Source organism: Carya illinoinensis, chromosome 1 (genome assembly GCF_018687715.1).
Source record: "Carya illinoinensis cultivar Pawnee chromosome 1, C.illinoinensisPawnee_v1, whole genome shotgun sequence".
NCBI lineage: Eukaryota > Viridiplantae > Streptophyta > Magnoliopsida > Fagales > Juglandaceae > Carya > Carya illinoinensis.
In genome coordinates this window covers 25457818-25529906 of record NC_056752.1, presented here as the reverse complement: position 1 = coordinate 25529906, position 72089 = coordinate 25457818, and the positions used below count along the sequence as shown (strand labels likewise).

At 37.7% G+C, this 72089-nt stretch overlaps 3 protein-coding genes and 2 long non-coding RNA genes across 5 annotated transcripts; 2 read left to right on the top strand and 3 right to left on the bottom strand.

The window, feature by feature from the left end:
- The first annotated feature begins 14740 nt into the window (after positions 1–14740).
- Positions 14741–24505, top strand: LOC122313910 (protein YIF1B-like). The gene is made up of 5 exons (XM_043129215.1): positions 14741–14896; positions 15504–15676; positions 22116–22214; positions 22317–22468; positions 23884–24505. Exons 2-5 carry the CDS (start codon positions 15506–15508, stop codon positions 24269–24271), a joined length of 810 nt encoding a protein of 269 aa, XP_042985149.1. The 5' UTR covers positions 14741–14896; positions 15504–15505; the 3' UTR covers positions 24272–24505.
- Positions 24506–24589: 84 nt separating this feature from the next.
- Positions 24590–25627, bottom strand: LOC122277403 (LRR receptor-like serine/threonine-protein kinase GSO1). The gene has a single exon (XM_043087404.1). It carries the CDS (start codon positions 25625–25627, stop codon positions 24590–24592), a length of 1038 nt encoding a protein of 345 aa, XP_042943338.1.
- Positions 25628–27012: 1385 nt separating this feature from the next.
- LOC122313918 (B-box zinc finger protein 24-like) lies at positions 27013–40852 on the bottom strand. The gene is made up of 3 exons (XM_043129227.1): positions 40112–40852; positions 28222–28521; positions 27013–27511 (listed from the first exon to the last, which is right to left on the bottom strand). Exons 1-3 carry the CDS (start codon positions 40292–40294, stop codon positions 27278–27280), a joined length of 717 nt encoding a protein of 238 aa, XP_042985161.1. The 5' UTR covers positions 40295–40852; the 3' UTR covers positions 27013–27277.
- On the bottom strand, positions 28723–31864 carry LOC122313923. Its single transcript, XR_006243540.1, has 2 exons — positions 30707–31864; positions 28723–30588 (listed from the first exon to the last, which is right to left on the bottom strand). It is a non-coding gene; the product is annotated as an uncharacterized LOC122313923 (long non-coding RNA).
- A 3722-nt stretch (positions 40853–44574) lies between the features above and the next one.
- LOC122313903 lies at positions 44575–45214 on the top strand. Its single transcript, XR_006243537.1, has 2 exons — positions 44575–44698; positions 45031–45214. It is a non-coding gene; the product is annotated as an uncharacterized LOC122313903 (long non-coding RNA).
- The last annotated feature ends 26875 nt before the right edge of the window (positions 45215–72089 follow it).

Here is a 72089-nt window from a genome sequence, read left to right as displayed (position 1 = left end):
TCAAATTTCACAAAATACCAGAAATGGGGTGTGTGTCAATCATATATGTATCAATGCACATCATATTATTATTATTATTATTTTGTTTTTTTTTTCTGTGCACACACGCTACCCCCAACTAGTGAGAGACATGGTCCTCAATGAATCGAACGAAAGAAAACAAAGTGCACAGAAATAAGCAAGCAAAACAAAAAAATTCAACATGAAATATAAAATCAAAGCAAAATAACAAATAATAAAAAAAAAAATGCAAGTAAAGAAAACTGTAAAGAGGGAAAAAATCAAAACACTTTCCTGGAATCTTGTACAAGGAAGATCTCTTCGTGTGGATCAAAGACCTTCAGAAATGACTTTAGACGTTATCCATTGATAGTGAAGCAATTGTCATTCTTAGGATTGACAATGTCTACCATGCCGTGAGAATGAATCTTCTTTACAATGTACGGTCCACTCCATCGGGATTTCAATTTACCAGGAAAAATATGTAAGCGAGAGTTATAAAGAAGAACTTCCTAGCCAAGTGTAAAATGCTTTGGATGAATTTTCTGATCATGTAGAATTTTCATGCATTCCTTCGCCAACTGAGCGTTGTCATAAGCATTCCGACGAGTTTCATCCAATTCATTGATCTGCAATTTTCTCAACCCTGAAGCTTCATCAAGTGAAAACGGGACATCCCTAGATTTGTTTTAAAAGCTGTCCTATAAGCCCACAAAGTATTAAGAAGCTTAACTGACCAATCTTTCCTATTAGGATTGATAGCTTTCTCTAAAATGATTTTTATCTCTCTGTTTGCCAACTCTGCTTGCCCATTTGTTTGAGGGTGATAAGGGGTAGAAATTTGGTGTGTGATATCATATTTTTTCATGAGTGTAGAAAATGGTTTGTTGCAAAAATGAGAACCCCCATCACTTATGATAAATTTGGGCATGCCAAAACGAGTAAACAGAGATTGCAAAAATTTTAGGACAACACGATGGTCATTTGTTTTGCAAGCAATGTCTCCACCCATTTTGAAACATAATCCACAGCTAATAAAATATGTGTGTTTCCAAAGGAAACTGGAAAAGGTCCCATGAAATCTATTCCCCAACAATTAAAAATTTTTAAGTTAAGAATAGGGGAAAGAGGCATTATGTCTCTTTTGCTAATGGATTCCAATTTTTGACAAGGCTCACAAGCCTTACAAAAATTATAAGCATCTTTAAACATGGAAGGCCAGTAAAAACTGCTTTGCAAAATTTTAGCGACTGTTTTCTTTGCTAAAAAATGATCACCACATGCACCCATATGACAAAATCTCAACACCAAAGAAAACTCATCATCAGGAATGCATCTTTGAATCAATTGGTCCGAACAATATTTAAAAAGGTATGGATCATCAAAGTAAAAGTGTTGTACCTCAGAAAGAAATCGATGCTTATCTTGGGTGGACCATTCAGAAGGCATTCGCTTAGTCACCAGATAATTGACTATGTCAGCATACCAGGGAGCTCTATTAATCACAAACAGTTGCTCATCAGGGAAACTATCATCAAGAGAAAGGCTGACATTTGAAGAGGAGGATGATGGCAATCTAGAGAGGTGGTCAGCTACCACGTTTTCAACTCCTTTCTTGTCCTTAATGTTGATGTTGAACTCTTGAAGTAGTAGAATCCAACAAATCAAGCGTGGTTTTGCATCTTTTTTAGCCAACAAATACTTAAGAGTAGAGTGGTCAGTGAAAATAGTAACAGGAGAACCAAGAATGTAAGTCCGAAATTTATCAAGTGCAAAAACCACTACAAGCAATTCTTTTTCAGTAGTGGCATAATTTTTCTGGGCATCATTCAAGGTTCTACTACCATAATATATCACAAAAGGTCTATTCTCCACACGCTGCCCCAAAACAGCTCCTAAGGCATAATCACTTGCATCTGTCATGATTTCAAAGGGAAGGTGTTACAATCCTTAGAAAAGTCACCTTGGGACAAGCCTTGACACTGCTCTTGGGAGGCAAGGACAGCACCTTGGCTAACCCACAAGCATGCCTTGGCTCGAGGGGTGACACGCACGGGGCGCCCAACATGCATGCATGCCTTGGCCCGCGCGGTGGCACACATGGGGCGCCCAGCATGCGGGCTAGTGTGGCTAGTGAGAGCTTGCTTGCGCGCGCAGCCTGGCGCCGCACGCCCATGCGAGTCTCAGTGCGCAGGCCCATGCGCACCATGGTGGGCTGCGTGGCCCTTACACGCACCCATGCATTACAAGGCCTTGTGCGGCACTTCCAGCCCACCCAGCCATACTTCAGCAAGGCTAGTGGCATGTCCACCAGGCATGCCATCCAGCGTACAGCTCCAGCCCGTGCCTGCAGAGCAGGTCAGTGGCATGCCCACCAAGCATGCCATCCAGCGCATGGCTCCAGCCCATGCCTTGCAGACTCAGCGCCTAGGCCACCAGCCTAAGCCATGCCGTGCACCACCATGGCTCACCATCAGCAAGCCATGCCGCACCACCTAACCATGGACCAACCCAAAGACCGCCGTGCACCCACTTAGCCCACCATGGGCCATGCATGCCACGGCTAGCCTTGGTCCATGACCACTATCATGTTATTTATTTTATTTATTTAATTTTATTTAGTTATTTATTTTCAAGGGACCTATTGGGGGTTTCCAATTTTTTTTGCTTATAAATAGGACATCTTTCATTTGCTTTAGAATCTTTTGGCAAACTCCTAGAGGGAAGACTATTGTTTGAGAGATCACAAATCGGTGCCTTGCACTTGGACTTTTTGGGTGCAATTTGTGAATCCCAAAGAGAGGATCACACCTTGCAATTCATGAATATGTGTGATTCATTTATCTTGTTCTTGCAACTTGGTGCAATTTGTGAATCCAAGTTGAGTTCTTCAATATATGAGGTTTATTCAATTCTTGTGCAATTCATGAATCAAGTATTGAATTAGTATTGTTTATGCTTTTGTTCATTCAAGTTCATAAGTTTGTTCTTTTGTTCTTGAGTGTTCTTCTTTTGTTCTTGAGTGTTCTTTGTTGTTCTTGAGTGTTCTTCGTTGTTCTTGAGTGTTCTTCATATTTTTTTGCTCTTCCAATCCATCCAATCCATAAAATCTCCCAACACTTGTGTTTGTCAACTTTCCATAAAGTGCTTGCTCCATCTTTTTAGCCTTGGCTGAAATTCACTTCCTTTGGGAATTGAATTCAAATTTTGGCAATCCTTGCCTAATTTGAATTGCCAAATCCGCCCACTCATCTTGCCAATTAAGTTTCCTGATTACGCCTAAAGAATAATGCGATAGTTGTAGCACAGCTTTGGGATGTCGATTCCACAGGGAGACAAATTAAAAGAAAATTAAGAGGAACAAAGAAACTAAAGAAAAATACTAAATAAGTAATGGAGAACAAAGATTAATTTTAAATGTAAATTAAAGTAAAGCAAAGTGATTAACGGAAAAAGTACTCAAATTTGATGAACAGTAGAGCGTCGGAAATCCCTTGCACGAATCCGGTATTTTAATTATTCTTAATTCATTGGATAACTCAATTAGGAACTCAATTTAAGAAATTTTCAATCGGAAGGTATAGATTTATAAACCAAAATTAAATCAAATTTAACCCTTTGAAAAATCATTCACCACTTTTAAAATACGTAAATTACTACCCCTATTGAGAAAATCCAATGACGACAATATACTCAGGGAGCGATATTGCAACAAAAAACTAAATCAATATAGATAAATAATTAATCCAAACATAATCAAAGAACTAATCCATTCAATAGTAAAAGCATGCCTGAATCCATAAACAGAATAAATTCTATGATTATTCGGAGAAGAAAACATCAACGATAAATTGAGAATGATAAAACAAAAGAGTTTTAGCAATTGAAAATCAAATACATGAATTAACAATAAATTAGAAATAACATCTAATGTGCAAGTTCATCCCTAACCCTACTTGAGAATTTAGTTACCCATAAATATAATGGACAACAAAAATCTCCAGAGAAAACTGAAGCAAACGGTGGCCATGGAAGTGATTTTCTCTTCTCTTCAGATCTGCCTCTTGTGCCTCTCCTCCCCCTCCATTTCGTGCTAATGATATGCTTATATAGGGTAGAAAAGAAACCCTAATGTCCTCTTAATTTCCGCATAAAAAAATCGCCTAAATTTTAGGACATATCTTGGCAGCCACGTACACCCTTCAAGAGTTCGAATTTGGAAATCCTTATTAGAGACAAAGCTATAGCCCTTTAAGATAGTTTCTAATGCATCAAGAATCACATCCATCCGATATATGAGTGAAAAGATACAGTCAGAAGTAGGGCTGTGCTCCGATTCCGACGAGTCAAAATCGGAATTCTGACTTTTGTCGGAGTCGAAATCGAGCTCCGATTCTGATTCCGATTCATTTCAGAATTTGGAATTCTGAATTTCGATCGAAATTCCGACTTCCGATGTCCTAACGGAAGTCGAAATTCTGACTTCCGGACGGAATTCCGAATTCCGACATCCGGTAGGAATTCCAAATTCCGATCGGAAATCTGAATTCCAACTGTAATTCTGACTTCTTTATTTTGATAGGTTTTATCTTCTTTTAAATTTATTTTATCCTTGTTTAATGAAAACTCTCACTTTATATATAAATTATTCTTGTTTAGTATTTCTCAATTAAACAAATAGGAATTATTTTATTGAATGGAGTTTGAATATGTATTAAATATTTTCTACTCTATTAATATTTCTCTTTTTTGTTTTTGTATGTGACACAGTGACAGTGATGCTAGCTTGGTACTTGAAAGGTGAAACTTTAGTTTTTATTAATTTGATGTATTTTTGTATAGATTTCATTCTTATTTTCAATGTAATTGAAATATATAAAAGCTTGAACACGTTAAATTGTATAATTAATTAATTTTCCTGGTACAACGAGTATTTGTACAATATTTTCATCCCAAAATGTCAAATCTCTTGTTGAACACGTTAGACTGCATAATTTATTATTATACATAATTCAGAAGATCATAAACAATGAATAATAGAAATAACATCCTATTTCAAAGTTTGATTAAACAGTCCATAAGAATAAACATTTTGATTCAACCAAAAAAAAAAACATCATTTGCAGCATCGTAGTTGGTCATTTGAAGTAACTGAAATTAAGATAAAAAAGTATTCAATCAATAAATGTAACCAAATATTGATCCAGAAAATTGAACACAATAAAAGTAAAATTTAATTACCATTAATACCAATAAAGATTAAGTTAATTCTAATATCAATTTATCTTTATCCATACTCCATCAGTCATCGGCAACTATACTAGGGTTCACAATTACATCTGTGAAATGATAAAAAAATATAAATTAAATAAATTTATGAAATCATAAAAACAATTAAAATAATCAATAATAAAAAAAAAAGTAAAATAAGGTTACCATCTTCAAGCCTATAGCTCTCATCATCAATGCCAATGCTATCTAGTCCAAGGGGTGTATCACTGATCCAGTTCTGTGTGCAAACGAGGGCCTCCACGGTTGACGGTGACAAAGAACTCTGGAAAGCATCCAACACTCGACCTCCAGTGCTAAACGCCGACTCAGATGCAACCGTCGTAATAAGAATGGCTAGCACATCTCGAGCAATACGGGAAAGGATTGGATACTTGATGAAATTAGCCTTCCACCAAATGCATATCTCAAATGCAGGACTAGGTGCCTCGACCTCTTCCATAAAATACCGTTCAACCTCTAAAGTACACCCCATAATATTCTTCGATGCAACGAGCTGATGATACTCATTCATGATGTCGTAATTCCTACGGCGTCGAGGCAATGCACCTACTGGGCTAAAGTCATCAGAGGGAGGTGTCAGAGTCACGTGTGAGGTACCCGCTGAAGATGAAGGCTGTCCACTATTTTTGTAGTGGTTGTACAAGTCATCGAGATCAGTTTTAAGCGTTGTAATAAATGATGCAGCCTTCATTGCCCCAAGGATGGAATTTGCCCAATATTCTATCACGACCAACTTGATTCGGGGGTCAAGGATCACAGCTACAAAGAGTAATCTATTTATCTTCTCAACTTGCCCCCAATATTTATTATATTTGGACAGCATCCTCTAAGCCATACCAGATAGAAGTCCGCTAGGGTCATCACAACCATCTTCCAAGTGGTGGTGTAGTGTCGAGATCTGACTGAACCACAAGTTTGCAGTCGTGTATGCGGATCCAGATATTTTCATTGTAATATCATAAAAAGTCTGTAAAAATGTGACAAAAAATCATACACTCGTCCAATCATGTGTGTCCGGCGGACCGAGCCCCTTTCCGGCAAGCTCCAGCAAAGCATACTTAAGGCCCCCATCTTCCACCTCCATCCGCTCAAACACTTTTTGGTACCTCTGTGCCACATCCAACATCATATATGTAGAGTTCCATCGAGTGGGAACATCTAAGCACAGCGTCCGTAAATGTTTTATCCCAAGTTGTTCTTCTATTGCTCTGAATTTTTTCAGCCTTTGGGGGGAAGCCCTCACATACCGCACAATGTTGTGGACTTTTGTAATGGAATCGTCAACCTCTTTTAACCCCTCAGTCACAATCAGGTTGATTATGTGAGCACAACAACGAATATGGATAAACTCATGGTCCCGGATGACATCATCTCTCACTCTCGTATTCCACTTGAACCATTCAATTGCAGTATCATTGGCACTGGCATTGTCAACTGTAATGCATAAAACTTTCTGAATTCCCCAATCTTTCAAGCAATCATCCATCGCCGCCCCAATTGATGCACCCTTATGATCACTGATTTCTTTGAATCCAATAATCCCTTTTTTTAAAGTCCATGAACTGTCAATATAGTGTGCTGTAATACACATGTAGGAAACATTCTGTATAGACGTCCATGTGTCAGTCGTAAATGAGACTCTCTGGCCAATCCTCACAAACATTTGTCTCATCTCAGCCTTCTCTTTTAAATGCCTTTTCATACAATCTCGCATCACTGTATACCGTGACGACAATGGGAATCGTGGCTCAATGAGCTTGACAAACTTTCGGAACCCTCTTTTCTCAACTGTAGTAAAAGGCATCTCATCTTCAATGATCATCTCGGCAAGCGCATCTCTCAACATCTTCTCACTGTATTGAGGGATAACCATTTTCTTAAGTTGCGTACCATCAATCGCAGTAGAAGTTTCATAACTCAGCGTTGTCTGATCTTTGGCCACCAATCCCTTCGCTATCTTATACCTCTAGCAAGCATTTAGATGTGATATCAAACAAGTAGTGCCTTGTTTCTTTGAATGACATGTAACTTCTTGGCCACAATGGTTGCAAGCCGCGTGCGGTTCCAAGGGATCACCGTCAACCGTGGTGAAATGTTCTCACGTCCACGATCTTTTTTTATTTGATCGTGGACGTGGTGGCTTGGCCCTCGCGGATGGAGGTGGTACATCCGCTCATCCCCAATACCCATCTCATCCTCCTCATTAAATGTATCCTCATCTTCTATATTTACCGGGAGTGAGAATCGACTACTTCCACATGAAGTTTGTGTTTTGGAAGTGGGTCTCGATCTCGGTGCTGGGGACGGCATTGTGGCATCGTGATCCTGTTCTGGGGTCCCATATGGTTCTTCCTCCATAGCTTAAAATCTGACACATATATAGAAGACCAAATTAAGAAGTTTATTAAAAAAACAATAAAAAAATCTGACACATATAATAGGTGATGCAATCATGCAAGACTACATGTTTGAAAGAGTAAATGGTTAAATATGGAGTTCTTATAAGATCATGGGAGTAAATGGATCAACATCTAAAATAAAGACTGGCATTGAGAGTCAAGTCTCCAAAAGACAAAATATACACATCTCCATAAATTACATCATCATAAATAACATCATCATGTAGTATATATATATATATATATATATGTACAAGAGATATTAATTTATAGTGAAAGAAAAAAACCTGAAAAAGTGGCTCATGAGTAGTACTTAATCCGTAAAGATCATAGCTAATTTTTGCATTTTGTTGTGCTTTTTTTTTTTTTGGGGGGGGGTGGGGGGGGGGGAGGGGGCTGTTACAATTCATTTACATCTATCCCAATGCATAGTTATAACTCCTAATTTTGCAATAATAGTTATAATCTAATGCGCATTGTTATTAGATTCCTAGGAGCTGATATTGCTCCTTTGTGATGTTATATGGTTGTTTCCACTGAGACAAAATGCATTGATTGGTGTACGTGCATCTTGTACATGAATGAATTTTTTTTTTTTATTTGTAAGCATTAGACTGTAAAACTATCAATGCATAAACAAATCTGTAAATAATATAGATCTAGAACAGTGTTGGGATGGAGTGACTCAGAGATCTATAGACTTGGAAATGGTAAAATCACTAGTAATGAAATTGTTTATAAGTAAATGTTAAGATGAGATAAAAAAAAATCTGTAAATAATATAGTACTGACTATTTGTTGAGAATTCTAGCTTGTTTAAGTAGGAAAGGCTAGGGAGAGGCGTCGTGAGGTGCATGTCGACCGTCGGTTACCGAAAACTTGATGCCAGATGGAGCCAGCTAGATCAAGTCTGTGGAGGAAAAAAGCAAGTAAAAACTAGAACAAGAAAAATTTGGAAAACCTCATGAAAATATCTTTTTGAGTTCTTCAATCCTTTCTTTTAAATATATATATATATATATATATTACTGCAAAAAAAACTGTTAAATCATTACAAATAACTATTTTTATCATAAATAATTTGTCATAAATGTTTATTTTTCTTGTGTATATTTAAAATATATGAGGAGATAACGTTCATAATACTATGCATGTATAAATTATATAAAAATACTTATAAAAATAAAAATTTTAAAAATAGATAAATATAATTTTAATATATAAATTCAGAAATCTGTTTGGTCAAAACTAAATAGCTCGTGAACAAATCTTGACCACCCATAGTTTGTTCGAACTCAACAAATATTGACCACCCATTGAAATGAAGTGGCTGAAGTTGAGCGCAGACATGTAACATTTAAAATATATTTTGCTTGGTAGGACTTAGCTTTCCTTATCAATTGGCCCCCGGCCATTTTTTAGAGGTTTATATTAGATGAATTGGCAGTATGAATTCAACTGAACATCATGGGGACATAAATGATCAGTAGGGCCTAAACTTCTGCACTTAATGTACTTATAAAAAAAAAAAAAATTATACACTCAATGCTACTCACACCTTAAAACTTGAATTGTTTCTTAGAAGAAGTGGAATATAAAAGATTAGGAGCAATCTAACTCTAGACAGGTCAAGAGCTGCCTGTGAATTTATATTTGAACTGGCCTAACCTTTAGTTATATATTTTTAGATTTTTAGTTAATGTATTATGTATATATATATATATATATATATATATAAATTAGGACATATATATTATAATGTATATATATAAAGTAGACCCCAACATCCACCAAACCACGGCTGAAAATAGTCCATTGCCAAGGAAGCTTTTATTAACATTTTCTTTGTGACATTTCCACAAATAGGTTGCCTTCAATGTCCAAAATCACAAACAAATAAAGTGCTGAAAATGAAAAACGGTTCCTCAATACATAATCATTTCACAACGTTGTTCACCATTCACAGAAAAATTTCAATTATCAAATAATCCGTTTAAATAAAATTCGGAATCGGAATACACAATCGGAGATTCGGAGTCACCTATATTTACCTTTTGGAAAAAACTGGTCGGATTTGGCACTGCGGCAGTGCGGCGACGGCTACCTCTGGAGTCTACGGCGGACGTAGGTCGGTGGGGGGCTGCGGCTTCGTGTAGCGTGCGGCATGAGAGGTCTGTGGAGGTGAGACCGTGAGAGCATTGAGAGGCAAGAAATCACTCAATCTCACTGAAATCGGTGAGTATTGTGATGGACGCCTGGTCGCGGTTTGCACTTTGCAGTCGGATGCAAGTGGGCCGTGATTCAAAACGGCGTCGTTCCCATTTAAATGGAACGACGCCGTTCCAGTCAATAAGAAAAAATAATCCAGCTGCAAAACGACATCATTTTGCAATTGGATACTTCTTTTTTATAAAAAGTCGGAAGTCGGAAATCGGAAATCGGAACCAACGGGGGTACCGATTCTGATTCCGACTTCCGACTTGGAATCGGAGTAGTTCCGATTCCGATTCTGATTTCCGAAACTTCTGACTCCGATGGAGTCGGAATCGGAGCGGAAATTGGTCGGAATCGGAAGTTTTGGAATTTTGAACACCCCTAGTCAAAAGACTAAAGTATGTCCAGACTGTCTCCTAGCGAATTTCAGACTTGCACTTCTTGTGATTTTATTTTGTGATTTTTTTTCTTTTTCTTTTCTTCCAAATTGCTCTCAAATCTCATGAATGTCCTTCTTTGAATTTGACTGGGCTTGACTTGCTCTTTTATAAACTCTGAAATTAAACATAAAAAAACTGCTTAGGAGTATCCCAACGTAAATAGAAATTCAATTTAAGAATACACATTAATTCCTATTATTTCTATTCACATTTTAGCATTTTAGTCCAATAATAGGGTATTTAGAGTGCACTTTTGACTCACTCAAAAATGAGTAGCACTAATGCTATCCCAAGTGCAGGAGGATGTCGTGTAATAATTAGGAATAAATTCCTAGATCGTCTTCTCAGGGAAAAGTTGCTTAAAATTAAACTTGTTGAAAAAATGTGAAAAACTTCACAAAGAGAAAATAATATGATGGTATATGCAATGGATGAAATAGGGTACTAGTCATGGACTAGATTCATGTCTGTTGAATTTTTTTTTGTTTGTTGGATTGGAATGTAAAGGACTTATAAATTAAACTCAGAAATTAATAAAACTAAATTAAGCATTAAACTAAATTAGAAAGTAATCGACAAAACATGAACGGAAAATTTAAAATGCCCAAAACTAAGATTCTAGAATTCATCTTTATAATTAAATTACGAATTAAAATAACATATAACAGTTGTAATTACTATTAAATGAAAACTTAAAGAAGTAAGAAAAATAAATAACACGAAATAAGTAAACAGAAACTTAAAAGTATTCTATAAACTTTAAACTGAAGTTAAATAAAATAGGGAACGAAAAATCTAAACGAAAACGTCCTTTCACGATTCGATTGAAATTCGAAACGAAAAGGAACAATTTCTTACGTATAAAAAACTCTAGAACAATTCCTCTGCTCTTCACGTATGATATTCAGAAAAATCAAAAACAAAAACAAAAGCTTAAAATCAAATCTTTCTTGCAATAAATTAAGGTAACACAATTAATTTAGAACTTCTAAAACAATTTCTTTTATTGTATGAAACAAACTAGTAATGAAACAAACTAGTAACTTAATGGAATTTAATGTATTACACTTAATGAAATACAATTCTAGAACAAATATTAATGCACTAAAAAAATATGCTAAAACAACAAAGCTTTGAAACTTAAAAGGAGAAACAAAATTTCTTAAAACAAAAAGGAGCTAATTCTTTCAAGTAAATAGCAGAAAATTGTGTGTTGACAAGTGTTTTTCTAAGATTGAGTTGTCCTCAATTGTACTCAATTGTACTCTAAAATTGTTCTCTTTTTAAGCTTCGGTATGCACCTCCTTTTATAGCCAAAAATCTTGGCTACTTCATCTCTCATTCAATTGGTTTTGCATTCACACCCAACAACCAAATCTTCAATCTTGCTTTCACACTCATTTTCGGCCTTGCATTCCTCTTTCTTTATTTTGTGTAATGCATTGCATTCCTTTTTCTTTTGCCGTGTCTTCCATTGTTTTCCTCTTCAATTATTTTATTCAATTGGTTTAGTAATTCAAACCAAACAACAAAGTCCAACATGCCTAACTTCTTATTCAACTCTTGCCTAACTCTTGCCTAACTCTTGCCTAACTCCTTCCTAACTCCTTCCTAACTCCTTGTTCGGTTTCTTCATTGCCGACTTCCTCAATTTATTTCTTCAATTTGTTATTCAATTTCAGCACATGTTCCTTCATTCACCTACTGCTTTGACCGGTCCAAATTCCCTCACAATTCATTCCAGCATATGTTCCTTCACTCACCCACACTGCTCCTTCCTTTGATTGCAAACTCAAGCACGGCTTCTTCCTTTGATTGCAAACTCAAGCAGCCGACTTCTTCCCTTTACAATCAACCAAAACAAATCCTATCCAATTAAATTATTCCATCTTTCAACCCCAGAAAAATCAGCACATGTTTCTCTATTTTTTTCTTCTCATTTCGGTGAACAAAGCTGAATTTTTCTTCCTTCATTTCGGTTGGTTACAACAGCTCTTTTTATTGCACCAATTCATCACATGTTCCTCATTTCGGTGGAGACCAATTGGTGGACAGCAGCTGCCTTCTTCTTCATATTGTTTCGGTGGACACAAAAACTTCTTGTTGGATTTGATTAAACTTGGTCTCTTGAAACTCTAAGCCTATATTCATCACCATATATGCTTGGATCCATGATATCTTCATTAAATCACCTTTTTTTTTTGTTGTAGAACAAAGGCCTGGAATAGGCATTGCATGAACAAATGGAAATGAAAAGTAGAGAATTAATAGAAGAGAAAGACAACCAAACATGCAAGATAAACAAAATAGACATATATTTGAAGTATGTGAACTCATAACTCATGCACAAAGAGCAAAAATATATGTCCAATGAACTGTGATCACGAAAATGAAGACATGTGAAGCCATTCCAATATCGACCTAGTTCAGTTTATTTTGTTTCTCAATTCTAGAGGAAAAGATCAGAATGCACAGTAATCAATAGTTAGTAGAATTCAAGTATAAATTCATGCTTTTAATCAATTAAAATCACAACTTTGATTTATTCATTTTAACCATTTTTCCATTTAAAACCAATAATAATGTCATGATGAATTTAAAATACATTGGTTTTAAATAGTTAAAATGTGCAATATTTCAGCTCAATCAACTTTCGCACAATCATCAGTTCCTATAATTTAGGGATCCTAATTGACCAAGCCCTCGTTCCATAGCCGGCCATACACCTCATCCCTTAATTTAAGGAATTGTCAATCATCTCCAATCCCTTAAATCCCTCATCCCTTAATTTAAGAAATTGTCAATCATCTCCAATCCCTTAAATCATCTCCAATCCCTTAAATCCCCCATCCCTTAATTTAAGGAATTGTCAATTATCTTCAATTCCTTAAATCTCTCATCCCTTAAATCTCTCAAGTCCACTTTGACTTACCAAACTAGCCCCACCATATCTTCAAGGATTCCTACCACTTAGGAATCCCCCCAAAATCCTATTCTCCATTCACTCAAATCACTCAATCCCTCAAACCACCCTATCCCTAAAATCACTCAATTCCTAGAATTCCTCAAGTCAAGCAAAACCTTAAACCTCCATCCTAGCCATCCATCATACATCTTCCAAACCCTAAACCCCATCTTCCAAGTGGCGCCAACCCTAACCCACTATAATGCCGTGCGCCCATCACCATTGAACCCACCACAATCTCTTGCCTATTTCCATCACTCCATACACCCATCTTTGCCCAAACACCTAACCACACCATACCCAATTGGTCATCTTGACCACCATTGCTCGAGAACCAAGCAAGAGAGGAACAAGGATCCGGTCATCACAAGACCACCATTGGCGTGGAGGACTTATTGTCTAGGGACTTGACCGGGGTCCCTAACAGAAGGTCCCACTGCGGGGGTTGCATAATGGGGGTAGCGGTAAGTGATTTTTTAAGGGTATCAAAAGCTTTTTGGCACTCATCAGTCCAAACAAATTCAATATCATTTTATAAAAGAGTGCACAAAGGTTTTGTAATAGAACTGAATCATTGAATAAACCGCCTATAAAAGCCAGCATAACCAAGAAAAGAACAAATATCCTTAACCGTCCTAGGAATATGAAGTTTAGATATTAATTCAATTTTTGCCTTGTCGACCTTTATACCTTCAGAAGAAACAATATGTCACAAGACAATGTCCTGAGTAATCATAAATTGACATTTCTCCCAATTAAGTAAAAGATTTTTTTCCTCACATCTCTGGAGAATACGTGCCAAATTATGCAAATAATTATAAAATGATTTCCCAAAAACAAAGAAGTCATCCATGAATATTTCACAAATATCATCAATCATGTCAGAAAAAATACTCATCATGCATATTTGAAAAGTAGCTGGAGTATTACACAAACCAAAAGGAATTCTGGTAAAAGCAAAGGTGTCAAAAGGATAGGTGAAAGTGGTTTTCTCCTGTCTTCAGGCGCTACAGCAATTTGATAATAACCAGAGTATCCATCCAAGAAGCAATAAAATGCATTACCAGTCGCTTTGCAAAATTTTAGTGACTGTTTACATTTATTATAAAACAAATTCGACATATCATATAAAGTTACATTAGTTTGTGAGATTATTTTTATATAATCAATTTGTGGTTATAAGTTTATGAGATTATTTTTGTATAATCAATTTGTAGCTATAAAACTTCTAAAAAAAAGTGGCTCTATAGCCATATATGGGAAATCCCGCCAAGTGCAAAAAAGTTCTTTATGTATTTTTTAAAAATAAAAAAATTTATAATATTATTAAAAAATACTAACCTAATTATCATTATTTTTATTTTATTTATTTATTAGTATTATTAGTATTTCTCAAGAAAAAATACAGATCGACGTGCGTGACACGTGCTTCCCCCACTCCATTTATTCACGCGCTCTCTTATTACTTTCTCCTCTACGTTGAAACTTGACACACAGCCTTTCCGCGGACGCACCCAAATCCATCACGGGAATACCCCCGGAAAACTCAGATCTGCTACCCGGAAAACTCTCCTGAGTTTCCACCGGTACGCTTGCATATCCATCTCTCTGTGAATATATATATATATATATGCATGTATCTGTTGACCTATATATGTAGATATTTTTATTAGATACGAGTTTATTTTTACTTGATTTTTACGTCGATTGCTTATACTTGCGATTTGGGGTCAAAGATCTCTGTGAATTTTCTGGAAAATACATGAATCAGATACTCGATTAGGGTCACGGAGCTCTTCGTTTCTTGCTTGAATTTAGGGTACGGATTTATTCTATTCGATATAGATTCTACTGAACTAGGATTTTTTTTTCTTGGCTCGGACTTTTTTTTTTATATATCTTGGCTCGGACATGAGCGTAACTTTTAGGACTATCTTAGATTTTTATTTAAACTGTTAGAAAGTGAAATATCTCTGTTTGCAACAAATGGCTTATGTGGGTTTAATCTTATGCTTCATTTTATATTTTGACCCGTCTGCTGGCTGTTAATTGGAGTCTGAAATTTTTTGGTGTCAAAGTTATCAAGAGTAGACTCCTTTGAGTCGTCAAAGGAGAGATCTTCCAGCGCAACAGAGCTTCTTCTTGAGATTTTCTTTTTTGGGTGCAACTGTAACTTTTATTTTTCAATTACAGAAATGTACAACAATGTTGGGGCCCAGCCTGGTGTGCCAGGACCACCAACAAACTCTCAGCCTAATCCATTTGGAAATGCATTTTATGGAGCCGGTTCAGGTCTCATCAGAGGTGGATTGGGTGCATATGGAGAAAAAATTTTAGGATCGAGCTCTGAATATGTGCAAAGCAATGTAAGTGGCTTACAAGGCTATGACTTAGTGATCGTTCTTGTTTAAGATTGAAGGAGAATAATATTTATGATAACCTGAAGTCTTGTTGGTAGTTAGAATTTTGTGCTCTTAAGTGTTATTATTTGTATATCTATTATTATATATAAAAGCCAAGTTTTAACTTTTCCGATGTGTAATTCATCCCGCATACTTCGGTTTTAAAACATGCCCTTTCAATACTGAGTTTCTGTCTTTCTACTTGCATCCATACCGCATTAGTCGGTAAAATATTTGCATCTCATCGCATGCCGCTTCGCACAAAAAAATTTGACCCACATGTGAGCACCTAATTGGTTCCCCCCACGCGCTTCACACGTACCTCTTCTCCTAAGTTTTATATGTCTGAATATTTGAGCAGTCAAGACATTTCTGTATTTCTTGAAGGCGGACGACATCATTGTAGATGTATTTCCAAGACTGCACTTGATCACAAACTGCGTAGTAGTGCAACACGAAACTGGAAGCAACAGTGCCGTAGGAACGGCCCACAGCCACGGAAAACGTGAAAACCACCTTGATAGCCCACTGCTCAGCCACCGTTAGCATCACCGTGAACCCAACAGCCCCTGTTTTAGCCCATGAAAACAGAGCAATACGGTGTCACGTTTCGAGGTACCGTTGAGCCAGACCACCCATGCTGCCAGCCGCCGCCCTGTTGTCCCCTCATGGCACATAGAAAGTGCCGCCCGACACCTCTCGCCACCCCAAGTCGCCACTCTCGCTCGGTAAGGTCACGCTGTGCCATGGTTTCCTCTCCGATCCCTCTTACCATTTTTCGGACTCTCTCTCCCGCCACTCACTCTCTCTCGCTCATCACTCTCTATCTCTATCTCTCAGTGCTCCGCCGCCATGTGGACCACCTGCAACATCCGCCCAGCCCTGCCATTGCGTCCCTTCTTCCTCGGTAAGCATGGCCACTGTTACGTGTTTGTAAATCCCAGTTTTTGTTTTCAAAGAGCCATGCAGGTCATGTTTTCTTTTTCTTTCCCAAAATGCCCTTGAATGAGTGCTTATTGAACATGTTTTTTATAAACCTGCTGTGCGTAGGATTTTGGTTGTAGTACAAGATTTTATATAGAAAATATTATAGGAGTCTAGATTAATGAATTATTTATTTTTTACAACTAATTTCAGTAAGTAAATAGTAAGTATGAAATTTTTATGTTAACCCTTTAATAAACTAATTAGTCAATTTTTTATTAAATGAAATCTTTGCCCTCATACTTTAATCAGTTTTGTTATAATGAATCTTTAAACCAGAATTGTATTTTGTGGCATAGTTGAATTTATTACTAATTATACAGTTTTAGACAATGTCTTAGATTTTAATAGCTTAGTTAGAGCATCTTAAGTGGTTATTGATGGATTTGAAGAAGTGATGGTATTTCAGGGTTATAGGTTTTGAGGAATTAAAATAAGTTATTTTAGCATCTTAGGCTTAAATATTGAATACGTGTTCAACGAGAAATTTACAAGTAGATTAGTAAGGCATATGATATTTATTTTTCGATTAAAAAACTGTCTTTTTTAATTTGATGTATGTTAGCAATTTTCTGACAATAATTTATTTGATGAATATGTAATGTATCAATGTATTACTATTTTATTATAATTACTAGCAAGGGCTCTACTATGCACGGTTGAAATATGTAGTGTAAAAGAAGACATTTAATAAAAAGTTGGTGCGATTTTATTTTTTCATCCTATGATTTTTTTTTATATATCTATAAAATGCAGCATAAATAACGGTTTGCGCATTGTATGGGTTATATGCTCGTTTATATAATGAATAAGAAGGCCTTTTTTTTATATAGGTAATCAAAACTTTTTTTATTTTTTATTTTTTTATTTTTGATGTTGGGGAAACTCTCCAAGGCAGGGCCCTTCGGACCCACCATTGCAGAGTAAACCTCGGTTCCGTGCACTGCACCCTTGGAAGTTTCCGTACATGGAATTGGTTAAATCGCTGGCTTTTCACCAGGGGGTGTGTCCAAAGGATTGTTTGCACCCATGAGGGTAATCAAGAAGTTTTTATTCATAAGATAAGGCAAAGCTCAAGTACACAGGAAGTATACATGAGAAGTACCTAACTAGGGTTTACAATTGAAAGTAGAAAATCTTGGACATTTAGTCCATTAAAATCAATGAGCCCCACCCATAAGAACAAGGTTTTATAAAAGAAGACTTTAAGCTCATCCATTGTTTTGTTGCGATCTTAAAAGCTTCTATCGTTTCTCTCCCGCCAAATATACCAACACGTACAGATAGGCGCCATTCTCGAAATTGCTGCCACTTGTGGATTACCTTGGATGCCTCTTAGGTTGTTAGGAAATCCACTAGCCTAAGAGGCAAGACTCATGATAATCCAATCATGCAAAAAAAATCATCCCACGTGGTCTTGACCACCTCGCAATGTAAAAGCAGATGGTCTACTGATTCACCATTCTTTTTACAAATAGAACACTAGTCCAACACCATTATCTAACTTTTCCTCTAATTATTTGTGGTATTAATTTTTATTTATTTATTTATTTTTATTTTTTACCTACAAAAAAAAAATAAAAAAAAATTTGTGGTATGAGTGTTGCATCTTTTAGAGGAGCTTTCATCTGCCATATATTCTTCCATGGAAATGTGGTCATACCTGGGCTTGTTAGAACTTGGTGGAACGATCGGAGTGTGAATCTACCTTTCTTGGAGGGTAAAGTAAATCGATGATAGGCTTAAACTCCCAATCTCAAGCCGCCCTAATGAAGTCTACATTCCATTGAAGGAAGCCACAAGAGAAGACCAAGAGGTCAGCTATTGCTACACCCTTCGCTCGTGCAAGCTCAAAAATGGTAGGGAAGGTGTCTTGGAGGCTTTGTTCACCACACCATTTGTTATACCAAAATTTGACACAAGCTCAAATATGTGCATGTCTAAGGAAGATCTCCTAGCCTTTTCTAATGTCTTTCTATTGAACCACCCCATATGGACCGTGTATTTCATTCGAGCACCATCCTCCCCAAGCCTCCCCAAACTTTGAATCTATAATGGACTTCCATAGGGCCCCCTTTCGTGTTGGCATCACCACAACCATTTATCCAAAAGAGATTGGTTGAACTTCATCAAGTTGCAATCCCCAATCCATCCCGAGAAATTGGTGTACAAACAATTGAACAGTTTAACAGATGAAATTTGAACTCTTCCCCCAACCCACTCTATAAAAGCATTCCCATCCGGTTTCTTATACTCCCAAAATCTCTAAATTTTAGGGAATCAACTTAACTTTTTGACAAAATAAGCACTACATCCGGTTTCCTATTTTAAGGTTTAGGTTTAGGGTGTGAACCACTCCCTATATTTGGGGAGTCACTATTCATCTCCTAAATAAGTTTTTATATATATATTTTATAGGGAATAGTTAAAGATGTAAAAATAAAGTAGTAGAAATAATAATAAAGAAAGAATAGAAAAAGATTATTTTAATAAAACTTATCCAAAAGATTATTTTAATAGAATATAGAAATGATAGGGAATGAGATGTAGGAGATTTTTTAAAGATGAGTAAAATTTAGAAGAAAATTATAGGAAGTGTGATTTCTAGCTAAAATTTAGGAAAAATTATAGGAAATTGGATGTGAATGCTCTAAGAAGTCTCGTTGTAGCTTCTCAATATGTTTGGCAACCTTTATGGGGGAGTGGGAGTAAGGACAAAAAATAGGTGGGTAGGTTAGAAAAAATACTTTTAATCAAAGTGAGCCTACCACCTTTAGACAAGTACAACCTCTTCTAAGAAGCCAATCTACGCTCCACCTTTTCAACCACAACATTCTAAATCCTCTCCGATTTGAAGGAAGCCCAATGGTAAGCCAAGATGCTTCATGGGTAAAGAAGATACCTTGCATCCCAAGAGAGGCTAGATTCATTGCATTGGGGGTAACCCCTACCGGCACCAATTCAGACTTTGAGAGATTAACTGTCAAACCCAAGACAGCTTCCAAACAAAGAATGAGAGTCCTTAAATATTGGATATGCCCAAGATTTGTTCCACAAAAAATGTGAGTATCACAACACCAAGGTCGGTTGTTGGCCCAAAAGTCTCCGGTGCAAGTTTCTATGCCACCCCTACAATGCTCGAACCCTCTCAGTGGCGTTTCCACTCTCTCATTGACAGGTCGCACTAAAGTCATGTCTGCGTTGGGGATGTCACCTTCGCAGTAGTGGTAACGGGAGTCGACCTAGAGGACTCCGGTATACAACTTTGTGTCATCCCACAGTTCATTGACCCTCTCGTTGGCTTGCAATGCTGCATCAACAACCTGTTATGAACAGCCTCCTCAATTGCCGTCTCTGGTACCGGTGAAATAGTATCAGAGACAGGTCCATATGATGCAGGTGCAGGGTTTTGTGGCATCCCTGGCCAGTGTTTTTCCAGCATCACGTTCATGGTTGTTGGATGCATCCAGCCCATTCCAATTTTGACTTTGCCTTTATTGGGCCTGAGAGGTTTTGGCCCATTTCTAACCAGTCCTTCATCTTTACTCTTCAGTCCTTTAATATCTTGGCCCGGGCCTAGGCCCATGTCCACTTTACATATAAGGTCTTCTACCGCCTTCTTCAAAAGACCCAGTTCCTCTTTCAAACGAATTAGGAACCCTTGCTCCTCTCTTTCTGCTAAGCCAATATTGGATAGACCACCACCATTCTCTTCTAGTACATCATATCGCCTTAGACCATGCTTCTCTGAAATAGTAGTACTATCCCCTGCTACACTTTCCTTTTTGTCATTTTGTTGTTGTGCCGAGGAGTGTCTCGTACCAAGCGACACCACTGCAAATTTCCCTGCACCACCCATCGCGGCCTCTGCATATGACTTGAATTGCTTCCCTATCTTCTTTCCTTTGTCTACCACCCTGTCTCCAGACATAGAGACAAAGCTTGAGCCTTATCTTTTGGGATGGACAAAGCATGCTTTAGCTCCAGAGGAAAACTTTGCCAACTCCTTTCTTCCATTCCTTACGGAATCGCTAGGAGACCTCAACTTCCACTCCCACTGTAATCTGTGAATTCCAAGTAACTCCCAAAAGTGTTGGAATGCTGATGGGCAAAAAAAAAAATTCCTTGTTGCCATCGTGATACTTCTTGCAAAGTTCTTTCCTCCCCTCTGAGAATGAGCATTTTTCCATTGTATTTGCAAGCCAATTAGCGCTGGCATGGCTGAGCACCATTGCCTTAGTAACCTCCCTACTACTCTCAGTGATATGAAAGTATTCACCCCCCCCTCCCCCTCCTCCCACCAACACCTTTGTTTCTATAAGTAGGTGTTTTAAAAAAACCTTCCATAGAAGGTGCTTTTGACCATATAGGACAATTTCAAAGCAGCTGTTGAAGTTTCAATCGAGAGTCTGGCTTCCAACCATTTTTAAATGAACGTTGACACCTTTCTAATGTGGTATGCGGATGTTTATGGGAGGAGCCTTATGGCCTGAAGTCCATTACCTATAATGTTATTGTTTTTTATGGTAACAGAATTGGCAAATCTGAACTTTCAAAACTGCTCATTTTAGGGTACGGTGACTTTACATGTACATTGAATTGATTCATTGTGTTTTATCTAGCATTATGGTGCTGGAGTATGTAGTTTGGGACATCACGATAAATTCAAAAGAGTATAATAATTTTTCTTTGCAATGGATCGCTTCGTCACACAATAGATGGAAGTATTCAAATGGCACATTTGAACAAAACATACACTCTATTAAAACTTTCTCATATGAGTGAAGAAAGGTGTGTTGAAGTAAAAGAGTGATATGGGAAGTTAAATGGACAAATGCTTTTATTTTTAGAACATTCATTTGTTTTTTGACATCATAAAAAGGAAAGCATATGACCTCGTATCTGACATGAGTATATTTTTTTTCAAGGAAAATTTATAACCACCTTAAAAAATTGTTAGGAGTCATCCATATATCTAAAATGCCACCTAAAAATTATGATTACCACTATTATCAACTAATTCATAATCTTAACTATTTTTTTTTCCCAACAAGATCGATCACATGTATCTTTTTTAATTTGGTCCCATCTTATATGTTGCACACAATCACCTTACACACACACACACATCTTTCTTTCTTGCTTTTGTCCGTATTTTAGGCCATCTCATTCTTTTTAACTTCTTTTTTTGATGTACACAAGGACCTCATAAGTCCTCTAATCATTCAGTTAGTTCCTTGTGTAAAATAGATTTTACTCTTCCGTTTTTTATGCATATAAAGGCCCTTGTATAAAATCATAAAATCATTGAGTTAGTCCCTAAAATCTCTAGTTTGTCATATGCAAAAACAAGTTTTTTGTTGCAATCTTAATATATTGTTGTCCTTTATATTAACATTTTTGTGTTCAAATCCAACAGATAAGCAGGTATTTCTCAGATCCCCAATACTATTTCCAAGTGAATGACCACTATGTGAGGAACAAATTAAAGGTGGTTCTGTTTCCATTCCTGCACAGGGTAAGCAGTATTCACTTTGTTTTATCTTAGTTAACACATTTTTTTTATTACTATTTAAACAGTAGTTATATAATTTTTTGTTTGTCTTCCTTTTTTCTTCAGGGCCATTGGACACGAATTACGGAGCCAGTAGGGGGTAGGCTCTCATATAAACCCCCAATTTATGATATAAATGCACCAGATTTATACATTCCATTTATGGCATTTGGTACCTACGTTGTTCTTGCTGGCTTCTCGTTGGGTCTTCATGGAAAGTAAGTGCCTAATTTTTTCTTTAATATGTGTGCGTGTGTAAAAATATGAAGTGTGATAAGCGGTAGTCATTCTGTTCCCTATTTTCCCACTATTGCAGTAGTTTTCACGGTCACACTCATCTTTCGCTTCATTCTTTTATGAACTGGTCAATGCTGGAAACTTCCCTTTACTTGGAGTTGGTTTTTTTGTTACTGAAAATAATTGGATTATTTCCGAAGTGCTGATATTGACCATAAATCTTGGACTAACATTTAAGCTATTTGATTGTATTTTTGGGAGGCCCTCTAGGTCCAAAGTTTGAACCTTTGGGTGCAAACAATTTCTGAGGTCATGTTCCATAGGTATTTCACCAAAGATTTACCTGATTAGTGTGATGGGGATGCACTACATGGGTCTAGGATTTAATTGGGTAAATGATATTTGCAATTGCACGGTCTCCGGGATTCCTCATTATCCAAAAATAGTATAGTATTTTTGGGTGGTCTCTCAAAAATAAGATTTTCAATGTACAGCTGTGATGGTACTTTTTTCGGTGGAGTGGTATTAGGTGGTTGCCTGCTGGCTATGGCAATGGTTGTAGTTTCTGTCAGGGACTATGAAGTTATACTGGAGCACAAGTGTCTTTCCCTGTTTTTCCCACCCATGGTTTAGGGGTCGTGCTCTGTTTTTTCCCCATCTCTCTCCTGTTTTTAGGCCTTAACAAAAGCTGGAAGAGTGCTTTTCAAGTTTGGTCCAAAATGTGTACTAGTTTGTCTTGTTAAGGACGGAAGTTACGATAGAAAGGGACTGGAGACTGTAAATTGAGGTACCGCATGTGAGCTGGTACTTCTCCAAATGGGGTCTGATATTGCTCGGTGTTGGGTGGCCCTTGTCACAGAAGTTGAGACCACATGTTTTACTGATTGGACATGATTTTTTCAGCACCTGCATGTTATTGGAGGAGATATTCCCCTCTGCAATCAATCATAAAGCTTGGATAGGCTTTGACAAAGCCCTTTTTATTTTTTTATTGGTAAAAGTATTGACTGATTACACGTCTTGCAACTTATTGGATATTGAATTAATCAATCTCCCCTGATTCAATGTCCTTCTGTCCAATACTTTTTTTTTACCTATAAATAATAAGCAAAAAGAATTATCCTTCTGTTCAAAGACAGAAACCAAGTGGAGATGGAAATTTCTTTTTCTTAAATAACGGCTGAAAGATTTATTTCATTGTGTTGCTTTGATCTTGGATAGCTACCCAAATTTCCATCTAGTAAATTCATTTTTAGGTTGTAATTTTGGCACCATCTTTCTTTCATGTTACAAAGTTGACCTCAAATCATTTGATTTACATACTGTTCCAGCCCTCCACCTCCTTTTTCTGTGCTTGGCCTGAACATTTCCTTTAAAACTTTTTATTTATTGACAGGTTTAGCCCAGAAGCTCTGAACTGGTTGTTCATCAAGGGATTGGTTGGGTGGTTTCTGCAAGTTGCACTTCTGAAAGTGACATTGCTATCATTGGGTAGTGGGGAGGCACCCCTGCTGGACATTGTGGCTTATGCAGGGTATACTTTCACAGGGATGTGTTTGGCTGTTCTTGGTAAGGTAATGTGGGGATACTCGTACTATTTTTTGATGCCTTGGACCTGTTTATGCATGGGTATCTTCTTGGTGAAAACGATGAAGAGAGTCCTCTTTGCAGAGGTGAGGAGTTATGATTCGAGCAAGCACCACTATCTCTTGCTCTTTATAGCTCTGGCTCAATTCCCACTTTTCATATGGCTTGGCAACATTAGTGTTCATTGGCTAATGTAGATGCTTCATTTTATGTAGTTAGAAATGGTCTGTGTTCATAGCACTTGTTAAAATGTTGTAGGCAATTTTCTTGATTTTGTATTGACTTACTGTGCTTCGCTCCCAGAAGATTCAACATTTATATAGTTTCCTTTCAGTGTGTTTTGTGTTTAAGGTGTTACATTATTACATTGGAAGCAATCATATGGGAGAGTAGAATGGCAGATAATCAGAAATTCATTTATGAACCAAAAATTCTTACATTGTTTCGATACATTCTATTTCTTGAAAGTTAACAAGGTTTCTTACTTTTCTCGATGACATTACCATACAATTTTATTATGTGCTTCTATTATTCTGCCTAAGGCATTCTGAAATTGGTCGTTGCCCTCCTCGGCACAACGGTATCCGTATCGGACACGCAAGACAGTTTCTTGCGAGGCTGCCTGTAATCCTTTGTCCACGAGTAATGAACTGTGGTGGAAGATTTCCTGACAGAAAGTTGTTCTCTAAGTACAGGATTCTCCATGATCGCTCTAGTTTGTTTCCGTATGGTTGTGGTATTGGACCAGAGAATTGATTATGTGCCAGATTAATTGTTGATAAATTCTGAATCTTGACCAAGTTGGCAGGCAAATGACCATGTAATTGGTTATTTTCTGCGTCAAGCACTTGCAGTGGGGGTCTCTCTTCCCCAGAAAAGCTGACCATCTCTGTCGCAGTGAAGCGGTTGTTTGAAATATTGAGGTGAACCAGTCTAGGTAATGAAAAAATGTCTTTGCTAATGACGCCAGAGAGCCTGTTATAACTCACGTCTAACCGACTAAGGTCTTTGAGCTTCTTTACTGGAGAGATGTGGCCTGTAAGTATGTTACGGTTTATAGAAAGTGTTGTCAATCTCACAGGAAAATATGGCAAATTCCCATAGAGCTGATTGGAACTAAGATCTAGAGTGCTCAGCTGCCACAATCCTGTGAGGTCAGGGATCGTGCCCGTGAGTGCATTGTTTGACATACTCAAGTAGGTCAAGCTTCGTAATCCAGAAATATCAGGTGGAATTGAGCCAGACAGTCTGTTCCCTGAAATGTCTAGATATTCAAGATTCTTGAGCAAGGTGATTTCTGTAGGAATGGTGCCTGTGAGGCAATTGACCGCAAGTGAGAGTCTGGTGAGCCTTCTAAGATTGGCGATGGTTTCCGGTATTGTTCTTCGAATCTTGTTCTTGCTTAGACTAAGAATGGTGAGCTCAGTTAGGTTCCCGATCGATGGTGTCAGATACCCATCATATCCAACGTCATCGAGTTCAATTGCTGTTATCCTGCTAGAAGAATTGTCAAGAGGAATACTGCATAAAATTCCCAGAAACCGTTCGCCCATACTGTCACAAGGATCCACCAAGAAGTCCCAACTATTAAGGTAAGATGTGGGCGGGATGGAGCCTGGATCAATGGAATGCTTGAGGGTGCGGAGTACTTGAATATCTGAGTCTAGGGTCCAGGAATGAATGACTTTTGGAATAAAACTTAGTACTGAAGTTACAATGATATAATGGAAGCAAAGGGAGAGGATGGAATGAAGGAAACTGGCCATTAGTTGAGGTAAAGGTGGGGTTTATTTTGAGCTTGGTTGTTGGGGTATGGTTGGTTTCTCAAATGCTTCTTATATTGGCCTTGAACTTCAGCGTGATGTAGATAGAATTGCTGCAGAGAGAAGCTTTGAATGGGGAAATAGATAAAATTGCACGGTCATGCTCAGAAGGTGTGGGTTGCTTGTATTGAATATTTATAAAGGTTTGTTTGGTTGAAAGATGGATGGGTGCTTTTGTTTTCTTAATCAATCTTTTAACATTCTCCTTGTTTTTACCGCTCATTCATGGATTGTCATGATAGATATAATAAAAGGAAAGATAGTCACACAAGGTGTAATTTTCTTCAGACCCAAGAGTGCGCTGAGCGCTCCATCTCCATTTCTCAAGATGTGATCTAGGGCTTGAATTCTCTAAAGAGAAGGGAAAATGAAAAAAATAAACTGTTTTAAAAACTAAAAACTAGAACTAAAACTTAAATCTATATTTCATTTTTCAATTAATAAAATATTTTTATTTTAGAAAAAAGGCAAAATCCGAATCATGTTCCTTTTCTTTTATTCTAGAAAGACTTTAGAATCTTCTCCATACGGATCCTTTTTTTTTCTTTTTTTTTTTGTTTTTCAATTTCATTTATTGTTAAATTGTTGGTAGGGGGCTAATCAGTCCAATCCGGTCTATCTAAACATACCAATTCTTTCGGTCTATCAAAAGTTTGGAGCGGACCGATAAGGCCTTTGGATCGGACCAATCCCGAGGGTTTTGGTTTTTGATCGGTCTTATCAGGGTGTTTATTTATTTTTTCTTTTAATTTCAAGTTTTTAACATAAAATTATATAAAATAATAATAAATAATTAAGTGAATGATTCAATTTAAGTTGGCTGACTAAATATGTACTTGACTAATGAAACCGGTCCAAAATCAAATTTTCTTTCTTTCTTGTACCGAGACCGACCTGATTCTTAATCGGTCATGTCGGTTTTTCGATTCGGACAGAAAACCTTATACCCTTGATTGTTGGCATGGAACAGGTAGTCGTCCTGTACTCCTGTTAGGATGTTCTGCAAGAAATACAATGAGAGGACCAGGTTAACCCTTCCCCACTTGCTTGGACGCAGGGTGAAAAATAAAAGGAGAAAATTTTATGTAAATTAATGGGAACATAAGTGAAAGCAGTTCATTTGAAAGTTCTTGAGATTTAAATAGAGACAAAAGGTAAAACAGAAAGTACATATTGAGAGTATAGAGAAGCAAATCCCCCTAAAAACCAAAACCTTTTTGAGTTATATCACGACCATTTCAGCTCCTAAAAAGCATTAACAAAATCATTGCAAATTATACATAAACACACATGAATACATAGAAGGAAGTATTCATGGAAGGATGGATGATTACATAATTCATCAAGAGGAATACCATCCGAACTCCAAACCCAAGACTTTCATCCAAGATCAGGAACAGTGAAATGCTCATCATCATCATCAGCTGCAAATCCGATTCTAGGCTTCTTGTAGGGCATGCTGGATTTAGTGGGTCTGTATGAGTTGAAATTGCTTGGCTGTGACATTGGAAGCTGAGGAACTTCTGCTGCCGCTAAAGCCTCCTGAGGAAATTGCTCACCAAAGAGGCCCATGTCTGCTAACCATTCAAATTCTCCCAACTCAAGTGGCTCTTTCTGCACGAGCAAACAAGAATCCCATACAAAAGCAAGTGTGGTTAGAAGGGCAAAACCAAATCATATATTTACAAGCACTAGAATAAATCATTTAAGTTCCGAAAATTGGGCATGTGCCTACCTCGAAATGAACTCCCCAGAACTTTAAAGACCCAATTTTAGGACTCATTAACTTAGCTTTAGCCCATTTTAAGTAAAAATTAGAATGATGATTTTAACTAAATTTGAATCAGATTGTCTTTAGCAATGCCCTCATTTGTTTTGATGACAAAAGTTGAGCGTTTTAATTCCTTTGCTAGCATCATTAACAATATAAGCTTCTTATCCTGTAGAATTACAAAGTCAAAACATTTTGCTTCTTTGATCTTTCTCCGAACTCCTATCATTCTTCCTGGGCCTTAAGTTCACTCGAGTTATGAAACACAATATTTACTGAGAGCTCCCATCAAAAAGCGTTTTACATTGGTCTAATTCCCATTTTATAATGCTAACTTCATAAGTTGTTGATGATTTATATACCACACTTTTGAGCTATGTGAACCACAAAGAAAAAGTTTATGATAATACATTCTACATATATTTTCAAATCTCCTCAGCTTCTTCTGGCAATGTGATCCCCATGTTTTCTATTCTTATAATTCATTATGAAGAAACTCACATCTAAATTTACGGAAGCAATAATATGTTGACTTCCAATAAATCTCTTTTACCTTATCAGAGGATTCAAGATCAGAAAAATGTAGAAACTCATCTACAGCCCAAGGAGATGTGGCGGTAGAAGCTTGCCGTGTGGGCATTTTCATTGGAATCTGTGGCTTATTCTGATTAGGTGGCTCCAAGCAGCTCTTATCAGTGTCCTTGTTACAACTGGAGCTCAAGGCCACACGAATTCCAGTGGCCAGGAACCGCTGATGGTTTGCTGAAAGGCTACCAGCTGAATGAATTGGTTCATCACAATCCTGACAAAAGAGGGCTCTGTCTTCCACACAGAAAATGAATGCTGCCTTATCCTGTTTTACCAAAAGAAATGAGAGAGAGAGAGAGAGGAATACGAGCAATAGACATTTGAAGAACATGAATTCGTCGCCACATAGTCAACACGGCAGAGATTGTAGAAATAGCTTTGTTGTGATAACTTGCTGCACCTACTACAAATTTATTGTCCATTTTAGGGAACTATGCCTTTTTTTTTTTTTTTTTTTTTTTTTTTCCGATTACCCTTTCATTGTTTTGAATCTCTTCCTCTGGTCCAACTATTTTTTTAGTCCGCATTGGTCCAAGTATCAAGTCTTTGTCTAGTGTAAGCATCAGAACCTGATTGCATTGGGCTTTGGATTTGTTAGTGTTGACAAGTTGATCACTATTTTTTCTATTTCTTGTTTGACTCAACAAACTGGTATAATATTAGGTCCTTTTGGGTTAATCATCTACTGGTTTGTGTAGATGATCGTGTGGGCTTCTCTTTCTATGGTTGTCTTTCACGGGTATCTCACTTTTAGCAAATGATATTGACAAACTCATGTAAAATGTTCCAGTCAATTGCATAAACGCTTTTCTATCACATATACACCTCTTTGCAACAAATTTACAAGAAAAAAGGTACCAACTTTTGAAAATCAGCGACATTAATGAAAAAAGGTACCAACTTTTGAAAATCAGCAACATTAATGATTAAAGATAACACATTTAGAGATCTATTTCTGCTATATATCGAAATAAATCCATATCATGTAATCACGACAACAACAAAGCCTGAACACAAGTTCATGTAGACACATGCTGCACTAAAGTTTAGTACTCAATCTGGAACGACAATCTAACATTTTCCTGATAGAGAGGAAGGCTAGCCAAGTCCTCTCTCTCTCTGGAAAGGTGGGGTTTTTTTCTCTCTATGCTTCCTTTGGACTTTGGAACATAGAGGTTAGTCTCTTTGACCATTGGTCTGAAGAGTGGCGAGTGCTTCCCAGTCTAGCCTTGGTATGGAGGAGGAGCTCTCTAATCTGTGTGAGGGCCTAAGGTTAACTAAGGATGAAGAACAAGAAGTCCACCTCTCGGAGGATGATGTCATGATATCCAATGAAAAAAGCAAGAAGTGTCTAGTTGCCTTGGTTGTAGTTGATAAAGATGTCAATAAGGGAGCGTTTAGAGCTACTACGTCAAGGTCCAAGGATATGGAAAACAGAGGGCTACTTGGCCTTCAAGGAGGTTGGTAGGAACAAGTTCCTCATCGAGTTTCATAATGCAACTGAGAAGAACAGGGTGCTACTGGGACGTCCGTGGTCCCTTGACAGAAACCTGGTATGTTTATAGGAATGCGTGGGCAGCATTGCTCCGAAAGGCATAGACTTCTCACAGGAACCTTTCTGGATCCAGCTCCACGATCTGCCATTTGCTGGCTTGAATAAGAGCATGGGTGAAAAGCTTGGGGCAACCATAGGCCGTGTCATGCTTGTGGATGCTGATGAAAATGGGATGCGTTGGGGCAGTTTCTTGAGAGTGAAGGTATTGGTCGACATCACCAAGCCTCTGGCACGGGTCGAGTTCTCAGCATTGGGGATAAGCGTCTCTGGATCCCTTTTCAATACGAAAGATTGCCCAGCTTTTGTTTCCAGTGTGGTGTTATTCAACATGGTAAGCTGAGATGTTCCAGGTCAGTCTCAGATGGCAGAACACCTGAGGGCCAACACACTGAATATGGGGCATGGCTCAGGGCAGGGCCTCAATCAAAGCTTGATCAATACCAGTTCAATAGCAAAGAAAAGGTGGTGGACTCAAATGGAGTCCGGCGTAGCAGTTCCGAGGGAAGAGGTATGAAGATGGCAGGAAATGTTCAGATTATTTGGGGGCAGAAAACTTGGGATCAGTTTCCATCGACCCAGCGAATTCAGGTCGTGATCAAGTGATTGATAACAATGTTGGTAGATCTCTGAATGCTGGATACCGAGGTGATTCAGACTTGACAAATGAGGAAACCTCAGCTTACTTCGAGGTCCCCTCTAAAGGGGCTCACACATATGAAAAGGACATAGCTTTTCTCTTGCACATATCCTCACAGCATATGGACCATCCTATGTCCCCTGCAGATGACAACAATCAGGTAAGTCCATCTCATTCCTTTATTCAACACAAGCCAGCTAGACAAGAAACTTTTGTCCAACTGGAAAAGGAGGGCCAGGGGTGGTAATGTCAAATTACTTGAGGACACCATGGAAAACCACCTTTTGGTGGTTAACAGCTGCAGTACCAAGAGGAGGTGGCGTTGGAGAGAAATCCCATAAGGCTTCTAAGAGGGCTAAGAAACCTGTAATGGCAGTGGCTGTTTAAAAACCCTGCCAATCACCATGAAAACACTTTATTGAAACTGCTGAAGGCTTGGGAACCTTTGGACAGTTCGTGAACTCCACCTGATGGTGAGAGAAAAGGCCCCAGATCTGGTTGTTTTAATTGAAACTAAATGTAAAAGAGAAAAACTGGAAGGTATTCGTAATAAACTGGACTATGAACGCAGTTTCACTGTGGATTATATTGGTCGAAGTGAGGATCTAGCAGCCTTCTGGAAAAAGGATGTAGCAGCCTTCTGAAAAAAGGATGTACTTGCTGATTTAATGTCATATTCCCTAAGTCACATTTCTTTACAAATTCACTCTAGAATTGGACAAAGACTGGATCCTAACTGGCTTCTATGGGCAACCTGTTGTGGCTAAAAGAAAGGAGAGTTGGAGTCTACTTAGGCTTTTGAAACCTGCTCACAACTTACCTTGGTTGTGCATGGGAAGATTTCAATGAAATAATCTCTCAAGATGAAAAGAGTGGTGCCTCTCTTAGGCCTTATAAGCAGATGGAGGATTTTAGGCAAGCATTAATGGACTGTGATCTAGGTGATCATGGGTTTGAGGGATCCCAATTCACATGGTGTAACAACTGAGAGGGGACTGAATTCACTAAGGAGAGACTGGACAGGGCCCTGGTTAATAGTGAATGGCAGCATCTCTATGCTATTAATTCAGTTTTTGTTTTGCCTGTACAGTGCTCAGACCATAGCCCTTTACCGATCTCTTGTCAATCTCAAGAGCCTGCATTCTTCCCTAAGAAAAGGATCTTTAGATACGAGGCAGGTTGGGCAAAAAAAGAAGATTGTGATGCAGTTATCAAGAGGGATTGGCATGGCTCACTTCAATCTAGCCCTAAAACAGATATGTTACTAGGAGAGGCCTTGAGAGATGCGGGTGATTGAGCTGAAATATTGCATATTTTAGCTATTTAAAACCAATGTATTTTAAATTCATCATGACATTATTATTGGTTTTAAATGGAAAACTGGTTAATAAGAATAAATACAAATTGTGATTTAAATTGATTAATAGCATGAGTTTATGCTTAATTTTATAACTTGAGATTTAATTGGATAATGTTTATTCATATGCATATTTTATCTTATTTAAAAAGTTTGGTATGAGATAAATTTTGTGTGTGATCCATATGTTAAACTTTTTGAATAGATTGGAAGTCATTAACGCATGCAAGACTCAAAACAATGAATTTTGGCTTGGTCCTATACGCATGGCATGGAAAGATATATTGAATTGTTGACCACCTCTAGATTGAAGAGTGCCGTATGCACTTCATCCCACCAACTCAACCCAAGTCACTCTCATCAATCATCCACCACCTCTTCCGTTCACACTCAAATAAATCCACCAACTCCTTTCCAACCCACGGAAAAATACTTCTTTTGTCTTCCAAGTGATTGCATATCACATGAATTTAATCCATTCACATGGCAACAACTTGGCAAGCTGGAAGAAGGAGCTGAAATGTGATCCCATAGAAGAAATAAAAAGGTGCCGTGCATTACTTGACTTGTGGAGTTGGTGGTGATTATTAATGAAGAGCCGTGAATTGGAGGAATGAGTTTGCAACTTGGGGCAGCTATTTATATATATATATATATATATATTTCTGGATAAAGAAGAGAATATAGAGAAACATGTGCAGTCGGTGAGTGCATGATGTGCTGGAACTGAAAAAGGAGTTGTGCTGGAATTGAAAGTGTCCAGTCGGTCAGCTGGAATTGAGAGAACGTGTGAGTGAAAGAGATTCATGAAATGAAAGAGAGAGTCGGTGGGATCACATTCCTCCAATTCACGGCTCTTCATTAATAATCACCACCAACTCCACAAGTCAAGTAATGCACGGCACCTTTTTATTTCTTCTATGGGATCACATTTCAGCTCCTTCTTCCAGCTTGCCAAGTTGTTGCCATATGAATGGATTAAATTCATGAATCTCCAGCACCGACTCTCTCTTTCATTTCATGAATCTCTTTCACTCACACGTTCTCTCAATTCCAGCTGACCGACTGCACACTTTCAATTCCAGCACAACTCCTTTTTCAGTTCCAGCACATCATGCACTCACCGACTGCACATGTTTCTCTATATTCTCTTCTTTATCCAGCAAAATATATATATATATATATATATATAAATAGCTGCCCCAAGTTGCAAACTCATTCCTCCAATTCACGGCTCTTCATTAATAATCACCACCAACTCCACAAGTCAAGTAATGCATGGCACCTTTTTATTTCTTCTATGGGATCACATTTCAGCTCCTTCTTCCAGCTTGCCAAGTTGTTGCCATGTGAATGGATTAAATTCATGTGATATGCAACCACTTGGAAGACTAAAGAAGTATTTTTCCGTGGGTTGGAAAGGAGTTGGTGGATTTATTTGAGTGTGAACGGAAGAGGTGGTGGATGATTGATGAGAGTGACTTGGGTTGAGTTGGTGGGATGAAGTGCATACGGCACTCTTCAATCTAGAGGTGGTCAACAATTCAATATATCTTTCCATGCCATGTGTATAGGACCTACAAGCCAAAATTCATTGTTTTGAGTCATGCATGCGTTAATGACTTCCAATCTATTCAAAAAATTTAACATATGGATCACACACAAAATTTATCTCATACCAAGCTTTCTAAATAAGATAAAATATGCATATGAATAAACATTATCCAATTAAATCTCAAGTTATAAAATTAAGCATAAACTCATACTATTAATCAATTTAAATCACAACTTGTATTTATTCTTATTAACCATTTTTCCATTTAAAACCAATAATAATGTCATGATGAATTTAAAATACATTGATTTTAAATAGCTAAAATATGCAATATTTCAGCTCAATCAGCGGGTTCCAGTTAAGAGAGTGGAATAGAACCAATAAAAAGGACCACCAACAACTTATTGCACAGAAAAGGGAGCTGCTGAGAACATTACAAGACTCCAACACAGGCCAACTGAATGAACAGATTAGACACCTCCAAAAAGATGTGGATGGATTTCTTGAAGAGGATGATTTGAAATGGTGTCAAAGGGCCAAGCAAAGGTGGTTGCAAGAAGGGGATAGAAATACTAAATACTTTCATAAATGTGCCACTCAGAGAAAACTAATGAATTCTGTTACTAAAATCCAAATCGAGGATGGATCTCTAGTGACTGGTCAAGAGGAGGTTGGGGAGAAGTTTCAGTCCTATTACCTGGATCTGTTCTCATCTTCTAATCCTGAGGGTATTGCTGAACTATTGGAGAGGTTTGAACCTTTAGTTACAGCTGATATGAACCTGATCTTAACTAGGGACTACTCTAGAGAGGAGGTGGAAAATGCCATCTTTGAAATGAACCCCCTAGCCCTGATGGTTTTCCTGCTGTGTTATACCAAAACCATTGGTCAATTGTGGGAGAAGATGTGGTTGCTGCTGTTATGGAGTTGCTCAACTCTAAGACTGGTTCCCATGCAATAAACCAAACCTTTATAACTCTCATTCCCAAAAATAAAAACCCCTTGCTTGTAACTGATTTTAGACCAATCAGCCTCTACAATGTGTTCTACAAAATCATTGCAAAGGTCCCCTAGCCAATCGACTCAAGTCCATCCTGCCTTATCTGATTTCTGCTCCCCAAAATGCCTTTGTCCCGGGAAGAATGATTTCTGATAACATAATTGTGGCCATGAGCTAATGCACTCTATGCAAAACAGGATGAGAAGGCAAAAGGAAGGTTTTATGGCTCTTAAACTCGACATAAGTAAGGCCTATGACAGGGTGGAGTGGAATTTCTTAAAGGCTGTGATGCAAAAAATGGGGTTTGATAATTGTTGGTTTGAATTGATTATGCAGTGTGTTAGCATGGTTTCCTACTTTATTCTCTTTAATGGCACTCCTCAAGCTAGCTTCAAACCTTTAAGGGGTCTTAGACAAGGAGACCCCCTCTCTCCCTATCTGTTTGTCCTTTGCTCAGAAATACTAAGCTTCTCATTAAACCAAGCTGAGCAGCAGGGCCTTATTTCTGGTAATCTTGTAGCTCGAGGCACTTTGAAAGTTAATCACTTATTTTTTGCAGATGATAGCCTTGTCATTTGTGAGGCAATTCCTATAGAGTAGAGTAGGTTGCACAGCATCCTTAGTGCTTATGAACAAGTCTCTGGTCAGAGACTCAACCTTGAGAAGACCTCCATTTTCTTTAGTAAGAACACCAAGCAGGAAATCCAACACAGTATATTGGCTAAAGCTGGTAGTATATTGGCTAAAGCTGGTATTCAGGCCTTGGGTCCTTTTGACAAATACCTGGGTCTTCATTCCTATGTTGGCAAGCACAAGTCAAGGGCATTCAACTCCATTTTGGATAGGATAAAATCTCAAATGGGGAGCTGGAAAACTAACCTATTTTCAACTCCTTAACTTCTTTTAGTTTGGTCTCCTTTATTTTCTGCTATTTTGCTTTGTCTTGGGTTTCATTTATTTGCAATGGACTCCGCACTTGTGTGTGCCAAGTTTACGGGCAACAATTATTCTACATGGGCCTTTCAATTTGAACTTTTCTCAAGGGAATCTTAGTTGATAACAATTATTCTACATGAACTCCTCAACTTTCCATGAATCTTATTTCTGTTGGTTAATTAGTTGATAACAATTGTGCTATTAATTTTTCTGGTGAATGTTGTGTTGTGCAGGACCAGGTAACAAGGGAGCTGATTGCGAGGGGACCTAAAGTGGGGCGCTTGTTTCCACTACTTTTGCCCATTCCAGCAATTTATTCAGTTTCTTCTATTAAGTCTTTTGCTTGTAATAATGTTTCAGATCTTAGTATGGTGTGGCATCGTCGTTTAGGCCATCCCAATACTCAGATGTTATCTCATGTATTGAACTCTAGTTTACTTGATAATAAAGAACATTCTTCTTTATCTCTTGAGTGTGCGTCTTGCAAACTTGGTAAAAACAAAACTCTTCCCTTCCCTTTGCATGCTAGTAGAGCTTCTCATTGTTTTGATCTTATCCATAGTGATTTTTGGGGGCCTTCCTCGGTTAGTTTAGATGAAAAATTTAAATACTATGCGACTTTCATTGATGATCATAGCAGATTTACTTGGGTCTACTTTCTTCGCTCTAAATCTGAGGTTTTTCGTACTTTTACTGAGATTTTAGCGTATGTTGACTATCAATTTTTGGTTTCTATTAAGACATTAAGCATAGATTCTGCTGGTGAATATTTATCTACTGAGTTTTAAGCATTCTTGGCTTCTCAAGATATTATTCATCAATGTTCATGTCCCGCTACTCCCCAACAGAATGTAAAAATCGTCATATCCTAGATGTGGTACATACTCTTTTGTTACAATCCTTTGTTCCATCCATGTTCTAGGTTGAGGTTCTGAAAATTGCTACTCACTTGATTAATCGTTTATCATCTCAAGTCCTACACATGGAGTCTCCCTATTCTCACTTATTTGCTAAGCAACCTAATTATGATAACCTCCATTCCTTTGGTTGTGTTGTTTATTTATCTCCTCATGAGTGACATATATTATTTGCTCAATCTGTTCAATGTGCATTCTTAGGATATATTGCGTAGCAGTTCTCGGATCCCTCCAGTCAATTCTCGTTTTAAACCGGGTATTGTGTATACGAGACACTCACCCTATATCTGATCCCTACCACGCTCCAGATTCAGTCAGTTGCAGCACCTCCAGAGCCTTTGTTACATCGCTCTCCTGGAGTGTCTGTACCCCTGGATAGGTATGGGTTTCCCTCTTCCAGTTCTGGCAATTCAATTTCAGCTCTTACTGCTGCATTGTCCAATTTTGATATTCCCACATCCTAATCACATGCTGCCAAGCATGATTGTTGGCAACAAGTTATGTAGGAAGAGATTGCCACTCTAGAGGCAAATCACACCTAGGACATCGAGCGCTGTCCTCCCACCATCGTTCCTCTGGGTTGGAAATGGGTTTACTCAGTCAAGGTCCGCTCTAATGGAAGTTTGGATCATTACAAAGCTCGCCTTGTTGCACTTGGGAATAATCAGGAATATGGTGTCAATTATGAAGAGACATTTGCTCCTATGGTTAAGATGACTACTGTTAATACAATCTAGCTCTTGGTGCTTCCAGTGATTGGCCACTACATCAGATGGATGTCAAGACTGCTTTTCTGCACATGGATCTTATAGATTATATTTATATGAAGCCACCCCCGGGTTTGTTTGCCTCTCCGACTTTACATGTGTGTAAGCTTCGTCGCTCTCTTTATGGTCTCAAACAAGCTCCGAGGGCCTGGTTTGATAAATTCCGCACCACTTTATTACAATTTCCATTCAAGTAGAGCAAGTATGACACTTCATTGTTTCTTCGGAAATCAGACATGGGTATTGTTGTATTGTTGTTCTTTTGGTTTATGTTGATGATATTGTGATCACTAGTTTCGATTCTGCTTTACTTGGTCAGCTCAAGACTCATCTCTCAGAGTCCTTTCATATAAAAGATCTTGGGTCTCTCACATATTTTCTTGGTCTTGAGGTGCATCGTAGTCTTTTTGGTATTTCACTCAATCAACATAAGCATGCTAGTGACTTGGTGGCTACAGCTAGCCTATTGGAGGCTATGTCTGTTGATACTCCCATGGAAATAAATGTCAAGCTTCGCAAAAAGGAGGGGGTGACTTACTTGCTTATTCTAGTTTATACCGGAAGTTGGTGGGTAGCCTTGTCTACCTCACCATTACTAGACCGGACATTTCTTTTGCTGTACAGCAAGTTTGCCAGTTTCTTCAGACTCATTATCATCTTCATTTGGCTACTGTTCGTAGGATTATACGCTATGTTCAGGGCACTTCTGCCCGTGGATTATTCTGTCCTGCAGGCAATTCTTCTGCTCTTGCTGCTTATAGCGATGCTGATTGGGCTGGTTGTGCTAATACACGTCGCTCCATCACTGGTTGGTGCGTGTTCTTAGGTGATGCGTTGATCTCCTAGAGAAGCAAGACAGAGTTTCTAAGTCATATACAGAATCTGAGTATCGGGCGATGTCTCTTGCTTGTTCTGAAATTATTTGGCTTCGAGGTTTGATTGCGGAGTTAAGACTTCTCTGAGATTGATTCTATGCCTTTACACGCCGATAATACAAGTGCCATTCAGATCCCAGCAAATCATGTCTAACATGAGCGCACAAAGCATGTTGAAGTGGGCTGTCACTCTATCCGTGAAGCCTTTGAAGCTCGTGTTATCACTCTTCCACATATTTCCACTAAACTACAAATTGCTGATATCTTCACCAAGGCTCTACTCATCATCGACATTGCTTCTTAAGTAGCAAATTGATGCTTGTTGATCAACCCGCATCAATTTGAGGGGGGTTGTCAACGGACAGCAAAGCTGTCCACACTTCTTTTCTTATTTCAGCCCACAATTATTTCCCTATTTCTCCATTCATTATTCTGTATAGTTAGCATACATTATTCGACAGATTATATGGTTTACATGTATAGGGCTAGAATCATGCGGGAACTTATTTGCTTTCCATGTTCATTCTTGTAAAGTCTATATATAATATACAGAACTCAAGGCCAAACCATTCTGCCAATTCATACACTTTGACAATTTTCTGTGAGTCCGAGGCTGCAGCTATCTCTAAACTCCGAATTAGCCCATGCAAAAGTTCTGATCAGTTGGCTTGGAGATGCATTGCCAATGGAATGTTCTCAGTAAGATCTGCATATCAACTTCAAGGGTCCCTTACAGCAGGCAGCTTGGGCCAAACTTCAAGACCAACTAATATACTTGACCTGTGGCACAATATCTGGAGATTAAAGGTTCCCAACTCTACCAAGATGCTCCTGTGGAGAGCAGCTAAAGAGATCCACCCCACAAAGGCCAATCTGCATAAGAGGAGGGTGGTGGAATCCCCCTCATGTCCAATCTGTCTAGAACATCCTGAAACTGCCTCTCATGCTCTATGGACTTGTAAGGCAGCCCAAGATGTGTGGAGTTGTAGCTCATGGAGAATCCAAAAATGCAGCATTGATGAGGCCCCTTTTAGTGAGATTCTGGATCACCTTTTCTCATTTTTGTCTCTGGAGGAATTCTCTGAAGTTATCTTTACAGCAAAACATATCTGGCACAGGAGGAACAAATGGGTTTTTGAGTCCAATTTCATCCCTCCCCAGCAAGTTATCAAGCTTGTCTCTAGTAGTATCTCTAACCTTTAGTTGTGTCAGGTGGTCCAGCAGCAGAAGGCCCCTCCTGTTCCCTCCTCAACTCAGTGGTGTAAACCTCCTCTTAACTGTTATAAAATCAACTGTGATGTAGCCTTTGATAAAGTGCACTGCAGAGTAGGCATAGGAGTGGTGGTTAGAGACTGGCATGGCAATGTTACTGCCATTTTGAGGTCCACTCGTGCCTTATTTCCGAATCTCCTGCTTGGTGAATCTGTTGCAGCCTTGAAAGCTGTCATTCTTTGTGCTGAGCTGGGATTATCACGAATTGTCCTTGAAGGTGATTATTTAAGTGTGATAAATGCTATCCAGGGAAGGTAGGATACTTGGAGCTCGGTTGGTCTATTGATAAAGTCATTAAGAAAATGCTGTCCCAGGTGCAAAGTTGGTCTGTTTTTCATGTTTTTAGGAAGGTTAATGCAGTAGCTCACTACTTGGCTAAGAGTGCATTAAATCTATCTGAGGAGAGTATTCTTGTAGAGGATTATCCTCCCTGTATTGAAAATCTACTCTAATTGAGCTATGAATATATATGCACGTTTTTCTCATAAAAAAATAAATAAATAAATAAATAAATAAATAAAACTCAATCTATGCTTTTTCTCGCAAAGCACCTTTTAAGGCTTCAATACAGAAGATCTTAGTAGTTTGACATTAACTATATATTGCTTAAGTTTTTGGGTGAATGACTGATCTCTTGTGGTCCTTTCAAGTCTAGCCTTCAATCAGCGCGCGAGAAGTCAGAAGTCGCTCAAAACAATTATTTCTTAAACTTCTTGGCTTCATTTTGAAAGAATAGTTGACAACTTTCAAACAGTTTGGGCATGGTAAACTTTGAACCAAAGATCTGCCAAAAACCCCACCCCAGCCTACTCAAATTTCAGATTTTGCGGAATCACATGTCCTAATTTATAACAACCAACACATGCACAGATAAACTAAATACACCAACAAATCTGCAGCATAAAAGGTATGCATGGAACAATCAATATAAATGATTTTAGAGAATATATATTAGAGAAAACGAGGATTTAGGAGCTGAATTACCTGGCAGATGTCACATCTCGGGAGCTTGTTGGAGAGGCATTGAAGGAGAAGCCTCTGGTGCTTACTTGCGAGCTTATTCGCGGCATGAACTTCAACGTCGCATTTTGCACACAGGGCGGCCTCGTCTGCGCAGCAAATAACCGTTGCCGGAGCTTTCTCACACACATCACACTGAATTTTCATCTTCCTCTAACTGATCCCTCCTCCTCCACTAATCTTTTCAATTTCTTCTTAGGATTTTTGGTAATATATGTATCTGTATAAATATACCCACCTCCTTATATCTGTACTACTTTGTTGCGCGCGCGCGAGAGAGAGACAGAGAGAGAGAGAGAGAGAGATTCCTTTGAATATTCAAGTGCCACCCAGATTTAGAACTGTTGATACAGAACCACCAACAGTGTCACAACTCTGCATGTGGTGTGATCCCAGAAAATTTACAAGAAAAGGTAAGCCAAAGAAACAGTGATATAAAGGACTTTATTCTGGGAAACACGTCCAAACCCTTTAACAGAAAGCTCGAGCCACACCCAAAGTATGGTCAAGCATGTTAAAAGTTTGTCTAACAAAGTGGGGAAAGAAAGAAAGAGAAAAGTCTGAAGACACAGAGGAAGAAATATAATGGGAAGTGTGTGTTGTAGAATGAAGATGGGTGTAAGTGAGAGAAGGATGTAGGGAGGAGAAGCGATTGGTGAGGGATGGAGACGCCAGAGTAGGTGAGGTTGTGAAGATAAGGATTGAGATCTGATGAATCAGGAGGGGAAAACTAGTGGAAGGAAGAAGCCCTTGTGGGGTCACTCTTCCCTGTTTCTGTGGCTAGGAGCCATTGGAATGCTACCGAGCTCTGCTCGCCACGTACTTTTTTTTTTTTTTTTAATTATTATTATTATTACTACCACTATTATTATTATTATTATTATTATTATTATTATTATTTAAGATGTTTAAGGTTAACGCTTAGTTTGTTAGATATAAAATTAAATATAATATTATTTTTTTAAAATTTTAAAAAATTAACTTTTTATTTTTATTTATGTAAAAGTTTAAAAAAATTATAATAATTAGATGAAATAAGATTTTAGTTTGGACTCAATAATGTTTTTAATAAATTTTAAAACAAATGATATTTTCAATTTATTAATTTATTTTATCATTATTTATGTTGATTAAGTTCTCGTTTACTCTAAATCTATGAATGATGACTAGCCTTAACTGCAGCTGTGTTGTAGTCTAATATAATGTTGTTCATTTGCAGTGCAATCTAGTATGTTCATCTTGACTGACATTTGAACAATCCAACGTTAAGGAAACAGTAAAGTGTGTGTAATTTCTTTGAAATGTATTAAGGAAGATTATGGTTTGGAATGAGGAAACAGTGGGAGGGACAGAGAGTAGTCTTCACACTTCACAGCAAACCAAGTAAGCTTACGATTATTGACTTCATTTGAATTTTAAGAATATCTTAAATAATTTATAATTAGTAATAAAATTATTTATGAATAGTAATAAATAATTTATAAATAATAATAAAATAATTTAAAAATATCTCTTATATTTTCAAACAAATCCGGTCTGTTTGCTCCTTTTTCACCCCTTTTAGCATAGACTAATGATAAACATACCCCTTTAAGCATAGACCAACCGTAAATACTCCGCATAGATTTGACCGAAAGGCAGTATATGGGGTATTTTCTGACTTAGAAAAGAAAAACAATGATAAAAAAAATAAGAAAATCTATAGATATAAAGTGAATGAGGGGAGATAAGAGAGTAGTGGGAGCAGGGTAGAGAGAAGTGAGAGAATCTTTCAGAGAGCCTTATTTAATAATCTACCCGAGCATATAAACAGAGCTAAAAAAAGAACTCATGTACACACTATATTTTTTATATGGTAAACATAAATTTTAAGATGCATATTAATTAGAATAGTAAGTATGATAAATGAAAAAGATCGACGTTCTGCTTACTTGGGAGTTTTTGGTTCTTGTTTCAACTTACAAGTTCTGTTATTTTGGATTTGCCCATTGTGGGCATTCTTTCCGTCCCTAACGGCAGATTAGGGGTGTGCATCCGGACCGGATTTTTATCCGGTCCGGTCCGGAAATCCGGGTGAATCCGGGCGGTTATCCGCCCGGATTACACCCGGGCGGTTATTATAAATCCGGATCCGGTTACGGATCCGGATTTATAACCCGGTAATCCGTAACCGGGTTATACACCCGGTCAATTTTTTTTTTTCTCCAAAACGACACCGTTGTCTCACATTTCGAACGAAACTCTCTCGAAGACTCTCTCGAATCTCAGTCTCACTCTTCAGTCTTCTCTCACCCTCGTCACTGTCGTCTCTCAAGTTCTCAACCCTAGCCGTGGCGATTGCAAATCCGCCGTCTCTGTCTCGAAACCTAAGGTGTGTTAATCTCTCCCTCTCTCTCTCTCTCTCTCTCTGTATCTCTGTCTCTCTCGGTTTGGGTGGATCCCTTTTCTGGGTTTATGGTTGATTTTCGCTTGGGTCAGCGCTATCTCCATGTGTTTTGTCCAAACTTATTCTGATTTAGTAGTACATGCATTTACGTGGAAGTCCCAAAAGGGATTGCAAGATTTAGCCTTTAAATCTTAGGGTTTGCATCATCTAGCTTCAAGAACCAATGGTTGTTGAGAAATAGCATTAGTATTATAGATGGATTTAAATGCTATTTCTATAACATCAATAATTTGTTAGGAGCTAAGCTCGTATTTGTTCAATGTTGTTCCGTATATCTGGTTGGGCATTCAATGTGTTTAATGTATATCTGGTTGGGCATTCAATGTTGTTCCTTATATCTGGTTGGTAAAGCATAATGTAATTTTTTGTAGACTCCTTCCCTTTTATAATTCATCAATTTTTTTGTAATTTAAATGCCCATATCTACATTTATTGTTCATGACTATCTACTCGAGCCAAATTCAAGTTGTTCTGTAAAACTTGACCAATGAGTTAATCAAATAGACAGACAACAGAGGCTTTTTATTTTTCCCCCGATGGTAGGGGCCTTTTGGATTATTTTACACCTACTCTGGAGCACTTTTCATGTTGTGATTCAACTGGGCATTATATGTATGGGCACTTTTCAGGCTTTTTTTTTTTTTGTTGGCTTAACTGAATTGGTTGTACATTGAGATTGCATAAATAGATATTTACTTTGTGTATTACTCTTTTGTTTTGGTTTCTCTCTCTTTTATTTTCCCTTTGAGCTAATTTCTGTTGTACTTACAAGATATCTTTGCTCAATCTCTCTTCTCTCTTTGATACATGCGCCTGTGATCGTTGTGTCGTGGAGTTTATTTCCTTTGAGTTTTGTTTTGTACTAAAAATTTGCAAGAAAAATGTAAATCTTGAGAATCGAAACATGTTTTCTACAATTCAAGTGAAAAGAAAATGAATCACTCTGTTTTGCAATTACTTTAATTTGTTGAGTTTGGTAGCCTTTCTAGATTCTAGCACAACCATTTATTTTATAATGACAATTTATGAGGAAGGATGTTTTACTAATTGGACTTGGAGTTACTGTCCTGGGCATTGGCTTGAAAACTGGATTGGAGGTATTAGCCTCTCTTATGTAATAATTTAAACTTTTTGGTACACTTGATGCCTCTTTCCTGTTTTTAATTTGCCTTTTTTCCACTTACAAATGTTTGCTGGAAATAGAGACTTCAAACTTGCCAATACTTCATTGATCGTGCGGGTCTTTTTCAACAATCATTGGCAGTACATTATTCCAGGCAAATACGTTCTTCTCTGCTATTTAATTCTGCCTTAATTTACAACCCTTTGAAGCTTGTAGGCCTTAAGAACTTCATTACCTATTTGGAAAAGTTACGTGGTCACCCATTTTTTGTAATGATTATAGTAGCTTAACCAAATTTTATGGTTCTGAAATAATGTAATCTTTTGTATGTAAGATATTAAGTTCTGCTTAGTAAGTGGGATGAAATAATGTAATATTGACTAGTCGTGCCAAAACTGACTTGTTGGACATGCCATTCACATTGAAGTTTCTGGGTTGGTTTTGTTTTGTTTTGTTTAAGTTTTATTATTTCATTATCATTCCTCCATTATTTTGATTCTTGGGTTATGTGCTTCATTGTTTTTCAGCTGTAATATTAATAAGTTAACGATACTCATGCCTTTCTTGTTTATTCTGCATTTATTCAATAACTCATTAAAATACTGATAAATGGGAAACTCATGCATCATCTGGATATGTAAATAAACAATTTTTCTGGAGAACCCTTGGTAGAAACAATTTTTACCTGTCCATACCTTTATAAACTTCGTGCATATCTGGCTATGCCTTTTTTTTCTTAAAAATAAAAACATGTTTTATTAATTAACGTGTTGATTAAAAAAAAAGTTCAAACAATATCTCCTGGAAACTATATTTGATAAGAGATTCATGTGTCATCTGTATGCTCTAGTATATCTCCTGGAAAAAAAAGGAATATGCTCCTACTTCTTTCATACCAAGGCTTCCTATAAGAGGTACTCTATCAGCAATCCTGCAGAGATTCTTGGATACTATTCTACCTGAGTTGCTGCTTTTTTAGTTGGTAAGGTAAAATAACTTGATGTGCTCATTTGAGTTGAAATGAATGGCTGATTAATTGTCTTATTTCTTTTATCTTCTGCTATGGATAACTGTTGTACCTTTGTAGCTGACATGATTTGGCAATGTGGAAATGTGTGTTTCATTGTACGAGGAAATGAATGTTCTTTTTTTTGGCAATGAGGAAATGTGTGTTTCATAGTATCAGACATAATAATATTTGGCAATGTAGTATCTTTTAATGTATTCTGTTATGCATGGTTGGGTGACCCTTTGCACTCTTTTATGAAATATCCATATGTCTATATGATTTGCTTCTTAATTTGTTGATTACAGGCCATCCATTTACCAGATCAAGGTGAAAGAAATCAATTTTTCTCCCAAATTCAAGATTCAAGATGTGAAGAGTTATGATATTATATTTGTTTAATTAGTTGTAATGTATTATTATTTATTTTGTTTTTTGTAAATTTATGTTTTGCATTGTGATGTAACAACAATATTACTTAGTTTGCATTTTTATTTATTTTGTTTTTCAATTTATTTTTTTAGAAAATTCTTTTAAAGTGTTTTAAGTATTTTTTTTTTAAAAATCTGGGCAATTTAAATATGAGATCAGATTTTTTTTTTTTTATTTAAAGTGCAATAATTTCTTTTTAAAGTTAAAGATATTTTTAGAATTTTTATTTTTTTTTATTTTTACAATACCCGGATTGAATCCGGGATTTAAGCCCAAAAAACAGAAAAAAAAAAAAAAAAAAAAAAAAAACCGGATATCCGGTTATCAATCTGGATATCCGGATTGAATCCGGTTATCCGCCCGGATTGAGTCCGGGTTCAATCCGGGCGGATAACCGCCCGGATTTTAAAATCCGGATCCGGATCCGGTTATGGCCGGATACCCGGATCCGGATCCGGATGCACACCCCTACGGTAGATGATATATTATGTAATATTGACAAGTTGCAGTGTTGTGGTTGAATCTAAGGAGATTGAGGTTACCAAATATTTTCCTGAATTTACAATGGTGCAGACTGAGGGTTGTTTATAATAAGGTGGCTTTTAAGAATATGATGCAAATGGCTTGGAATCCGCACGGAGTCAAGTTCTTTTGATCTTAGCAATGGTTTATTCCTGGCACAGTTTATGGATGTGGCGGATAAAGCTCGTCTTCTTTGACATGAACCATGGTTTTTTTAATAAAAGTCTCGTACTAATGCGGGATTATGATGGAAATTGTCAAATTTCTACTATGTACTTACATTATGCGTCTTTCTGGATTCGGCTTTATGATTTTCCTTTGAATTGTATGAATCAATTGGTAATCCGTATGATTGGTAATTCTATGGTGGAAGTGAAGGATATAGATTTACCAGAATCAACGCCAACATGTGGAGAATTTTGTAGAGTGTGAGTTAAATTGGACATCTGTTTGCCTCTTCCACGCGTTAAACGTCCGTGTTTACTCAAATCTGAGACTTTTTGGATTCATTTGAAATATGAGAAGTTACTGACATTTTACTACTGTTGTGGAATATTGGGACACCCAAATTGTGCTTGTGAATTATTGGATACTTACAGAGTTCAATTTGAGAAACAAGGATTTTTATTTAGGGCATGGTTACGGGTGGATGGTAATTTATTAAGAAAACAGGGACGCGTTACATGCAGAGGGAATGTTCAAAATGATCAACTGTTATCTGGGCAAGGGGAATCTTCCTTATTTGGTCATTCTCTATAGGCCATGGCTGATCCCCTATGGACTATGGAGTGCATCGACAGTGGAGGCTAGTTAGTAGTGGAGACAGTTAGTCCTGACGGTTATGGTGGTTTGTCACTGTAACACCCGTCCTTAAGGTGGGTTGTTTAGAAAAATGATTTTAAGAAAATAGACGGGAATTACAATTCATTTTCAAATTTCTTTTCCTTCCATGCTAGATACAAAAGACTCAACATTTATAAATAAAACGCGTCTCTTAATTTAAAAGATTACAGTAGAAAATATTATTATTATTATTATTATTATTATTATTATTATTTATAATTAAAGCTTCTCGTACAAAATTTCGTGCCTAGGCTTTCATGCTCTTTTCCTTGGGCCATATCTATCCCGACGCATCATGCTCATCTTGTTCCTGGGAGGGCACACATAAAAACTAAAATGAGTCGATGACTCATAAGTATTACTTCATACAGTTAAAATATAATAACATATGTTTTCAGTCATGTATTCATCATTCCATACATATCATACATATCTATTCATTTCATTTTAAAACGTTGCAAGGTGGGATTTTTCTTTAAAAATGGTTTTCTTCTTGTAAACAATTCCTCACATCACGCTGCCTTCATTTCTTAAAGAGTCTTAGCATACATGTATTCTTTCTTAACATGCACACATTCTTTCTTATCATTTTCATTGGCTGTTACACACTGTTACGCCTCGTGTGTGAGGGTTAGCAGTATTTTGGACCTTGATTCTGCCTGTGGCCACGAGTTAGGAATCCATTCAGTTAGGGTGCAACACTGGGTACACTACCAGTACTACTTACCTGGCATTGCAATCTACACAGTCCAGTCCTTCGGTACTTTTATCCGTTTATTCATGTGGCCGTTACATGTTTTCATACATTAAATATTCAGTCATTTCAGTTCTTTACAGTTCTTTATAGCCCTTCACTTCGTTCATTCATAAAAGCCAATTAAAAGAATGGGTTTAAAAGTCATCTTTCATGGCATTATTTAAAACATCAGTTCATGGCATCATTTAAAGCATCATCTTTCATAGGGGACTTTAAAACACTTTCTTCACGTCATTTAAAGCATAAAGCCTAAGCCTCGCATTTCATTTCATGAAAATATATCTAGTACTTACTACGTAGCATCGATTCACATGCATACACTTACATACTTTGGGTGCATAAAAAGGGGTTGCCAAGGAGGTCCGTTACATATTTATACTTGAAAATTTATATCTAGAGTTTTTTTGTAAAATGTGGTTCGTGTCATTTCATAAAGCATCATCAAGGAAAATTATTTCGTTTTCATTTTAGTTTATTTAGAAAACTCTAGAAGAGTATGAACGTAATACTTACTTGGACTCCATGCCATACTTATTCTATGCAGTCCATTCATGTGCGTGTCAGATGGCAACCTATGCATACACATAATTTTAGTGTCATTCTCTATCTAGTACATGAGCAACTATACCAGAAATAGAACTACACTTCACTTGGAACACTCTCTGTCTATCCTTGGGTTCTTACGTGCTATTTACTATGCTAAAACCTTCGGGGTCCATTTACCGTCACTACCTTCGTGTTTCACCTTAGGGTTAAGATATTAAAACTTTCGTCTTACTCTTCTATTAACCACATTCTAATGCATGACTCAAACAAACTAAGTCACGTATTCCGATCCAAGACAACATACCCAATACTACCTTCAGACTTCCGAGATCATACTCAATCCTCATTGCCAACCATACATGCCACATGACTTTAAGTCAAATCTGAGGCTTAAACATCGTGCAACCATGCTTAGGATAGATTACCTATTATATATGGTAAATCTGTCTGGTACACGTGTCTCACAGATGCACATGTACCTTACATTTTATCACTTAAGATCAACTTATAGTCCAATGAACGCCTACTTGTATAAACAAGTTTCATACTCTGATACCAACTTTTACTCAAACCTGGTCAGCAGAACCTTCCTACTACCTAGCCCCTTTAAAAATTCATCCCAACACTTGACACGACAGGGTTCCATTCACCACTACATCTCCATCACGTCACGTAGCTCGAGACAAATCCCGAGTTACGTCACGACACCCTTCATGCTTCCACTGCACTACTCTTACACTATCCCATCACTTCACACATACCCTAACCCATAAGTCAACTACAATGCGACATCTGTCACCTCAGACTACAGGCTACATCACAGCTATTTCGGGACATTGTTCCACAGTTCCCAATGCCACACAACACTCTCTACGCTCCTCTACTACGCAACCATCCTTTTCTTTATGACATGCCATACGGTGCATCGCTACACCACATGGCGTACGCATCATGTGTACTCTCCCTTTGCTACATCACGTATTACCACGATGCACATAGCATGGTGTGTCGTTACACGACATGGAGCACACGCCACATGTACTTCACACTACGCCACATGTTACTACGGCGCACGCCACACAGTACATCGTCGCACTACATGGAGTACACTCCATGTGTACTCCCTTTACAACACTACACCGCATTACAACTACGGCATACACCTCACACCTATACTTCACAGCACAGTCCACAACACTACACAATTATGCAAAACAATTTACTACATAGCCACACCTCACAACGAACTCCACAATACTAATAGCACAGTCCACAACCTATCAACTAACATTTAATATAAATAATGAGAGATAGAGGGCTATACCATGGATGGAATAACTCGTGCATTGCTCGCTGCCCGTCACAGTCAAAGGTGTTGAAAAAGTCATTCGTGGTGGTTAACACCACGTATGATGGCTGTTTGGGCTACTAGAGGTGGCTACGGGTGTGGATCTGAGCGGGGAAAGATTTGATCATGGTCCTAGAGTGGTGGCCTCATGGTGGTGCTGAGGTGGTACACAGTGGAGGCATGGTAGTTTGTGGAAGAGTTTAGGCTGTGTATGGCTAAACTAGGAAATTCATGGGTTTCAAGGCTAGGGGTTAAGGCTGGCCATGGAGGACTTAAGGGAGGTGTGGTGGAGCTATGTGGCGAGGTGGTGGCTATACGGTGGCTGGAGGGTGGTGGATCTAAGCCAAATGGGTGGAGAAATTAGAGAGTGAGAGGGCATGGGAGAGGTGAAGTGCTTGGCTGGCAAGGAGGAGCTTAAGGAGGAGCCATGGTGGTTAGGGGAGGCCGTTGGTGGTGGTGTGGTGGCATGGGTAGCCGTGCATGGCGGCATGGGTGGAGAACCCATGCATTACGTATGGGCTGTGTGCGTGCATGAGGTGGTGCAGTGGAGAGGGAGAGAGCTGGGGGAAAGGGGAGATCATGGAGGTGGAGCTCGTGAAGTGGTGGTGCTGGTGGAGGTGCTTGGTGGCCCAGTTGACCACTCACGACAGCGCGAGGAGGAGATAAATGGGTTTGAAACCCATTTTGGTTGGAGGGAGGTGGAGAGAGAGAGAGAGTTGCCGGTGGGACTCACCATCGGTGGGGTTGAACTCGCCGGCGTGAGGGGGAGCTGCCGATGGTGGAGGTGAGGCTGGGTGGTCGGCGACAGCTGGGCTAGAGAGGAGAAGAGGCGCGGTGGAGAGGGAGAAAGGAAAGGGGCTGTCGACGGGCTGGAGAAAAAGGGAGAGGAGAGAGAGAGGAAAGGAAAAAGTGAGGGGAAAAAGCTAGGGGTTTGGGTATTTAATCCATGTCCTTCGTCTTGAGAGCTTCAAAACGATCTAACAGTGAGTTTAAATATTGATTTGAAAATGTGTAAGCATTTATTTAACTTAAAACACTGAGAGGAATTAAACTAGAACATTATTTTATAAACTAAAGTTTATAAAATAATATTCCTTCATCATTATTTAAAATGATGAAGTCTTGTTAATTACTTGAAGAGAATAAAGCCATTTAAATTAATTTAGAGTTTTCAACATATTTTAAATCTCGTAATACTTTTAAATGACTAAAATCATTGAAATTAAATAATTTTCCACAATTATAATATTTTTGGAGCTCTTCAAAAATATTATAATTGTGTTATTTAAAAACAAGTTTAGTCTGATAACACTGGAAATATTTTCAGGACATTTAAAATATTCGTAAACTTCAAAATATTGGGATTGTTTTAAAATATGCTTGGTATATTTTAGAACCCGCCATCGAGTCTCAACACGCAGAATGAGGCTCGTAACTATAAAAGAAAGAAGGAGCGGGTTGTTACAGGTACACTTTCAAAGTTTGTAGGGATGGAGAAGCATTCAGGATTTCCAGTTATTGTGCGACATGGGCTCGGGCCTGGCCTGGGCCTAGTGTACTTGTAACTAGGTCAAAACAAAATAGTGGGCTTTCAAGTCCATCAAGTAGGGCATTGTAGAGTCCCGTTGATCATCCTTTAAGTCCCTCAAAATCTAATGTGGCTCTGATTTTTACCCCATTCATGGAGATGGGGTTATGGGCAAAAGTTGTATATTTATGAATTGACTTTCTTAGAAGCATATGTGGAGAAGCCGATTAATCCTTTTCATCTTGACTCTAATCATGGTGCTGGGCATATTGAGGTCAATCGGCCTAAGGAATCTTTAAGCCCCTCTTACTTGCTTGTGGAGAAGCCATTTACTACTTTTGTTTTTTGTCTCTTTCACCAACAATAGGAGGATTTCTAACAAGAAAGGTCATTCTGTCAAAGAAGGGGAGAGAAGGGTTACCAGTACCAATTCCTGTGAGGGGTTGCCATTGATTTCCTTCTAAGTAGAAAGCCTCTGGTGTTCGGCCAACTCCATGTAAGTCTTCATCTTCTACTATTCCGTTAAAGCGTTTGAATAGTGTAGTGGATAGTGTTGATGTTGAGATTCTAAATGATTCTAAGCAGCTTCGTCTATAACAGCCCACTAGAAATTCAATAGTAAAATTTCTATTAGATTTAGGAACCTCATGAAAACCCTATAAGTTTTCATGAATTGATCGATCGCATAGGTTTTAGTCTATCTGTTAGTTAGTGTTATTACTCACTATGGTGCCAGAAATGCGATTTTAATTATTTGAGGTAGTTAGAAGTGCTGAAATGCATTATGGTCTGCGCCATTAAGGGCACTTTCAAAACTGTGAATTTGTGGAGGAAGTTATGGACTTTGTCTCTTCCTAATAAAGTGAAAAGTTTTGCTTGGAGGGCTTGCCCTAACTGTTTACCTACGAAGGTCAATTTATTGAGAAGGGGTATGTATAGTGGTTGAAGGGATATGTACTATTTTTCACATGCAAAATGAAGATGTAACCTATGCTTTGTGTTCATGTTCTTGTATTTATGAAGTATGAGTGGTTAGAAACAGTGCACTTTTTCAGTTATTGGCTAATGCTAATCGATTTGATACTTTATTGTGGAAAATCATGGAGTTTGATTTGTCATTAGCACCACTATTCATTACAATCTGTTGGGGGGGGGGTGTGGAAATATAGAAATTTATATTTGTTTGAAAATACTACAAGTTCAAGACTGGAAATTGTTGACCATTTTTGTGAGTATGTAACAAGTTATTCAATCATCTATACAGAATGTAAAAAAGGAGAAAGTGCTAAAGTGGCAACCTTCTCCTCATGAGGAGGTTAAGATGAATTTTGATGGGGCCGTGTTTAAGGATGAAGCTATGGTTGGAGTGAATATTATACTTAGAGATGATGTGGGAAGGGTGCTTTATGCTTTAAGCTGAAAGGAAGAGGGTGTCCTTGAGGTGGATGAAATTGAATCTTTGGCAGCATTGAGAGGCTTGCAAATGGTGTTAGGCACAGGGTTTTACAGTTTAATTTTGGAAGGTGATTCATGGAATGTTGTTGAAGCCATTAAAAATGGGATTGCCTCTTTATCATCACATGGGCCTCTTATTTTGGAAATAAATAATCTTATTTATCTTTTTCCAAATTTTGAAATTTCACATGTGGGAAGACAAGGTAATGAAGCTGCACATATGCCAGCGAGACATGCCCGCTACATTGGCGATACTCTTCAATGGTGGAATAGCTGTCTAGATGTTATTTGTAATGGAGTTTTAGTCAATGTTGAAACTTAGTTATGGTGTATTGTATTGTTCATTTTTGGTTGATAGTGGACTTACTATTGTATTTTGTATTGGGTGGTTCCTAATTTGAATGAAGTGTCAATTGGTTATAAAAAAAAAAAAAAAAGTATGATAAATGAAAAAATAGTCATAAATCTATACAAGTAATTATAATTATACTTGAAGAAACAACGAAAGAAACAAACAAAATATATTGAAATAATAATAGGATATGCATTGCTTCATGTAATATAAGACTAATTAGACATGTACAAAATAACAATAATATTTTTCTTATAAATGAAAAATAAAATAAAATAATATTATACTCAATTACTTCAAAAAACTACATAGAAGTTATTGTTATTGGAATAATGTCATGTAAAAATAGATTATTAACTTGAAATTTGAGTGATATATTAATGTATTTTTTTTTTCAAATGAAAATAATAGTAGCTTAAAAAGCATTATTTAGTACAATTCATTATTATGAATATAATATGAAAATAATTATTTTTTTAAAATTATATCCTATAGCAATAAAGCATTATTCTTTACCGCATTTAAAATATAATTTGGCAATTCACAATTTGCCTTCACCGTATTTACAATATGATATAATAGTTCGCAATTCGTCTTCACCTTATTTTCATTGTGTTGCACCCATAGCATTAAAAAGAATCTATTCGAAGTCTGTTGAATTTACTTTGTCAACCCAAGGGTTATCACTCCAATTTAAGCACTCCAGAGTAGACAAAGAAGTTCAACTAGGATATTTCCCCATCATAGCATTTGGGGTCATGGTTATGTGACGACCAAGATTTTTGCTAATCTTTTATTCATTTTATTATGAATTGATCAATTGAGCCAAGAGAGGAGGAATAACCCTTTGATGCCATTTGGTTGGATTAGAAGGCATATGTGAAGCATTGAGGTAGGCCCAAGTCTAGGTGGATTTCGGCCTTGTAGTAAAATTAGGGTTTTGAGCCCATGGAAATTAGGGCATGCATGCCTATCCTAAGGGATATGATTTGGTTTTGTCATGTGTCATGCATGCAAATAGAGAAGATGAAGGGACATGAAAAGATGGAACTTGAGGGAAGTCCAAAGGGCATGCACGGCAACCACGAGGGAAATGATGTGATTCTTGCCATATATAAAAGGATAGGTAAAGAGTTTGTCTTGGGAAAGGGCAAGATCTTGTTGGGAAGAATAGGCTACACGCCTACTAGGGTTTCTAGAAGAAATCTTGGAAAGAATTCCTTGAGGTGGACAGCTAGGTGCTAGGATTTTGGTGCTTATTGTGACCAATCACACAATGTCTAAGACATTGGTGGAAGAAGATCTCCTTGGGAAGAGATGGAGATTTCAGCCACCATGCACACACCCGCACTCTCACATGCCAATTGGCACCCATGCACACATGTAAGAGATTGAGGGAGATCTTAGCTTGGTAAAAGAACAAACTACCATGAGATTCATTGAACCAAGACATGAGATGAAGGGCAAAAGTGGAATGGGGTTTTGGTTTTAGAGCAACAGGCGCCACTTGTCCAAAAGTGCCATTGTGTTTTCAAAACACTCAAATGATGGGGAAGAGGAAGAGTCCTTAGGGTGAGGTGCCACTTGGCAACCACGCAAATGAACTTAGTTTGTGCAAGAAACTTTTTGTACCTATAAAAAGGAAGGGGTGCCGAAAATCTCATCTCTTTAGTCACTTGGAGGATTCTCTTGTAAAGTTTCGGCCACCACCTTTAACTCCATTTTCCACCACTTTCTCACCATCCAAACACTATTCACATCACTCACTTCTTTTTCAAATATCATTTTGAGGGCAAGTAAGGCTAGAAGGTGCTTCTAAGGAAAGAATCATAGAAGGTATGAAGCCAAAACTGCCTTTCCATTTTACATACACACACTACCTTGAGAAGGGAAGTTTTGGTTCTTAGTAAGTTCATCATGAACTCATGCGCTCTCTCTCTCTCTCACACACACACACACTTGAGCTAGAGGAAGTTAGCTCATGTTTTGAGAAGTTTTTCATATGAACTCACACATAGACACACATGGTTTTAGGGGTTTTAAACTAGGGTTTTGAGTAGATGAAAGTTTCAAATTTGAAGAGTGAAGGTCCAAAATATTGCAAGTTCTAGATGGGCCAATTACAAGATCAAGAGCCAAGAAAATCAAGGAGGCAATATAAGGATTGGTGCAATCCACTTGGGATGAAACTAGCAAGAGCCCAACACTCAAGATGGGCTTGAAGAAAGAAGAACCAGTTTTGATAAATTTGATACAAGTTATGGAAGAGAGTAACAGAACAACATGATTTGAAGGCATTCAATTTAGTTAATTCATTTAAAGGACTTACTTTATTAATTTAGAATAATCGGGTTTATTATGAGAAGGACTTAAGGGCATGTTGGAAAAATTATTATTTTTTGTTAAACTAGGGTTTCAAGGAGTTACTGTAGTGCCACACTGTTCACTTAAGGGTATTTTTGGAAGACTGGGCCATATTTTGTCTAGGGTTTTGTGAGGTTTTAGTTTAAATACTTTTTATAGCCTTATTTTAACATATATATGAATGTTTATGAAATTGATGAATTTTATTCATTATGAGTTGAGTTTATCTATTCTTATTCTTCATTGAACGTTTGAACTTATCAAAGGTAAATCACAACCTTTGTGGCGTTCCTCCTTTGTAATCTGGGTTCTTGAGACAAGTTTTTCAACGGGTCTAGATTTTCACATAATTTAGGTTCTTGAAACGAGTTCCTCAATGGGTCTAGATTCTTCCATCCATTGACTTGATTTTAGCTTTCTTGGGTGAGTTTTCAAATTGATTATGGGTTTAAGGGATTCCAATTCCGCTGGTTTGCATCATGCTATATGCTTACACATACACACATGGGTTAGGGTTTTATACAAATTGAACCTAATGATTTTGTATTTATATTTTCAACTTGCTTGATTATCGATTGTGGATTTTTGTAAGTAAACTTCTAACTTGTGCTTGATATTTGATGTATATGCAATGTGAACTTACTTGTTGTTTGATTGTATGGTTTTGCTTGATGAGATGATACTTTTCCATGTGTTAGAATTGGATCCATTGTGTCAATGTTCAACTTATGATTGAAGTGGTTATTGTGTTAGCTTATATCATGAATAAGGAAGGGAAAGACCATGTTAGGGTTTCGGATTTATTATTAAGTCTCTTATAAGATGCTAACCAAGAAAATGATTGTTCTTCCATGAAAATACTTATTCCTATGGTCGCCGTATATGGTGTCATTGTTGTTATTTTATGACATGAAAATAAAGTGGAAGGCCATGTTTAGGTTTTTGCATGATTTGTAGAATGTTCATTACCTAATCTTTTAAATAAAACTCATAGAAATGCTTGTTTTTCCTAAGCATGCTCACTTGTAAGTTTCGGCTATACATGGAAAATTATGAATAAAGTTTTTGTTAATCATATTAGAAAATTCTAAGTTCATAACAATGGAGGTAACATGTTTTTAAGAATAGGTGGTTTCGGCCATGACCATAGATGAAGGCATGAAATTAATTCTCTTGCGTAATGGTGTTTAATGTGATTCGGCCATTGCATGATGAATGTGGAGTTGTGTATACTCACCTCTTGTTTGCAATCGAATGCCTTAGAATTTATTGATTTAGAACATGCATGTTCTAATATTTGTAAGCAGTAACACAGAAGGTACATGGATGTACATGATTATTTGCTATGTGATCATGAGAAAGTTTTGACATTTGCATGTGTCCCATGAAAGTACAAAGTTTCATAGTTCATGTCATATATATTGGGTTTTGTGAACTTTTTAAAAGAAAAAGAAAAAGTGTCTTCTAAAGTTTTATCACAATCCCAAAGGCTAGGACAGGGAATTGCCATAGTGGAACTCATCTGTCCACTCAGGAGTGTCTAAAATGGAGTGGTAACCCCTGAGTCAATGAAGTATAGTTGGCGGACCTCAAATGGTTCGTAAAAGAAAAGGATACCACAGTGGGATTGCATCTAAACCTAGTGGGTACCTTACGGTGAAAGCTAAAAGTGAACAGTCGTAATAAGAACAATTATAAGTATGACGTAGTTACCTTGCTAAAAGTGGGCCAATGGTTAATGCGGTAACTAGCAAGGAACACATGGTGTATAGGGGAGCCGTGATGTATCCACTTATAAGTTAAAAGTTAAAGAAAGGTCTTGAACTCCAAGTTATGCTATGTTATGTTATATGAACAAGAACCCGATCTCACAAGTATGTTTATATGAACAAGAATGAAATGATGAAAATATGTTTTATGAAAAGAAATGGGTCATGAAAGTCATAATGCACACGTCATTTTAAAAAGTTAAATGCATAAGTTAAGTTTCATGTCCATGCATTCATTTGAGTTTACTTACATATGCTTATGATATCTATTACATGTTATTTGTTTATTTACCGAGATTTCTCAAAATCTCACTGTTGTAATTTCCATTCCCCTATTCAAAATGGTAGAAGTTGTGACAGGAATAGTCATGGGAGAACGCAAGAGACCAGCTCCCTAGATCCCTAAGGAGACTCCAAAGTGACGCGAGGTCTCTCAGTAGCCATCTATTTTGGAAGGTTGGAAGCTGTCGACCAATCCATCACTGAGGTGTTGCAACGTTTTGAGTAATTGATGAGGATTATGAATCAGGACAACTACAAGTAGGATTGGCCTTACTACAAGACTTGAGCTATGGGACCTTCCTTCTGAAGGGATGATTTGTTTTGATAATACTTGACATGATGGTCCCATGTTTTTGGGAGTCTCTTTGAAACCATGAACTCGTTGATGGTTATTATGAAAATTTATGGTTTGGGATATGTGCTTTGGTACCATGATATCTATGTTATCTTAATTGACCTAAGTAGAATTTTCGTTGTGATATACTGCATACTGTTAGATTAATAGGTGCATTGCATCTTAACTGTTATGTACGAGGTGTATGTAGCTTTGTGTTACATGTCCCGGCGCTTCAGTCACCGTTCAATCCCAAGTGAGGGCTGGGGGCTTTACATAGTGGTGATATCAAAGCAATTACGTCTTTGGGTAATCCACAAGTTGTCCTAAGAATACATGATACCTGATGCTAGGATTGAAATCTAGTAGTTATAGGCTTGAATTTTATAGCTATAGGTTTGAATCCTTAAGGAGGCACGTTCAGAGGATAAGTATGTGGTTTGAACTCAAATTGTGAAGTGAAGAATGAATAAATCTCTGCTTTTAGGAGGAGCTACTAAGTGTTGGTTTTGTGCATTTCAGGAGGAAAAGACCCAATGGTGTGCCGACAACGTGATGATGTTTCTCCAAGGTCGTGAGACCAGGAGGCCAGGAACCCATTGGAAGGAGATTAGGCAATTGCGAAAGCCATACGGCAAATGACTTAGGTGGTGAGATACCAAATGGAGCAAGGGCAGAATGTGAGGCAAGAGCCGCTTAAAGGCAAGAATCGGCAATGCCCGTTTGAGAGATAGCTGGTGTATAGGTATCCAAACTTTATGGACACGGAAGGAGCTCTAAGAGCCAACAAGTGGCTTATCGACTTGGATAGGACTTTTGACATTCATGGATGTACAGAGGATCAAAAGTTCCAGTATGCCAGACACTTACTCCAAGGAGAGGCTGCCATATGGTGGGATACGAAAAGGAAACTTCTAGCGTAAGACTTGGGAGATGTCGCCTCACTCACCTAAGAGCGTTTTAAGAAGGAATTCGATTGTCGTTTCTTTCTGGAAACAACTAAGCAGTAAAAGGCATTATAGTTTGCAAACTTGACTCAAGGTAGTATGACTGTAGAATAGTACGCAGCTCGATTAATGGAGTTAGGAAGATTTGCCCCTCATTTGACCAGTTCAGAGAAAATGCAAGTTAGGAAGTTTCAAGATGGACTACAACCAAGGATATGGAACCAAGTTGCTTGCTTGTGAATTTAGAATTTTGAAGAATTGGTGAATGTTGCTTTGATAGTAGAGGCAAAGCAGCGGAGCTTGATTTCTCAAGTTCATAATGATTGTAAGAGAGAAATGCTTTAATCTCCGAGAAAGAATATGGGGGAAGAAGAAGATTTCCTATACTTCGGATAAAGGAAAAGGAAAGTTAGTCGATAATGTGGTGCCTGTTATGCCACCACCATGCCATAGTTGCAGACGAAGACACATTGTGAATGTCATTTCAGTAACACCTGTCCTTGTGGTGAGTCCTTTAAAAAATGATTTTAAGAAAATAGATAGGAATTACAATTCGTTTTCAAATTTCTTTTCCTTCCATGCCAGGATACAAAAGACACCATGTTTATAAATAAAACATATTTCTTAATTTAAAGGGTTACAATGGAAAACATTAAATTTTTAAATTAAAATCTCTCGTACAAAACGTTGTGCCTAGGCTTCCGTGCTCTTCCCCTTGGGCCGTGTCTGTCCTGATGCTTCATGCTCATCTTGTCCCTGGGAGGGCACACATAAAAACTAAAATGAGTCGATGACTCGTAAGCATTACTTCATACAGTTCAAATATAACAACATAGGTTTTAAGTCATGCATTCATCATTCCATACATACCATACATAGACATTCAATTAATTTTAAAATGTTGCGAGGTGGGGTTTTTCTTTAAAAAGGGTTTTCTTCTCGTAAACAGTTCCCCACGCCTCACTGCCTTCATTTCTTAAAGAGTCTTATCATACATGCATTTTTTCTTAATATGCACACATTCTTTCTTATCACTTTCATTGGCCACTGCACACTGTTATGCCCTGTGTGTGAGGGTTAGCGGTCTTTTGAACCTTGATTCTGCCTGTGCCCACGGGTTAGGAATCCATTCCGTTAGGTTTACTGGGTGAATTATCAGTACTACTTACCCGGCATTGCAATCTACCCAGTCTAGTCCTTTGGTACCTTTATACGGTCATTCATGTGGTCGTTACGTATTTTTATACATTAAATATTTAGTCTTTTCTTTCAGTTCAGTCCTTTCAGTTCTTTTCAGTTCTTTTAGTCATTCAGTCCATTCATTCATAAAAGTCATTTAAAAGCATGGGCTTAAACATCATCTTTCATGGCATCCATTTAAAACATCAGTTCATGTATCCATTAAAGCATTAGTTCATAGGGACATTTAAAACACTTTCTTCTTGTGGTTTAAAGCAAAAGACATAAGCATTAACATTGCTTTTCATTTCTTTTCATGAAAATACATCCAGTACTTACTACGTATAGCATCATTCACATGCATACACTTACATACTCGGGTTGCATAAAAAGGGGTTGCCAAGGAGGGTCATTACATACTTATAATTGAAAACTTATACTTAACGTTCTTTCGTAAAACATGTTTCTTCTCGTTTCATAAAGCATCGTAAAGGAAAAGTATTTCGTTTTCATTTTCATTACTTTAGAAAACTCTAGAAAAGTATGAACATAATACTTACGTGGACTCCATGCCAATGCCATACTCATTTCATGCAGTTCATTCATGTGCGTGCTAGATGGCAACATACATGCATACACATAACCTCAATGTCATTCTCTATCTAGTACATAAGCAACTATACTAGAAATATAACTACACTTCACTTGGTACATTCTCAATCCATCCTTGTGTTCTTACGTGCCATTTACTATGCTAAAACCTTTGGGGTCCATTTACCATCATTACCTCCATCTTCTATGTCTTCCTCATCACATTTCCCCTTTCTGGGACCCACTTAGGTCACCTTTCCAAATCCAACGTTCTACTTTGAGGTCTTATCCATGACTTTAAGCCAACTCTGAGGCTTAAGCATCGTGTAACCATGCTTAGGATAGATTACTCATTATATATGGTAAATCCGCCCGGTACACGTGTCTCACCAGATGCACATGTACCTTACCCTTTATCACCTAAGATCAACTTATAGTCCAATGAACACCCGCTTGTATAAACAAGCTCCATACTTTGTCACCAACTTCCCAGCCACTTTACAAGTTCATCCCAACACTTGACACAACAGGGCTCCATTCACCACTACATCTACGTAGCTCGAGACAAATCCTAAGTTACGTCACGACACCTGTCATGCTTCCACTGCGCTACTCTTAAACTATCCCATCACTTCACACAAACTCTAAGTCATAAGTCAACTACAAGGAGACACTTGTCACCTCAGACTGCAGGCCACATCATAGCTATTTCGGGACATTGTTACACAATTCCCAACGCTACACAACACGCTCTATGATCCTCTACTACCCAACCATCATTTTCTTCGCAACACACCATATAGCGCATCGCTACACCACATGGCGTATGCACCATGTGTACTCCCTTCGCTACATCACGTATTACCACGACATACACCACACGATGCATCGCTACACGACATGGAGCACACGCCACATGTACTCTCTTCACAATAGGCCACACCACAACTACGGCACACATCTCACACCCATACTTCATAGCACAATGCACAACACTACACAATTATGCCCAACATTTCACTACACCGCCACACTTCACTTCACAACTACGCAGCGAAATCCACAATACTAACAACACAGTCCACAACCTATCAACTAACATTTAATATAAAATAATGAGGGATAGAGGGTTATTCTATCGACAGGATAACCCATGCGTTGCTCGGTGTCCGTCACGATCAAAGGCATCAGAAGGGTCGTACGTGGCAGTTAAACCTCGTACAGTGGTTGTCTGGGCTATTAGAGGTGGCTATAGGTGTGGATCTAAGCGTAGGAGTGGCCGTGGTCCTAGAGTGGTGGTCTCATGGTGGTGTCGAGGTAGCATATGGGGGAGGCACGGTGGCTTGTGGAGGAGTTTGGGTCGTGTATGGCTAAACTGGAAAATTCGTGGGTTTCAAGGCTGGGGGTAAGGTTGGCCATGGAGGACTTAGGAGGTGTCGTGGAGGGGCATGGTTGGGTTGGGGACCGAAGTGGCCGTGTACGGTGGCAAGGGTATGGTGAACCTATGCATGGAGGCCATGTGCGTGTGGTTTAGGGAGGAGCTAAGGTGGCTGGGTCAAGGGGAGGAGGAAGGGGGTGGTCCTAGGGAGGTCATGGTGGGGCTGATTGGCCACACACGGTGGCACACGATTGAATGGGTGGTGAAACCCGTGGGTTTCATGCATGTGTGTGTGCTATGATTCGATGGAGAGAGAGAGAGAGAGAGAGAGAGAGAGAGAGAGAGAGAGAGAGAGAGAGAGAGAGAGAGAGAGAGAGAGAGAGTTGCAGGGAAATGAGGCCATGGAGGTGGAGCCCGTGAGCTTGTGGTGCTGGTGGAGGTGTTCAATGGCTCCGTTGGCTGCGTACGGCTGCACAAGGTGAAAGAATGGGTTTGAAACCCATTTCGGTTGGAGGGAGGAGAGAGAAGAGAGGGAGAGAGTTGCCGGTGGGACTCGCCACCGGTGGGGTTGGACTCATCGATGGTGGCGGTAAGGGTGGACGGCGTGTAGTGGCGCTGGGCTGGACAAAGGGAGGCACGACCAGTGGGGGGGAGGCAAACCGTCGGGCGAGAGAGAGAGAGAGAGAGAGAGAGAGAGAGAGAGAGAGAGAGAGAGAGAGAGAGAGGAAAGGAAAAAGTGTGGGGAAAATGATAGGGGCTTGGGTATTTAATCCAGGCAATTCATCTTGGGATATTCAAAATGATCTAACAATGAGTTTAAATACTGATTTGAAAATGCGTAAGCATTTATTTAATTTAAAACACTGAGAGGAATTAAGATAGAATATTATTTTATAAATTAAAGTTCATAAAATAATATTCTTTCATCATTAATTAAAATGATGAAATCTTGTTAATTACTAGAAGAGAATAAAACCATTTAAATTAATTTAGAGTTTTCAACATAATTTAAATCTCATAATATTTTTAAATGACTAAAATCATTTAATTTAAAATAATTTTTCACAATTATAATATTTTTGATGCTCTACAAAAGTATTATAGTTGTGTTATTTCCGATAACACTGAAAATATCAAATACAAATATTTTCAGAACATTTAAAATATTCATAAGCTTTAAAATATTGGACTTGCTTTAAAATCTGCTTGGTATCTTTAAAAACACAACATTTAGGTTCGGCAAGCAGAACGAGGCTCGTAACTGTAAAAGAAAGAAGGAGCAGGTTGTTACAATTCAGCCCTTGAGGAATTAGGGTTTTGGAAACCCAAGTTGAACCCAAAAGGTGGTGGAGGTGCCACATGGCATGGGAAGATCTTTTGGTTTTTAAAAGCTCATCATTTGAAACCTAGGAAAGTGGCAACACATGACACTTGTCTAACATGCATAGAGGTTCTAGAAGGAAGTGAGTGGATCAGACAAAGAGAGAGGATTCGGCCACAGGGTTGCACGCCCCACATGCAAAACCAACCACCTTGGTTGACGTACTTGTCATGCATGGGAAGGATTTTTTTTTTTTTTAGTTCCAAGAGGGATCTCTACTTGGGAATAGGAAGAGTCATGATTCTAGAAGATTTTGGTAAGGAAATAAGAGGGGGGCAACGGCTTAGACAAGAAACTCCAAGGGACACATGCCACCTACACCTAGGGAAGACCAAAAATCATTGAGAAGATCTAGGGTTTTCAGCAAGCACAAGGCACCCAAACACACATTCCATTCGCCACATGGCAACCATGCACACAGGTAGAAGATTTAGGGTTTTTTAAAATTACTCTTTCACAACTAGATACAATGAACCTAGACACATAAAGAAGGGCAAAGAAGGAAAGATGATTTTGGTTTGGGGAGGCTACATGCCACTTTTAAGAAGTAACCTTTGGCTTTCCAATGCAATCCCATCATTGGGAAGATAAAGGGACTCTTTTGGCCAAGAAGCAAAGTGGCATCCATGTACAAGACTCTTGGTATTTCTAGAGGGGGGGGTGCCTATAAGAATGGGGGGAGCCGAAAAATGAGGAGCCTTTTTGGGACAAATTTCCAGAACTGTTTCTTAGCACCATTTGGCCATCACCATTTCTCTCCCTAGTTTTCATTTTTCTCAAGTTTTCTCACCACCCAAACACCACCATCACTCCTCAAGCCCTATTTCGAAATTGATTGAGCTAAGATATTGCATATTTTAGCTATTTAAAACCAATGTATTTTAAATTCATTATGACATTATTATTGGTTTTAAATGGAAAAATGGTTAATAAGAATAAATACAAGTTGTGATTTAAATTGATTAATAGCATGAGTTTGTGCTTAATTTTATAACTTGAGATTTAATTGGATAATGTTTATTCATATGCATATTTTATTTAGAAAGCTTAGTATGAGATAAATTTTGTGTATGATCCATATGTTAAATTTTTTTAATAGATTGGAAGTCATTAACACATGCATGACTCAAAACAATGAATTTTGGCTTGTAGGTCCTATACACATGGCATGGAAAGACATATTGAATTGATGACCACTTCTAGATTGAAGAGTGCCGTATGCACTTCATCCCACCAACTCAACCCAAGTCCAAAAAGGAGGCTGAAACCAAGAAGAGGCATGTTGAAAAGAAAAACAAATAAATATGGAAGTGCATGCCATGCCATGCTTGACTTGGAGGAAGGAGTTTGGCAGCACCAACTTGAGGCAGCCATCTAAAGATATATATATATATATATATATATGTGTGTGTGTGTGAGTGGCTGGACGGCAGAAATTGAAAAGGTGAAGAGAAGAGATAAGAGAATTCGGCTGAAATGAATTGGAATTGGAGGAATGTACCGAATTGAGGTAGCTCTTTATATATATATATATATATACATATATGTGGCTGAACGGTGGAATAAAAAGATAGGGGAGTGGATGAGTAGAGTGCCGTGTATGAATTTTCAACAAAGTTAGGCGTGAAGATGTGTGGGCTGGAAGAGAAAAATCATGCCGTGATTGAAAGGGATTAAAGGTGGAAATTCATTGAAGCTTGAATAAAGAAAAGGGAAAGAGAGCTTGACTCGTATAAAGCAACGGATGAGAGAGAGGGGAACGTGGATCCGTGCTTGGTTTGAATTGAGGAAAAGATTAATTGTTCAAGAGGCGGCTATTGAATGTGAATGCAAGAAACCAATTGAGTGTGAATGCAAGAGGTGGCCAAAATTAGGTGTGAATGCAAATGAAGTGTGAATGCAAATGAAGTATGAATGTGAGAGGCAACTAGCCAAGTTGTTCGGCTATAAAAGGGGATGCAGTCCGAACCAAAAAAAAAAACTACAACTTGCTTCTTTGTTATTTCTTTGTTATGTTCTTGAAAGAATTGGCTCCTTCTTGTGTTCAGCAATTTTTTTTTTTCCTTTTAGCTTCAATGCTTTGTTGTTTTAGAATTTTTATTAAGTATATTAAGAATTGTTCTAGAATTTTATTTCATTAAGTGTAATACCTTAATTTCTATTAAGTGTGCTAGTTTGTTTCATTACTAGTTTGTTTCATGCAATAAAAGGAATTATTTTAGAAGTTTTAATCAAGTGTGCTAGTTCGTTTCATGAAACAAAAAGAATTGTTTTAGAAGTTTTAATCAAGTGTGCTAGTTCGTTTCATGAAACAAAAAGAATTGTTTTAGAAGTTCTCATTAAGTGTGTTACCTTAATTTATTGCAAGAAATGTTCGGTTGAAAGCTTTTGTTTTTGTTTTTGATTTTTCTGAAACATCATATGTGAGAAGTTGTTTCCTTTTTGTTTTGAATTTCAATTGAATAGTGAAAGGAAGTTTTCGTTTAGACTTTTCGTTCTCTATTTTTATTTAACTTCAGTTTAAAGTTTATAGAATACTTTTGAGATTTTTTTGGCTTAGAAGTTTGGGTAATTTATTTGCTGTTTACTTATTTCGTGTTATTTATTTTTCTCACTTCTTTAAGTTTTCATTTAATAGTGATTACAATTGTTATGTGTTATTTTGAGAATTTGTGATTTAAATACAAAGATGAATTCTAGAATCTTGGTTTTGGGCATTTTCAATTTTCAGTTCATGTTTTGTCAATTACTTTCTAATTTAGTTTAATTCTTAATTTAGTTTTATTAATTTCTGAGTTTAATTTATTAGTCCTTTACATTCCAATCCGACAATCAAAATCTAAAAATATGAATCTAGTCCATGACTAGTACCCTTTTCCATCCATTGCACATACCATCCTCTTGTTTTCTCTTTGTGAAGTTTTTCACATTTTTTCAACGAGTTTAATTTTAAGCAACTTTCCCTGAGGAGACGATTTAGGAATTTATTCCTAATTATTACACGACATCCTCCTGCACTTGGGATAGCATTAGTGCTACTCATTTTTGAGTGAGTCAGAAATCATCAAGGATTTCTCCTATAGCATTCAAGAAGAAAGGAAACACACAAAGGTAAGAACCACCTCACCATTTCTTGCCTATATATGCAAGGCCAAGAGAGGAAAACAACACCTGCAAGTTTCAGTTTTAGGGTTTCTCACATGAGCACTCACTTTCACTTGGAGAAACTTAGGTTTTTCTTCAAGGGAGAAAAGGAACCAAGGTTTTTTTCTCGCTTTAAGCACATGAGTATGAAACTTTGGAGAGGATGACAACCACATCCATCATACGAAGAAAACTTTTTTATTTTTAGAAGTTTCGGACCTAAGGGAGAAAGAGCCATGAAGACTACAGTTTCCCTTGTTTTGAGAATAACCTAGAGCACTCATTCACGCACTGCTTAGGGTTTTGAAAGAATGGATTCTCATTTTGCCTTGTTAATACATTTTTCAGATTTGCTTATTTTACTTAGACGTTGGATTTTTGTAAGTAAACTTCCAACTTAATCTTGATAACACTTGTATATATTGTGTGAACTTTTGTTTGGTTATTTTGCTTGAATATTTCTATCTTGTTCCATGAAATGTGTTCGGTTTATATATGTGTAAGCCTTTGCATGAACTTTGTTGTTTAAATCTTGTTATTCCATGGTGATATAATCGGTTTTTGACTAAACATGATGAAATGCCAAGTTTTGTGATGCTTTGGTGGAAAAAGAATTCAAATAGGTTATATAAGGGTTTCAATTTTTCCTTATATATATATATGCTATGCATGTTTGTTTGAATGTAAGATTGAGAAGAAACATGAGTCCATGATTTGTGATGATGAAAATCCATGTTTGGAAGACTTGGATGTTTTGGCCAAGGTTACATTATGGGAATCCAAATCTATTTTGGGTTTGGATGAGCGTGATTCAAGTGTTTACATGTATTCATCATATGAATGCATGTTTTAATATTTTCAAGTCATATCGTGAGATGTACACTGTGAATTGGCTCATATATGTTTCGGGTTGCACATGTTTGCATGACTATGGTGAAGTGTTATGTCATATGTTCATGTTTCATGCATTTGGTTCATGTTTTCAAAAGAAAGTGTCAATATATATTTTATCACGACCCCAAATGTTAGGATAGGAAAATACCCTAGTGGAACTCTCTGTCCACTCTGGAGTGTTTAAAGTCAAGTGGAGAGACCCCTGGGTCAACGATGTACAGTCGAAGAGTCTCGAAAGTTTCCTTTGGAAGGATGCCAGAGTGAGGTTGCACCTAAAGCTAGTGGGTGCATAATACGGTGAAAGCGAAATATGCAAACTGCCGAACATGAATATGTTTATGATATGACGTAGTCAACTCGATCAAGTGGATCGTTGGTTGATGCGGTAACTAGTAGGGAACACACGGGTTCTTAGGGGAGCCTTGAGTCATCCACATATGTGAATCCCATGATATGAATAAGGCATTTGAGCTCCATAATATGTTATGTATGACATGCCATGATATGATATGATGTAATGTGATATGAATGAAATGATATGATATGGTGACACTTGGTCTCAATATGATGCGTTATGAAATGATAAAGAAATGGCATGATATGTTATGATATGAACAAAAACCCAAGCTCATATGATATGAACATGTGTCAAGAGTTTAAAAGATGAGAAGTCGTTTTATGAAAGAGTCCTTATGGCACATGCCAAAGTTTTATTTCAATATACATGTCCATGCATTCATTTGTGGTTTGCTTTTATATGCTTGTGATATTTGTGGTATATTGACTGTTTACTTGTTGAGATTTTTTGAAATCTCATTGTTGTAGTTTCTACTATTATTCCCTTATCCAGAATGGTAGAAGTTGTGACAAGAGCCCAGGAAGATAGTAATGGGGAAGCGCAAGAGACCAGCTCCCCAGATCCAATGAGACTCCACGAGATGCGAGATCTCTCAGGAGCCATCTACCTTGTAGAGGTTGGAAGCTGCCGACCAATTTATTACCAAGGTGTTGCAACTTTTTAAGCAATTGAGGAGGATTTTGAATCAGGACAAGGCCAAGTAGGATCGGCCCTACTGAAGGACTTTGGTCATGGGGACCCTTTTGATGGATGTTCGTCTTAATGATACATTTTGAATGGGTCCTGTGTTTTGGGAGACTACGTGACACTCTATGTATTTTGGGGAGTCTTTTGAAAGCTTAACAATTTTGGAAGTGCAATTGGTAGTAAAAGCTTTTGGGATATTTGCACTATGTCAGTACCATACGTTTATTATTTTGCCACCGTGCGTTGTTAGAAAAGAATTTTTCCGCTACAATTTTTATTGTATACTGTTAGATCATTAGGTACATTGCATCTTAATTATCATGTACGAGGGGTATGTAGTCTTGTATTACATATCCCGGCGTGTTCAGTCACCGTTAAATCCCAAGTAGAGACTGGGGGCGCCGCAATTTTATAGTTTGTAGTGTTTTTTTTTTTTTTTTGGAATCTATTTTTTATTTGCGGCAACATGTTGTGGCTGCAAATATTTTTTTTACCACAATAGGTTTTTCCAACGAGGGTACATCATGGCAAATAATCATTTGTGACCATATCTCGCATAGTAGATAGTAATTTGCAATAGTAAATTTTTGCCGAAAATAAGTATTTTGTGACAACTGAGATGCGATTTTGCAGCAAAAATTTAACTTTTGCTCCTCTTTGCCTCAAAATGTAAGTTTTGTGACCCATTTTCATTTCGCAGAAAAATATGACTTAAAGCGGCATTTTACTAATGGCGAACTTGCAAAGATGGGTTTTTGCCAAAAAAAAAACTCTTAATGCAGCCGGAAATTGGCATGTTACGGCTGGACATTTCTTTTGACTAAAAATTTCTAAGGTGTAGATAAATTCATCTATCGAGTTTCTTTCGGCCGTTACAGTTAGTCTTTCAAATTTATTAAATAACTAATTTATTTTTAATAACTAATATAGGAATAAATGAAACTTTTAAATTTACTATATTTTCTTAATCCTAGCTATATTATATATCGTCGAATAATGAAGATTAGTGCCAAAGCAAATAAGGAAAGAGTCCATTAGAAATACACATCAGAATTATAATTAAAAGTAAATTGATTATAAAATATTTTTATAGTTCTGAAGAGTGGATCGGAAAACGGTGGATCGATGCCCGTGACTCGAAATGAACTTGAATGATCTAAACTCGATTTACACACACACTTTATTATATGGGTTGAATTAAAGTTTATTGATTGATGATTCGAATTCGTATAAATCGACACAATCTGGGTGACCCGACACGCGATAGACACCGGTAAAGCTTCCTTGTGGTGCAAGTGAAGCTAATACACTGAGAAGATCTTAATACAGGTGTGTATGCCAGTTGGAATGGGAAGTTCATCCATGAGACTTACGTACGGATGGATTGTAAAATCAAGGGGCGTTGAAGATTCAGTGTTGCATAATTAAAGGGCTAAAAACACACAGAATTTCATGTTAATTTGTTTATCTTCAAGATATAAATCCACTGGACTATATATTGCTAAAAAAGAGCGAAGAGAAAGAGCTGAACAGTTTCTATTCCCATATGAATATATATATATATATATATAATATGATATCTTTTAATTTATACTGGTAATAAAGTACGCAAGCAAATCCAAATCCTCCAAATACAAACAACTTGCAATTACAACGTCATTATATAATTACCAATGCATGCATGCATACATATATACATACATATCAAGTATATATAATAGGTCAGGGTAAAGGGTGATCTGTTTTATTGAACCATGGCGTAAAACAACGTATAGTTACGAGAACGAAGAGAGATGGCAAAGAGACAGTGAGCCTGTAAACCCTAATCCCAAGCCTTCTCTTAGACATTTCTCGACGACAGTCTCTTACAACCCCAGCGGCCACCTGACTGAGCTCTTTCACCGTCCCCTTCAGCTTGTGCTTGAAACCTATCTTCTCTTCTGAGAAATGGTAACTGTTCAGAAACGCCCTTCTTGCATACCAGAAGTCACGACCATGCAGGATCAGACTCGCACTACTTCCAATGCCGTCGCCGCCGCCGCCATTTTCTTGAAAATTATTAACTGCTCTCATGAGTTGCAGGGGTACTTCGTTTGCAGCTGCAGAACTTTTGCTGGAACAGTGGTACTTGTCGGGCATGTTCATGACCGGACGGACTTTGGCATTTCGCATTTTGAAGGCGGGTCATTTCATGATCTTGATCATTTGGCAATGGCGGTTGGAATTAATAATGCAGAGATATTGGTTGTTCCATATTATTTGTACGTATTTATAGGAGTCCATGTCCAATTGTAATTCTTCTTATTTTTAAATGGGGAGAGTGGTTAAACTGACGAGGAAATGTGTTTTGGGTTGGTGGCTTTGGTTGCACCAAAGACTCAGCTACCTTCAAGAACTTTAATACTTATTCAAGCCAGAATATGCAATAAAAAAGGTTAACACTTTGGATACTCAATAACAGATAGCCAGATACTCTATATATATATATATATATATATATGTATATGTATATGATGATCTTTATCGAGGTTTATGATTATTTAGTGTTTTTGTATTAATTTTAATCTAATCATCACATGTAATCACGTGCACCTTAGCTACCAAGTACCTTAGTTTGAATTCCTTTATATATTTCGTGTATTTCATTCAATATTTGTACATTTTTCAATAATACAAGTCTTCTAGAATTTTCCCTCTATCACTTACCCTTAATTTATATTTAAATTTTCTACTCCCAACATTTTTAAAATGATGATAAATACATTTGGTTATTTACAGTATTCCCAAATGCATTTGGTTGAATTGGTACGTGGCGTGTACGTGTAGCTCACACTACAACAAATATGCTTTTTAGTAACGGATTGAAGATAGTGACAGTCTCCAAACCGTCACTAAAAGGCTTTTTTTTTGTAACGGTTTGTGGGAACTGTCACTAAATGTTGGGGAAGAAATTTTTAACGTTCGAACGTTTTAGTTATTTTGTTCGCACGTCACTTTAATGTTTTTGAATGTTATGTATATTTACGTGCGAACATAAAAATTTTTAGCGCCAACGTTCGAACGTTATATGTACTTACTTGCGAACGTAACAATTATTAGCGCCAAAGTTCGAACGTATAGTTGTAAAGTTCAAATGTTATATGTTAATTTGCAAAAATTAATCATAATATATATTTGTTTAATATTAAGGTTGCATAATATTAAAGAAAATTGAGAGTATAAATTAAGCTACAATATATACATTAAATAATATTGTCCATTACATATGTCGAAAATAGAAAATAAAATATGATTAATTTTTATAAATGACATTCAGAACTGCTGGTTTACAAAAGATTAAAACTCCTCAGTCAATGTCTCAACTTTATTATTTAGCACATCTACATGATGTGCAAGATGTATGACAACTTGATCTATATGCGCAATCTGTCTATCGATCTGTCGGTCTATATGCGCCTTCATATCTGTCATCACTGCATCAACCCAAGCAGGTCGTAAATCCCCTGCACATGTAGTCGCCGGCTGCTGACTAGTACTCGCAGACGGGGGAGCAACACTGGCCCCAGACTCAGTCGGAGGAATAAGATCTGATATAGGACCAGACTGACGCCAAGCTGAGCCTCTCCCCTGTCTAATGCTCTGACGGTGTGTGGTCATATCCATGGGGCTCATCTTGTTTAGCATCATCTCCTCCGCCTGGAGTGGCACTCCCCGGGCTAGTAATAAGCAGCTGATGATGACTCCGTACGGGAGATTGTCCGTTGTAACAATGCTGGCCTCGTAACGGATCCACTCAAATATAACGAGTGGCAAGTCAATGGGCTCTCCACGTGCCAAGTGAATAAGGAACTATGCGCGAGCCCGACTGAATGTGGTCTTATGTGCCACAAGGTCTACATTTGTTGCAACAAAAATTTGCAACATGCGAAAGAAAGGCAGTAGCTGATTCTGGCTAAAGGAATTCGGCCTATCGAGCTTCGTGCGGTCTGTGCCAGTGAGGATGTAGAAATCCTGATCCCACTTGTCATCACCAATCTCAGAAGCAATATCCTCGCCCTCGGGCCGATCTCCCTGTTCACTGGGCATAGTGTCAACAGGGCCCGTAGATGAAGCAGAAGTGGCTGGATCTGCCTCAAATGTGCCAGGAGCAAATGCAGCTGCTGTGTCACCAGCTTGAATAGCTGTCGCCTCAGGTAGTATACGCGGAATCTGGAGTAACTCGGCGATAACATCTGCTGAGAACTCAAACTGTACACCGCGTACAGTGAGGGTATGG

Excerpts from the sequence above, each read along its gene's own strand:
- LOC122277403 (XM_043087404.1), bottom strand. The coding sequence starts at position 25,627 with ATGGGCGAACGGTTTCTGGGAATTTTATGCAGTATTCCTCTTGACAAT.
- LOC122313910 (XM_043129215.1), top strand. The coding sequence starts at position 15,506 with ATGTACAACAATGTTGGGGCCCAGCCTGGTGTGCCAGGACCACCAACA. Across the intron at positions 15,677-22,115 it reads CTGAATATGTGCAAAGCAAT|ATAAGCAGGTATTTCTCAGA; the intron begins GTAAGTGGCTTA and ends CAAATCCAACAG. Across the intron at positions 22,215-22,316 it reads TGTTTCCATTCCTGCACAGG|GGCCATTGGACACGAATTAC; the intron begins GTAAGCAGTATT and ends TTTTTTCTTCAG.
- LOC122313918 (XM_043129227.1), bottom strand. The coding sequence starts at position 40,294 with ATGAAAATTCAGTGTGATGTGTGTGAGAAAGCTCCGGCAACGGTTATT. Across the intron at positions 28,522-40,111 it reads CGAGATGTGACATCTGCCAG|GATAAGGCAGCATTCATTTT; the intron begins GTAATTCAGCTC and ends TTGGTAAAACAG. Across the intron at positions 27,512-28,221 it reads ATCTTGAATCCTCTGATAAG|AAAGAGCCACTTGAGTTGGG; the intron begins GTAAAAGAGATT and ends TTGCTCGTGCAG.